Source organism: Lycium barbarum, chromosome 2 (assembly GCF_019175385.1).
Source record: "Lycium barbarum isolate Lr01 chromosome 2, ASM1917538v2, whole genome shotgun sequence".
NCBI classification, from domain to species: domain Eukaryota; kingdom Viridiplantae; phylum Streptophyta; class Magnoliopsida; order Solanales; family Solanaceae; genus Lycium; species Lycium barbarum.
Genome location: NC_083338.1, coordinates 19834037 through 19906125, shown reverse-complemented (window position 1 = coordinate 19906125; position 72089 = coordinate 19834037). Strand labels below are relative to the sequence as shown.

Here is a 72089-nt window from a genome sequence, read left to right as displayed (position 1 = left end):
TCTATAGGACAGGTTTATTCATTGGTCATACAAGATGAAAAACAAAGAGAAATACATGCTGAACCCATTTATCTAGGAGAATCTTCCTTTACTGCTACTAATCAAAGAAAATTTCATGAATACAAAATGCAGAAAGGAAGTTTTGACCCTAAAAGAAGCAATTAGATATGTGGGTATTGTAAAAAGCCAGGGCATGGTATTGAAAAATGCTACAGGCTGAATGGATTTCCCCCTAATTTTAAGTTTACAAAGTCTAAGAAATTTCAAGCAAATGCACAGGCTAACAATGTTTTTGGACCAACTGATGAACATGTTATAGAGGATAACAGTGTTGCTAGCATCAAATCCTTGAGTCAGGATAATGTGAATCAATTACTTGGTCTTCTACAGCAACTCAAAGGTGGACAACAAGGTGAAGATGTCACAGAAGTTTTGGCAAACATGAGTTATGCTGGTATGACTCAATGTTTTAACACTTATGCATGCTTTGTTAATATTGATAGTAGATCTTGGATATTAGACAGTGGTGCAACTCAACATATGACCCACAACAAAACTCTCCTCTCTAATCTGACCCTTCTGCCTAAACCTATCATAGTAAATCTACCAAATTCATATAGAGTGAAGGTAACACACTCAGGGACAGTTTTTATCTTACCTAATTTATCTTTGCCAAATGTCTTATATATCCCTTCTTTTAAGTTCAATCTGTTGTCTGTGCAGAAATTATGTAGACAACTCAGATCTTATATATTATTCACTCCTACTTCTTGTTTTATGTTGTAGGGCCCTTCTCTGAAGATCCATCTGGAGCTTGGTAGGGAACAGGGAGGCCTCTATATACTCAAATCAAGCCAGTTATCACAAAAGAGTCAAATGTCTGCCAGATCCAGTTTTCCCACTACAAAGAAGTTATCAAGTCCTAATTATAATTTCAAGTCCTGTAGTTTAAATTCAATCAAGAGTTCTGTCAAGTCTAGTCCTATTTTCCATTCCAGTTTTTCTTGTTTTGATAGCAATGTAAAGGAACAGCTATGGCACTACATATTAGGCCATATGCCTTTGAGTAATATGAAGAATATTTCCTTTGATTCTATATCTTCTTGTCATCAATTTTCAACTCCTTATGTTATATGTCCTATGGCTAGGCAATCTAAGCTTCCTTTTCAATCTAGTAGCATTTCTTCCAAACAAATTTTTGATTTAATCCACATTGATACTTGGGGGCCATATAAAACTACAACATATAATGGACACAAATTCTTTCTCACAATTGTGGATGATTTTAGTAGAGGAACATGGACTTTTCTATTGAGTTCTAAATTCAATGCCTTCACGGTCCTAAAGTCTTTTTTAATTATGGTAGAAAGACAATTCCAAACCAAAGTTAAAGTAATAAGGTCTGATAATGCTCTTGAATTAGGAAGTGGGACTGTTCAATCAGAATTTTTTATTTCGCAAGGAATTTTGCATCAAACCTCTTGTGTTTCTACTCCACAACAAAATGGAGTTGTGGAGAGAAAACACAAGCATCTTTTAGAAACATCTAGAGCTCTTCTATATCAATCACATTTTCCTATCAAGTATTGGGGATTTTGTCTTTTAACAGCAACATATCTTATTAATAGGTTTCCATCCAGAATTTTACACAACAAAACTCCTTTTGAAATATTGTTCAAGACTAAACCAAATTATTCCACCCTTAAATGTTTTGGTTGCCTATGTTTTGTGTCTACTCTAACAACAAATAGGACCAAATTTGATGCTAGAGCTTCACCTTGTGTCTTTTTGGGATACCCACAAGGTAAGAAAGGATATAAGGTTCTTAGTCTCCTTGATCAGAGAGGTTTTGTCTCAAGGGATGTAGTTTTTCATGAAGAATATTTTCCCTTTGCTTCTTTCAATCCAAGTTCTTCCTACTTTCCTTCAAAACACTTGTCTACTCCTATCACTGAATTTTCTGATCTTCCTGAACCTAAAACAGTTACTACTCCAACTGAATCTGATCCATTTTCACCTACCTCTGCTGATTCTAACCCCATTTCATCTATTGTATCTAACCTCAACAAATCTATTTCTCCTATTCCCTCCTCACCTCAATCTGACTCAACAGTGTTCCAACATTCTTCCCTCTCTCCATCTATGCAATTCCCCAATACTCATGAAAATATTGATGTCCCTGGTGAAACAATTTCCATTCTCGGGGGATCAACAAGAGAACACAAAGTACCTACCTATCTTGAAGATTATATATGCAGTGCTGTACATTTGACAGATGCAAGCACATACTGTTTTTCCAACTCTACAAGTCCTATGTCTATTCCCATTACTGATCTTTCTCCTGTTAACCGAAATATGTTGCATACCTTGTCTAATGTTCAAGAACCTGTTAGCTATAAGCAGGCAGTGTTACATAAAGGTTGGAAAGAAGCTATGGACAAGGAAATACAAGCTTTGGAACTGAACAAAACATGGGAGGTGGTACTTTTACCTCCTAATCAGAAGGCCTTGCCTAGTAAATGGGTTTTTAAGGTTAAACATAACAGTGATGGAAGTGTAGAAAGGCTGAAGGCTAGGTTGGTTATAAGGGGAGATATACAGAGGGAAGGGATTGATTTTAATGAGACATTTTCACCAGTAGTGAAAATGACAACAATAAGGTGTCTATTGGCTTCAGCAATCAAAAAAGGATGGGGGCTTTTTCAGTTAGATGTAAATAATGCTTTTACATGGAGACCTCAATGAAGAGGTCTACATGAAATTTCCAAATGGTATCATTCCCCCCTCACCTGCACATGTTTGCAGGCTTAAAAAGTCTATCTATGGTCTCAGGCAGGCATCAAGGCAGTGGTATTCCAAATTAACCTCTGCTTTGCATTTCAAGGGGTTCACTCATTCTCTAAATGATTATTCATTATTTGTTAAGAAATCAGACTCATCTATTTCTATTGTTGCAGTCTATGTTGATGATATAGTACTGACAGGAAATGATAACTCTGAGCTTCATTCACTTAAGGAATTTCTACATGAGGAGTTCAAAATTAAGGATTTGGGAAACTTACATTATTTTTTGGGAATTGAGGTGTTGCGGGAGTCACAAGGTCTGATTTTGTCTCAAAGGAAGTTCACTCTTGACCTTTTGAAGGAGTTTGATGCTGAACACTTGTCTCCGGTCTGTTCTCCTCTTGATCCTACAGTGAAGTTGCTTTTCAATGAAGGTGAACCATTGCAAAATCCAACTCTATATAGACATTTACTTGGGAAATTGAATTATCTTACACATACTAGACCAGATCTTGCATTTACTGTGCAACATCTGAGCCAGTATATGCAAGATCCACGACAACCTCACCTGACAGCTGCCTTGAGAGTCCTTCGTTATTTGTGCAAAGATCCAGGACTGGGACTCTTTCTCAACGCCTCTTCATCTTTCAAGCTTCTAGCTTTTTGCGATTCCGACTGGGGTACCTGTCCAAATTCAAGAAAATCAGTTAGTGGTTTCTATATCTCACTCGGAGGCTCCCATATTTCTTAGAAATCGAAGAAACAAACTTCGATTTCCCTCAGTTCTGCGGAAGCAGAATATCGTTCAATGAGAAGGGTCGTTGCAGAACTCACCTGGTTGGTGCGGTTGTTTCAAGATCTGTCCATTCCGATTACTTTGCCGGTGCCTTTGCATTCTGATAGCCAAGCGGCTATCCACATCGCCAAAAATCCCGTTTTTCACGAGAGAACCAAGCACGTTGAAATTGACTGTCATTTTGTACGACAGCAATTCCTTGACGGCTTGATTTCTCTCAGTTTTGTTCCGTCTACCTCGCAACTCGCTGATCTATTTACAAAGTCACTCATCGGACCTGTGCATCACCGGATTTTGGGCAAGTTGGGGGTACTGTCGTCCCCTCCACCTTGAGGAGGGGTGTTGGAATCCATTGATGTTAACATGAAAAAGATAGAGCTTGGACTCCATGGAAGTTGATGTGAAAAAGACGAAGTCTAGTTTGCTTCGATTTGGTCGAGGTTTTGCCTTCAGATTAGTGAGTTTGGGTTCTAGAATATTTGACCAGTGGAAAATGAAGATGGGCCAAAGTTTTGATTGAGCTGAAATGAACTGGGCCATCAGATGAGCAACATAAATAGGCCCAATATAATCAAATGCCCAACAAGTATTGAAGAATAGCTATTTTTTGTAAATATGTTGAAATTCATATAGACATAGCAAGTAGAATTTAGCCACTTGGCAGAGTTAGTTAGAAAAGATGCTCTTTCACATGTATAAATAAAGGTACACTGTATAGCAAAAAGATACATCAATTCAACAAAGAAGATTTTCTTTATTTCATTTTTATATTTCTTCAAGTTTGCGTATAAGAATCTTATAATTCTATATGTTGTATGTTCATGTCCTTTAGCCATCAAATGCACCAAATGCCAAATGTTCCTCCAGAGTGGAATGCAAGAGTATGTTTAAATTTCCCCACACAGTTGCAAGCTTTTTAATATCACGTTCAAAAGATGAAAGTTGCCGAGATGAGAATGTTGAGATGGATGTGTGGGCACACTAGGAGAGACAGGATTAGAAATGAGGCTATTCGGGATAAGGTGGGAGTGGCCTCGGTGGAAGACAAGATGCGGGAAATGCGACTGAGATGGTTTGGGCATGTGAAGAGGAGAGACATAGATGCCCCAGTGCGGAGGTGTGAGAGGTTAGCCATGGATGGTTTCAGAAGAGGTAGGGGTAGGCCAAAGAAATATTGGGGAGAGGTGATTAGACAGGACATGACGCAGTTACAGCTTACCGAGGACATGACCTTAGATAGGAAGGTGTGGAGGACCCACATAAGGGTAGAAGGCTAGTATATAAGTCTCGTTATCTTTCCTTATTAGTAGGCGCATTAGCGCATTATAATTTCTTGTGCTTTGATTTATGTTATTATTTGCTACTTTCTGTACTTTGATTACTCTATTTTATCTGTGCCGCTTTCGTGATTTGCATTTCCATATCGCTTTGAATTCCTTGATTATCCTGTTTTACTGTGTCGCTTGCATTATTTCATTGCAATATCGTTTTAAATCTTTTAACCTTATCTGACCCCCTTTTTATGCTTCTATTGAGCCGAGGGTCTCTCGGAAACAGCCATCCTACCTTGGTAAGAGTAAGGTCTGCGTACATTATACCCTCCCCAGACCCCAAGATGTGGGATTTCACTGGGCTGTTGTTGTTGTTGTTGTTGTTGTAGTTGCAAGCTTTTTAATAGATAATTAGCGAAAATAATTGACAAGTTTTATTCTTTCCAGGATGACAGACCTGACATAAACGTGGGAGGACCTACGCGAATGGAACCTAATTTTTGTTTGCCTCCTTGGCCAGAAAACTTCTAATGCAGGTTTGTTTGTACCTGGGCTTCAAATATTTCGCATGTAATTTATAGTATCTTTTGTCTTTGCCATTGATATTGTTGGATGTGTGAACAATTTTTTATTTTTACTCCTAAGTCAACTCAACATGCATTAAGATAATATGCACAAGACTTAGCACTATTAATCCATTAAAAAGATAAATTGCATACATTGAAGAGCACTGGCTCACACTTAATTTGTAGCAGTTGTAAATCCCTTTTCTTTGTGATTAATATGTCTACCATAAACCTCAAAATACTATTTCTGGATAGGCTTCGTCAACAAGCTTAAAGCGAATAACTTATATACTGAGATTTTACATGTGTCGGTAGCTAATGGAAAATGATTTTAGAACAGTGGTTTCTTCTATGCGAATCTCTTCCGTCAAGTCACATAGGCACCACGTGGGATGGGAATGGTGTGTTTTTGATTTATAAATGTGGCTCACATGGTCCCAAGGCGGACTAACGGCACCACTTGGGATGGGGACAGAGGCGGATCTAGGATTTGGAGGTTCTGGGTGTCAATATTTTTATTTAATCCAAATAGAGTAAATATTTGAACCAGCCACTAATGCTTGCATTAGGTTAGGCTGTCTACATCACGTCCATTGGAAGGCGGGATGTTTTGTGCACCGAGTTGCCCTTTTCTTTTAGGGTAAGTATTTGATCGATTTGATTGACATTGGGCTTCGGGTCTAGTTATTCATACTTTCAATTTATATTAGACAAATTATTGAACCAAAAAGCATAATAATTATAACAATTAGGGTTTTTGTTCTAATGGGAGAGAGATCGTTGGACTATAAAACCTATGGTAATTAAACTTTTTATATTTAAGCAAATAACTAGTAGGAGGGAAAACAAGTCAAAATTAATAAATGAAGACAATCAACAATATTAATAATTAAAAGCAAGTCAAGATACTTAAGGAAAGAGAATAGAAAGCTTCCGGATCCGGCTACCCTTCATTACACATTTTCTACGATTCTTCAAGTGTATTAGTTAGATGATTGACACTTGTCTTGCTTTGGACTATAAAGGCTTAGATTAAATTAACCTACCAAGCATCTTAATCATAGTTAATGAAATAATTTTAGAAACAGAAAAATGCCAATAGACCCCTGTACTATGAGAAATGGTTTAAATATACCTCTCGTTATACTTTGGCGCAAATATACCCTTGCTGTTATACTATTGGTTCAAATATACCCTCATTTGTTAAAGTTATCTAAGGTGGACATTCAATCCTACATGTCATTGACATTTGATGATGGATGTCACATGGCATTGCCACTTCAGCACTGCTAACCCATTTTACTCCTCCACGCGATTTGTTCTTCCATCACTCAAATTTCCCTTCCCTCCACCACCATTGTGACCATTACCGCCACTAAAGTTGGAGATGGAGGTAGGTTTGAACCAACTTCGTACTTCTCGAGCAATGGAAGGCTACATCAAATATATCAATGAGGATACCTCAATTTTTCCGATGCTAAAAATGCTTAGAGAATCCAGACGTTCTACTTTTAAGGTAACAAACAGGTGGTGTGCTCTCACAAAAGTCTTCGTTTTCTTCTTCTGTCAGTTTTTGGTTTGTTTTTTCTTTGTTGGGTTGTTTGGGGGTTTTGGTGGTGCGGTTGGGGGAACATTAGGTGCTGCTATTTCTGAAGTCTTTATATGAGCCGTATTGCCTGAAAGGTTCTTCAAATCCCATCAATGGAACTACTCATATTATTCTCTTTCGCTGACGTTTTATGCATTCTTTATGTTTTATAAGGATCTTAATTACACGTGTGCAGGTTGTGGGACTATACAAACATTGTTATGAACTTCCTCTGTGGGCCTAAACCTTCTGATGGATCTAGTTTCAGTTTTGATTGGCTCTGGTACTTTGATGTCATCACTAGGAGGTCATCTTCTTCCCTTGAAGCTTTCGAGAATATGTATATGTGCTGCTTTTGATGCCAACCATATGAACCCATTCAGGAATCGAACAAATAGAGGGGAGGGTAAAATGGGTTAGGGGTACTGAGGTGGCATGCCACGTGCTATCCATCTCATCAAATTGGATGTCCACCTTGGACAACTTTTGCGGAGGAGGGATCTATTTGAATCAATATTATAAATACAGGGGTATATTTGGACTGAAAGTATAACGAAGGGTATAGTTAAACAATTTCTCATAGTACATGTATATTTGGCCCTTTTCTGTTTTAGAAAACACACTCACTAACATTAGTAAGAAAAATTCCAAGTCCCACAAATTTTTGCAACCATTAATATCATTATTTTCATTTCTTTTTAATATATCTTTTACATTCATATATAAAAAATAAAAATAAAAAATAACGAACTGAAATTATATAAAATTACGAATACTCATCTTCTTTTCTCTCATACAACACTTTTGATTATGCAACTTCTTTGACTTTCAATATGACGAACAATACATAATGAAACAAAAAATATATCATAATGTGATTCAAATGGGGCAGCTGACTTTTACCATCTTAAGCTTCTTTGGAATGAATCGGTTTTTATGCATTTAAGACCATCAGTCTTAAATTTTACTGATAATTCTAAATTCTAATCTGTAGGAACTTTTCGCAAATCAAACGTATAAAATTTGAGTTATCCTGAAATAACTATCTTTAACTTAAAATTAGAAAGGTACGCAGACGTAAGTTACCAAAAAAAAAAGAGGGGGGGGGGGGGGGGGGGGGCATAATACATAAACATGCTCTCAAAACTTGGCCTTAGCTGACAATTATGCCTTCAACTTTGGATGTGCACAAATAGGCACCTCAACTTGTCTCCGCTTTGTCAGTTAAACACTCCAGCTTACAAAATGATCAACTAGACACCTCCAAAATTTGCATGCCACATCAACATTTGTGTTTATGTGTTCCATTTTATACAAGTTGAGGTGCCTACTTGTGCAAACCCAAAGTTGAAGGGCATACTTGCCAGCTGAGGCCAAGTTTGAGGGTATGTTTATATATTATGCCAAAAGTTTAATTAGGTGTTGTGAATCAGACTCGAACACACCAACATCTCCTAGGTGTCAACATCTACCCTTTACCACTGCCACCACTGGCACTTGATGATCATATTTTACTCCGGGTGGTAGTATCCAGAGGCGGACCTACATGTAATGTGCACTCCCATCCTTCGAAAACATTATGTATATATATGTGTATATACCTTGAAAAACTAGTATATATTTAATTGTGCACTCTAACAAACGAAAGTGTATTTAGGGGACGTTGGTTGCAACTGCAGCTTCCCTTAAATGTCACCCCCGATCGAACCCGAATGTCACTTTTAATTATTTTTTGAGCCTATTTTAGAAAAACAATAAACGTTAAATGAGCTGGCCCAGATTCGAACCTGCACTATCACCACATGTTGCGCAGCCTTAGCCACTGAGCTATCTCTTTCATCTACTTCACTGTGTTAAATTTTATTTATTACACATATTTGACCTATATACTTTTATTTTCACCACCGCTACAATATTAGTGATCGGTCCGATACAATATTATCCCTCAGTCGTCATTAAAAATTTTGTTGGTGTTTATGTTAAAATAATAGTGCCCCCGGCGTCTTAAAATCCTGGGTCCGCCTCTTGTAGTATCTTATTCTTACGATTTTATATGTATATAATACCACGCACATATATGCATAGTGTTTTCACCGAAGCTTGTGGGTGCCGTGGCATTCCCTTGGGCCTTAGTAGATCCGCCCCCGGATGGGAATGACAGGTGCTACAAACTCTTGAATAGCAGTTATTGCTATGTAAATCTCTTCCGACCTGGTCAAGCCACGATATAACACTTGGGATGGGAATGATAGGTGTTATAGATTATAAATGTGGCTCACATGGGCCTAAGGTGATACTTAGTTATCAAGTAATACTTGGTTGTTCTAACTTATCAGGGCTACTAAGTGAACTGAACTGCGTTGTTTGAAAATACAACTCAACTCGCTCTGCCTTAGCTCAATTCAGGCATGTGTAACCTTGAGATCCACTCATGTTCTTGAACATAATAATTTGATATAAGTATAAATAGTACTCTATCCGTCTCAATTTAAGTGTCTTAATTTAACTAAGCACCAAGTTTAAGAAATAAAGGGAGATTTTTGAATCTTGTGGTCTTGAATTAAATATGTTTGTAATCCTTTAAATTATGTGGTCTTAAACTTACCATGTAGAATTAGAATTGAAAAATATACTAAATATAGAAAGATGCACTCTTTTTGGGACAAAGGTAAAAGGAAAGTAAGATAATTAAATTGGGACGAAGGGAGTACTTAGATTTTCTTAAATCAAAAGAATAATTTTGCTATTATTGTGGAAATATTTCCTAAGATGATTCTAAGATTTAAATTTTATAATACTAAAAATGTTCCCATTTTGAGTCTACGATAATAAATTACATTTTGAGTCTACGATATAAATTTATTATAACTGTTAGGATTTAAATCCCAAATCCGACCTTTGTAAGCAGGTTCCCAGGAAAGATTGGAGGGTCACAGCTGGACCACTTAAATACCAACCTCCTTAGACAGAACCTACTTACGCCGTGATGTAAGCGAAGAATAAATAGCACACACAGATTTATAGTGGTTCACCCTCAATGTGAGAGCTACGTCCACGTTGCTGCTGCAGATCTTATTAAAGAAGAAATACTACAAGTGTTTACAACACTCAACCTCACAACCCCAATCCCAATTACACTCAAGAATTTTACCACAGAAAATTCTCTCAAAGACCTTCTCTTACTTAGGCCTTTCACTAAGAGTATTTCTCTTAGATTTTTTATCTCTTGGGATGTGTATAGCAAATGATCTTAATGATATCTTACAAATGAACCATAAGCTACCTATTTATAGGAATGAATTTCCTATGATGAGGTAAGCGCTTACATCACGACTATTATGAGGTAAGCGCTTACATCACGACTATGTGAACAAAAAGAATTGGCTTGTTTGGCCAATTCCACACCTAACAAATCTCCCACTTGAAGACTAATTTTAATTTGTCTTCACACTTTGATCGATGCAGCAGCTCTTTCCTACTTTCATACTTCGTGCAGGACAACTGAAGTTGAGCATAGCTTCAGTTTGTCTATCGTCACTGCCTTTGTCAGCATGTCTGCTGGATTCTGACTCCCTGCGATCTTCTCAAGCACCAGCGCTCCATCTTTCAAAGCTGATCTAATGAAATGGTACCGGAGTTGTATGTGCTTCGTTCGAGCATGGTAAACCGGGTTCTTTGCCAAATGAATGGCACTTTGGCTATCACAATATAGCACACTTCCCTCGTGGTCCTGATCCAATTCCCGCAGAAAAGATTGTAGCCACATCATTTCCTTTGTGGCCTCCGTCACAGCAACGTACTCAGCCTCACAACTAGAGAGAGCTACTATCTTTTGCAACTTGGAAACCCAAGAGATTGCAGTACCTCTGAATATGTAAACATACCCGGATGTGCTCTTTCTGCTATCAATATCACCACCGTTGTCAGCATCAACATACCCTTGCAATCCTGTTTTTGATTTTCGGAAATACAGAGCTGAACTCGAGCTGCCTTTCAGATATCTGAATATCCACTTCACAGCCTCCCAGTGTTGCTTTCCCGGATTGCTCATAAATCGGCTGACAACTCCCACTGCATGTGCAATGTCTGGCCTTGTACATATCATTGCATACATAAGACTACCGATTGCAGATGCATAAGGTATCTTGTCCATCTGTTTCTTCTCATCCTCGGTTGTCGGTGACTGATCCTTTGACAACCGAAAGTGTCCAGCCAAGGGAGTGCTGACTGGCTTGGCATCATGCATGTTAAACCTTTTGATAACTTTCCTCACATATTCTTCTTGTGAGATTTTGATGCCCTCCTTGCTTCGGTTGATTCTCATCCCAAGGATTTGCTTTGCAGCTCCCAAATCCTTCATTGCAAACTCTTCCGATAACCCTTTTTTCAACCGATCAATCTCCTGTAGGTTTGCTCCAACGATTAGCATGTCGTCGACATAGAGTAGCAGTATCATGTACGAGTCTTCAAATTTTTTGAAGTAACAGCAGTGATCTGCCTCGCACCTTGAAAAATCAGTTTTCTTCATAAAGCTGTCAAACTTTAAATACCACTGTCTTGGAGCCTGTTTTAGTCCGTACAGACTCTTTTGAAGTTTGCGCACCAGATTCTCCTTTCCTTTGACTTTGAATCCCTTCGGCTGTCGCATGTAGATTTCCTCATCTAGATCACCGTGAAGAAATGCAGTTTTCACGTCCATCTGTTGCAGATGTAGATTTTCCTTTGCTACCAGTCCAAGAACAGTTCTAATAGTCACCATTTTGACTACGGGAGAGAAGATCTTCGTATAGTCGATGCCTTCTTTCTGTTGAAATCCCTTTGCAACCAGCCTTGCTTTATAACGCTTGCTTCCATTGGGTTCTTCCTTTATCCGATAAATCCATTTGTTTTGCAATGCCTTCTTATCCTTTGGCAACTCGGCTAACTCCCATGTATGATTTGCTGATAGTGAATCCATTTCATCCTTCATTGCCAGCTCCCACTTAGTCGATTCATCGACTTGCATTGCTTCTTCATAACATTCCGGCTCCCCTCTATCAGTGAGTAGAATGTAGTTGAGGGATGGAGAGTACCTATGAAGCGGCTTCCTGATCCTGGATGATCTACGCAGCTCTGTGATTGGCGTCTGTTCATTTGTTTCAGAATCAGCACTTTCATCAGCACCTTCTCGGATTGTTTGTTCCTCTGCCTCGGTTGTACCTGGCTGCGGCTCAGGTGCCGGAAAGTCCCTCAAATCGACTATTTCCGATTCCTTGTCCTGACATTCTGAATTCTTTTGCAGCTTGTCTTTGTACAGTACCTCTTCGTTAAAGACAACATTCCTGCTTCGGATGATCTTCCGATTTTGTTCATCCCAAAATCGGTACCCAAGCTCGGTGTCACCATAGCCAATAAAGTAACACTTCTTTGATTTTGGATCAAGCTTGCTTCTAGTCGTATCATCATTATGAACATATGATAAGCAACCGAACACTTTCAGAAATGAAAGATTTACCTTCTTGCCACTCCAGACTTCTTCTGGAATTCTGAAATCCAAGGGAACTGACGGTCCTCGGTTAATTAAGAAGGCCGCGGTATTGACTGCATCTGCCCAGAATGTCTTGGGCAGTCCAGAGTGTATTCTCATACTCCGAGCACGCTCGTTCAACGTTCGGTTCATTCTTTCGGCTACTCTATTCTGTTGCGGCGTTCCAGGAATAGTCTTCATCATCTTGATCCCATTATCGGCACAGTACCGTTTGAAATCACCATCAGTGTATTCTCCACCGTTGTCGGACCTCAAACACTTCAACTTGAGGTTTGTTTCATTCTCGACCATGGATTTCCATCTTTTGAATACACTAAACACATCGGATTTATTTTTCATAAAATAAACCCATACCTTCCTGGTTGAATCATCAATGAAGGTCACGTAGTAGTGTGATCCTCCAAGGGAGGGTACAGTGGTAGGTCCCCACACGTCTGTGTGCACCAATTCCAGCTTTTCGACCTTCAACTCTCTGCCTGCACTTGAGAAGCTTACTCGCTTTTGTTTTCCGAGAATGCAGCTCTCACACGTATGAAGGTCCACCGTCTTCAGCTCCGGAATTAAGCCATTTGTCACCAACATCTTCATCCCCTTCTGGCTGATATGCCCAAGCCGACAATGCCACAAATCTGTCTTCTTTGTGTTGTCAACCACAGCAACAATATCACGACAGCTATCCGTCATGTAGAGAGTGCCAATCTTCTTTCCTCGGCCAACTACCATAGCACCTTTCGCCACCTTCCAAGACCCATTACCAAAGTTGAGATCATATCCCTCATCATCAAGCTGACCTACTGAGATCAGGTTTCGCATCAGCTTTGGAACATGTCTAACTTTTGTAATCTTCCACGAGGATCCATTTGACATCTTCAAATTAATGTCTCCCGTGCCAACAACGTCTAGCGGCTCTCCATTGGCTAAATAAATTTTGCCGAGATTCCCAGCCACATAGTTTGTCATTATATCATGATGTGGGGTGGTATGAAAGGACGCTCCTGAGTCAAGCACCCAAGAGTCTATCGGGCTGTCAACCGATAGCAACAACGCATCGCCAATGTCTTCCGTAGCAGCGTTGATTCCAGCCCCCTTGTTGTCCTCCTTCTTTGGCGCCCTGCAGTTCTTCTTAAAGTGACCTGGTTTTCCACAGTTCCAACAATCAAATGTTCGTCCTGGTCTGGATTGACCCTTGCCATTCCTTGACTTCGATCTGTCCCTATTTCGGTTGTAGTTTCTGTCATAATTTCTGCTTCTGTTTTCAACATTAAAAGCAGAACTCGTCGATGCCTCTCCAGAATCTGTCCTGCGCACCTCCTCAGCAAAGATACGATCCCTAACATCGTTGAACTTTAGTTTGTCACTGCCGACAGAATTACTAACCGCTGCTCTCATTGGCTCCCAGCTATTTGGTAGGGATGCCAACAAAATTAGAGCTTGCACTTCATCATCGAAGTCAATTTTTACCGATGACAATTGATTTACAATGGTATTGAATTCATTTACGTGTGCAGCAACATGAGCATTTTCCATCATCGTTAGATGAAATAGTTTCTTCATGAGAAATACCTTATTATTTGCCGAAGGTTTCTCATACATGTCAGACAATACCTTCATCATATCTGCGGTGGTCTTCTCCTTTGCCACGTTGTGAGCAACGTTCTTCGACAGCGTCAGCCGAATGACTCCCAGAACTTGTCTGTCGAGGAGATTCCAATCTGTTTGCTTCATCTCCTCTGGTTTCGGACTCAGAGGTTCATGAAGCTTTCTGCCATATAAATAATCTTCAATTTGCATTCTCCAGAACGCAAAATCTGTACCATCGAATTTACCGATGCCGTGCGTCGTACCATCTTCGCCTCCCATCGTTTCTAAATCACAACACAACCTGTTGCTCTGATACCAGTTGTTAGGATTTAAATCCCAAATCCGACCTTTGTAAGCAGGTTCCCAGGAAAGATTGGAGGGTCACAGCTGGACCACTTAAATACCAACCTCCTTAGACAGAACCTACTTACGCCGTGATGTAAGCGAAGAATAAATAGCACACACAGATTTATAGTGGTTCACCCTCAATGTGAGAGCTACGTCCACGTTGCTGCTGCAGATCTTATAAAGAAGAAATATTACAAGTGTTTACAACACTCAACCTCACAACCCCAATCCCAATTACACTCAAGAATTTTACCACAGAAAATTCTCTCAAAGACCTTCTCTTACTTAGGCCTTTCACTAAGAGTATTTCTCTTAGATTTTTTCTCTCTTGGGATGTGTATAGCAAATGATCTTAATGATATCTTACAAATGAACCATAAGCTACCTATTTATAGGAATGAATTTCCTATGATGAGGTAAGCGCTTACATCACGACTATTATGAGGTAAGCGCTTACATCACGACTATGTGAACAAAAAGAATTGGCTTGTTTGGCCAATTCCACACCTAACAATAACGTTAAAGGGTCAGATTTGCCCTTGTACTGAAATAAGCTATATTGCCCTTCGTTATACTTTTCAAATATATTTGCTTTTATCATCCAACTGTAAGGTCATATTGCCCTTGTAATCTGAAAAAAAAAAGTCATATTTATCCCTACTCCGTTAAATTCCCATGTCCACCTTGATCTTCCTATGTGGCGCCTACTTGGTATGTTGTTGTTGTTTATTTGTGCGTCTTGAACGAAGATCTTAAATTCAGCGGTTCATAGAACCATTTTGACAGTAAATACTCTTACAATTATTTAAGTAGGCGTTTAGCCATAGAAACCAAAAAACTGAGTTGGAGTTGTGTTTGGTTATAGCTTTTGCAAATAGTATTTTTTTAATTGAAATGCACTTGTTTTGATTGTGAAAAAATTTCGTCTTTAACCATTTCATGAGCTGTCATATGCTTCAGGTACGAAGATACTGATGATGTTAGCAAGCAGAAGATGTTTTCGGAGCTTGATAGGATGCAGGTTTGTTATTTCAAGATAGTATCATTAGGAAGATAAATTTCAACATAATAAGAGTAACAGTTTTATATCTGGTCGATTTCTCTACCTTGGTATCTGTCATTGAAGTAATGGGCAGTGAAATATTTTCTGTAATGGAGATCAACTAATCTGGTTTTAGTGGTGTGATGAAAGAACAGGCTTTGGAGCTTTGGGTGGGAATTGAAAAGAGAAAAAGGGATGAAACGAAAAGAAAATGGTTGGGTTTTAATTTTTTTAGTGGGTCAGGTCGTACAGGCGAGTTAAAAGAGTTTAAATGGATGAGTAGATTTAATTGGATCAAAAAGCCACATAGGAAAATTAAGGTGGGACATGGAAATTAAACAGAGTAGGGATATATATGGCTCTTTTTGGGAGTACAAGAGCAAAGATGGCCCTAAAGTTGGATGGCAAGACAAATATGTTGAAAAAGTGTAACGAAGGGCAAATAGCTTATTTGTGAGAGTACAAGACAAATCTGACCCTTTTCCGTTGTTACAATAAGGTGTAATTCAAGGTTGAACTCGAGTTTGAGGTTGTTAATTACCTTGTTGCTATATTGAGTCGTGCTTGAACTTGTCAACATTTATTTAAGTTGAGAACTCCAACTTGAAGCTAGTTTTGATAGTTGAGCTTGAGTTTGAACTCAACTTGTATAATACATGAAATGAGCTCAAGGATGAACAACTGAGCTCCGCTTGATCCAATCTCCCCGGTGATATCTATGGATGGCTTTCGTTTCCTTACTGATCATGCAAATGGCTAGCGAGGCACTTACTTTACTAGAATCTACACAACTACGATTAAATAGGACGAACATATGGCAGTTTAGGATTAAGATCCCAAAGAAAGTGTGCGGCAGCGGCATTCAATAATGTTCTTAAATTATTATTTTTGATACGATTGCTCTTCCCTTTTGCATCATTTTATCTTTTTGTTTTTGAAGATGATACTCTGTATGTGGCAATTAATTTCCATTTGCTTGCAGAATAGGGTCTTCCAGTTTCATTTCGAAGATTAGATTCATTATCAATTAGGAGTTGTGATAGGAAAATTTCGTTCTCAAAAAATAACGTGGATTCAGCAAAATAATCAGTTTTATGAGTGCTTTGAACCTACATGTTCTCTTCAGAAGAATCACCCTGAGAAATTCCCGCCGTAATCATATAGACAACATGTCAAATGCCTTTTAAAATAGATTTTACAATGTTCCCAGCTAGCTTCTGATTGAGGCTTACTTGTTCTTGTTGATATATTGTACAATGTTCCATCAGGTTAGTAGATCTGTTGACATTTTTATGCATTTTTAGATCTCCTGATCTTTCTTTTTAAAAATTTAAATTTCCTTTTGATCTTCTTTTTGCATTGTACCTTTAGATCTCCTTATCTTTATTTTTTAATTTTTAAATTTCCTTTTGATCTTCTTTTTGCATTGGGAACAACAGATCTCCTCAACAAGCATCTCATCAAGGATGGCCATCTGTTGTGAGTACCTTGAACTTTTGCATCAATAGAAATGTATAGTCCATTATGGTGCTTAGGTTCGGGTCAACTTTTAGTTAGTTCATTCCTTTCATATTCAACCCAGGGAGTTGGCTCAATTCCCTGTCATTAGCCATCAAGTTGTACATTCCAGTATAATAGTACCAACTCAAAAGGAACAGTTTTTGAGAGCAACATCCTTTCCTCAACAGGATAATGTAGCAGTTCAAACATTGGATATGTTCATACTTCCTGCCCCTAGGGATTGTAGCACGCTGCAATTATTTTAGCAACGCTTATCTCAACTTCTCCTGTTAACGAACTTGTACTACGATCTATGTTTAGGTTCTGATTTGGGAAAATGTTAATAGTGGAGAAGTCCATACTCATCACGTTACAGATGTCCGTTTTAGACCAAACTCAACAGTGTTTGCAACATTTTCCTTAGATAGGAGCCAAGTTACTACCTCTATTTGCCATTGCAGATCCTTGGTCGAATGAGTTAGTTGCTTTTCTTTTTAAGTTGTAATGGCTCAGAAATGGTAGTCAACATAGAGTAAAATCACCAGGATATGTATTCACTAGTTCTATGATTTTGTTGTTCTTGGTCCACAGTATTTCTTCTGATTTCTGTGTTAATATTATCCTGATTCACGAGAACATATATATTTTTTTTAGCTGCTCATACAATTGTCAGTGTGACATATATTGCCACATCCTTTATCTCTGTAGTGAGGATGCTCAAATGATTTAACCGCAATTATATCAAATATGAGCATCATCATGTTATGCTGTCTATAATACATTTCATTTGAGTCAATATTTGAGGAACTTGCTGTTACCAAAAAACATCTTATGCAGTCCTTAGACCTTCATAATCTCTTTTCTTTTCTTCTGGTTATCAGGATTTTTTTCATAATGATAATTGTCTAATCTCTTGAATTGCTTCCTTTTGATCTGTATCTATTACAACCATGATACTGTGCATATCTCACCATTTTGTCATAATCCAGCCAAGCCCCCTTTCCGAAACCTTGTCGGGCATGTGATGTCAATAGATTTTCATCCAACAAAGGTGGGTCTCATCAGTTCTTGTGATAGCAATGATGAGATTAGACTGTGGGATATCAATAGGGGTGATTGCAAACTCATGCTTAAGGTTGGTGTCTCTATTTCCTTCCCTTTTATTTTTAGATGTTGATAAAGAGGTATGTATTTGACATACAAAAGGTCCATATTGATGGTTACCTGTTTTTTCTGTTTCCAATTCAATTTGGAGATTATACAGTTATCTGATTATAAATCATTGTTGGATCTGTTTTTTCATGAATTCCTGCATTTGATTGTTGGAAATGTTTTTCTTATTATTCTTTCTTCTTCATTCCAAGCAATTTCAAGGTTTTCCAGATCAGTAGTCGGTCATCATGTGAATACACATGCAAATAGATAGTTTAGGACATAAAAGGGTTTCGTAATGTTATTTGAACCAACATCCACATCACATTCAGCAACACATTGTACAGTGTTCTAAACAGAGCGGTTTATAGAGAATTTGCTATTATTCATTCACGAAAAATTGTATTGATTAGCTCTTGGTACAAGTGCAGGAAGGTAGTAGACAAGTTAGATTTCAACCTCAACTTGGGGACATTTTAGCAAGTTCTTCCGGAAATATTATAAATATACATACCTATACACAATAGATACAGTGTAAGTGTATATACTTCGACCATATTGGTAAACTAGTTGGCCGAAGGGTATATTTACGTAAATTTGTCAATTTTCTTCGGAGTCCTCTTGACAAAAGTCACAGAAATCATTAGGAAGTCTTTTGTGTAAACAATAATCTATTCTTCTTTCTAGCATATCTAATCTTCTCTCAAAAGACAGTACTCCTGTGTGCATTGTCCTTATTAACATCTACTTGTGCAACCTTAGCACAAGATCCAAGTAATATGTACTCATAATCAGCATGTGTAGCATAAATATAAGCACCAATCTCTCTATCACACTTCTTCTTCTTCACATTTTCTCTTGGTGGAATATAACAGAATCTGTTTTCTTGCATATTTGATTTCAGTTGTCTCAACGCTGTCTCGTTACACGACTCTGTAGAAGGTCGGTCTCCATGTTGTTTAATTGGTGTCCAGGCCAGCTTGCGCACTCCTGGACTAATTTCACGGAATACCTATCACCTCCCACTCACCAGCAACAGGTACTAGCCTACTCGGTAACTCCGTCCACCAAGGTTAAGGCAGATGATAAGAAATCACCTAGTGTTTTTGTCTCTGCTAAGATTTGAACCTAAGGCCTCATGATTCCCAACTCACTTTATTTACCACCAGACCACATCCTTGGGTGCATGTGTATGATGTTGTTATCACTTAATAAAAAATTTAAAAAAAAAAATGGAACAGATTTTAATCCATGCAAATGGAGCTTTTCAAGTTGAGGAACGTAATGATTAAAGATTAAAACTTAATACTCTTGGACGAAGGCTCCTATTGATATTTTAATTGCTTGTTTATTCCTTCCACCGAGCAGGGATTATAATGTTGATAGGAAACAGCAGTGATTTGTGATAGGTTACGGGTTCGAATCCGAAATCTCTGGCTAAGGATGAGAAAATACTTACCAATCTAGCATATTTTTTGCAGATGTACACATATAGCCTTTCGCTTGAACGAGTATATATAAGATTTTTGGCTTAAATGAAAGAATATGTGTTAAAAATAAGTCAGCTTTACAGGCTACAGCATAATAATTTTTTAGGCTTAATGCATATGCAGTCCCCTGAACTTGTCTCTTTTTTTGCATTTTGGCACCTTAACCTGTTGTTCCTATTGAATCCCTGAACTCGTCCTCAAATGTATCTATCGAATACAATTTGACTTACATAGTATTCTATCTTCAATGTAGCAACATGCTAATATATTTTCTAATTTAATTATGCTATCTTTTAGCTAAGATTAGCAGCAATTGAGAGGGAAAAAAAGAGTAAGTTCTTAATTAAGTTGGCAGTCGAAGAGCAGAACCAGCGGAAATCGACACATCCATGACCTAAAAAATAGCTTACCACACGTCTAAAATATTACTTCACCTTCATGCTTAATTTTTACTTCTAAAAAAATCAAATTTAGAGGGTTTGATAGACACACTTGAGAGCGAGTTTAGGGGTTCAATAACAACAACACCAAGTTGAGGTGTCAAAATAAAAAAGGGACAAGTTTAGGGGCTGCACATGCATTAAGCCAATTTTTTAAGAGGGTTATATCTTGATCCAAATTATAGTCACTTAGATTTAAATTTTGATAATCAGTCCAACTCAAATGATACATGTTTCTGTAATTAGTTTGCAACCACATGATGAGAGCACGTAAATCACTATAACGATGAAAAACGCAAGAAAAGGTTAAGAAAAAAATAATTCTATATCAAACTCATATGAAAAAGAGTTAGTTGTATTAAATCTGACTAACATTTGGTTTTTAAACACAGTTAAAAGTATTGCAGTAAAAATCACTTGTATAAAGAAATATTTTATTTGTATTTGTAATTAATCAAAACAATTGAAAAAAAACGGGCCCAACCGAGTTCGAACCGGTGACCTCTTGATCTGCAGTCAAATGCTCTACCACTGAGCTATGGACCCCTGTTGCTGTTTGTGTCAAGCTAATTTTACTAGTTCAATCTCTTATAAACTGATATTTAATTTCCCTAATTTTCCTGCAGATGTATCTCTTTCTGATGTAGAATTACAGACATGGAGTCACCTCTAAACATAGGAGCCTTTTTCATTTCCAGTAAAAGATTACAAAGATTCACAGTCCTCTTTGTTTTCATGATGTGCTTAAGAGAATATAACTTTTCTTTCCTTGACTATATATTGATGGTGATATTTCTGCCTGGTTTATGCTCAGTGGCGGATCCAGGATTTCAAGGTCCTGGGTGCTTGCCTTTAACAATAAATGATGGTCGTTCAAAAAGAAAAATCAGCATAAAGAAAAACTACTCTATTCAGGTTAGGAAGTGATAATTTTTCTCTTCTTCTTTTTCTTTTTAGGCCTTTTGCCGCGATGAAGTTTGACAAATTAGAAAAGGAAAAAAAGAAGAAGAAAAAGAAGTAAGTAGTGAAAGAAAAAGTCAATTGGTAAAAATAAAAAAGAAGAATATGCATTAAAAAAATTAAAAAACAAAGCAATGAGACACAAAAATAAGAACTAGAAGAGTATCCAAAAATAACCTTTGTGGAGGATCGAACCCTTAACCTCACGCAAACATGGAATTTCACATTCCACATCCAAACCAGAGCACCCATAAGCACATTTGTGCAATGGGTGCTTACCAATTTAATATATCTATTTTTCACAGTTTTATACAGAAATATATACATTCCGAGACGGGTTTAATGGGTGCTCGAGCACCACAATTTTCTATGTGGGTCCGCCCCTGTTTATGCTTGTGTCAGCTCATTATCTAACGTAATTATGATGTTAATACAAATAATTAAATTGCCTTAATAATCTAAATGTGTTAATTTTCCGTATCTTCATTGAACTTTATCTTCTTTTTTGGTTGTATAACCATCTATATCTCGTACTCACTAGTCTAACTAATTCAAATTTACCACACGTAAGACCCATTAAAATATGAAACACCCCTTATACTAAAGATTTATCCATTCTCAAAGCTTGAAGTTGATGCATTTAGTTAAGGGTGAAAGGATCATATCTATCCTGACATGCCATTTAGGTGATACTGAACTTTTAGTAATAAAAATCACAAAACTACTTTTTTCACATTTCTTTTTTTTTTTTTACTAACCCCTCTTTTTTCACATTGAAGTAATTAACTATGGGTAAATTGTTAAAAAAAGTACAAATGATTAGAAGGTTAAACTAGGACAAGTGCATAGATAGTCACGCTCGCTATTATAATATAGTTGAAAATTATAATGTACTTAATATTTAGTCGCTTTAGAATCAAATTCAGAGATATGTAAGATTGAAATTGAAAATAAGGAGTCTTGAAGTTCCAAACTTCAGATATGGATCTGAAGTTGGGGACTGCCGACCCTAACTTCAGATCCAAATGTATGAAGTTGACCAGAGGCGGAGCCACATACTGCTACCCCCTTCGGTGAAAAATTACATTGTTTATACATGGTTGAAATTATTTTTATGCATAGATAGTAAATGTTGCACTCCCTTGAGCTTTTTCGTGTGTTTAATTCTTTATATTTTAAACCCCCTTATTGCGAGATCCGGCTCCGCCACTGAAGTTGACATATTATTTGTCCAGTTCGTACCTCAGACATTTAAGTTTGAAGTTAGATTTGTCAGTCCCTAATTTCAAACATATATGTATGAAATCTGAACTATTAAATCTAACTTTACATCCACATCTAAAGTAAGCATAACCTCGGTCTAAAGTTTCAATCGGTGAATAAAACCCAAGTTGAATTTCACATATTTTAGAATCTATGAGAAGCTTTGAATTATACACATTTTAGAATCTATGAGAAGCTCTTCGTGAGAACAATAAAGAAGAATTCGTCGGTGTTTGGTATGAGTGGTTGAGATTTGAAAGAAAAATAGTATTTGAAGTTGAAGTTCATAAAAAAATTATTAGAAGTTGAAGTTGTGTTTGAACATGAAACAAAATTGAAATTTTATGAGTTAAGAAACTCGAAAAACTCCTACAACCAATTTCCCAAACTTCAAATTTAATATATCAAATTTGAAATTGAAACTACTGAACCAATTTGATAAACAAACATTTATCCGAAAGTTGTTTGAACTCATGAATTGAGTAAAGTTTATTAACATACAATTAAGCTTAAGCTCTGTGGAGTCGACCTTGGACTTTAAAATCAAATTACATTTATAACAATAATTTATTCATTTTTAAATTCTCTACTGAGTCGACCTTGGACATTAAAATCGAATATATTTATAACACAATTTATTCATATTAGGATTAAAATTTGGCGTAATCATATGTCGTAGCTGAAATTGTCAAAATATTAGTTGTCTTTGGATATAATTAATTGAAGACCATTAATTTAAAATTGCAACTCACGATTTTTTTGGAACCACCTCTATTTCAAGGTGGCTGGCATTGACAGAATATACTAAGCAGGTCATGGATTCCTTTAACTCAATTGGAAATTTTCCTTCGAAGAAATCTATATTATATTGGAAATACTAAACACAGACTTTGGCTTGAGAAACTAGACAAAGAATTTTGAAATTTTAGTACTTATATAGTTTTTGCATCTAGTAACCCTTTTGAGACAAAAATATAAAGAAAAAAAAATACAAAAATATAATACCTAATTAGCTCTAAAAATTTGTGGAGAAACTTGAGATAAACATGATGTGATAAAGACAATTGCGGAGGAATGAACTTTCAAAATACATAGGGACTTAACAAGACTAATTCATTTGAACTTGTAAAATGAAACAATACTCTAAAACTAGGTTAATACAATTTAGGTTAGCAAATTCGTAAAAACTCACTATCTTCAATTCGACCTGAAATTCTATTTTTCAAAGTAAAATTTGTACATATAACCTATTTAGCAAAATTAGTGAAGAATGGGCAGAGAGACCCTTCTAAAATTCAATTTAATTTACTAGGCCACATTTTCTTTTATCTTTATTTTTCATCCCTGAAATTGCTAATGAGGGGTTTAGATAGGGAAAATTATGTTCTATGTCTACTAGGAAAGGATATTTACCCGGTTTAGCCCAGTTTTTCCTTAATTACCCGGTTTAGTTCAGTTTTTCCTTAAACACCTTTTATACACTATTATACAAGGTGGACACATTGTTTACCATAAGTGTATAATGTTGTATAATGGTGTATAATGTCGTATAATGTTGTACACAGTGTGTATAAGCACTATTGGAGAAAAAAAGTCGGTCATACGAATGTAATTAAACTAAAAATATGGTTATGCAGGTGTAATATATTGTGTTGGGTTGTATATTTTTTTGTAAAAAATCCTTTTAGATATGACCAGGGTCATTTTTATAATTTTAAGAAGTTCAGGGTTTAGAATTAAAACTTATTATATAGAGGGTATTTTGGTTCATGCACGGTCAAACTCTCTCCCCTTCTTACACCATTCGAAATCACAATCAACTTTTGCTTTCATGTATTAGAGCAATGAAATCATAGTTTCCATTCCAGCCTTTAGAAGATTGAATTTTGTGTCTAAGCTGAAAGATACTCTCTGTCAAAGCTCCAACCATTAGAAATCCTAATGTGATAAAGTTTCTATTTTTTTTTTTTTAATTTACTAGAACCTTAAACTGGTTCTATAAAAATATGTGTTATTTCCAATGATTTTGGTTGATTGGATTTGTTATATTGTTGTTGAGTAGGACGCTAATGCTTTAAAATGCATTATTTATTTATGGGAAAAAGGTGCAAATATACCCTTCAACTTTGAGATTTAGAGCAGATATACCTCCCGTTATAAAAGTGGTGTAAATATATCCCTACCGTTATAAAATTGTGCAAATATACCCCTACTGTTACAAAATGGTGCAAATATACCCTTTTTGCCGACGGAATTTTTTTTAAAAAATCATTTGGTTTATATTTTAATTAAAAAAATACCATGTGGCTTTAAAAAAGGTCTACTCATTTTTTTTTGAGTAGACATATTTTCTAAGCCCACATGATAATTTTTTTTAATTGGTGAGTCAGGTCTGGTTCGTTTAAAAAAATGGGTAGAATTTTTTTTTTTTAAACACGAAGATATTTTTTTAAACGAACTAGACCCGACCCCCAGAAAAAAATTACCATGTGGCGTTAGAAAAATATGTTTACTAAAAAAATGGGCAGACTTTATTTTTTTAAAAGCACATGACATTTTTTTAATTAAAAAATAAGCTAAATGATTTTTTTTTAAAACCTGTTTGCAAAAAGGATATATTTGCATTATTTGTATAGAGGAGGGGTATATTTGCACCATTTTATAACGGCAGGGGTATATATACACCGTTTTTTTTACATGAGGTATATTTTGCACTTATGCCCTTTATTTATTAAGGGCAAATGTGCAAATATACCCCTAAACTTTTCGATTTAGAGCATATATATCCCTCGTTACAAAAGTGGTATATATATACCCTTGCCATTACAAAATGGTGCAAATATACCCCTGTCAGTACAAAATGATATAAATATACCCTTTTCGCTGACGGGGATTTAAAAAAAAAATTGATTATTTTTTAATTAAAAAAAGGTCACATGACTTTAAAAAAAAGTCTACCCATTTTTTGAGTAGACATATTTTTCTAAAACCACATAGTAATTTTTTTTTCTAATGGGTCGGGCCTAGTTCATTTAAAAAATGGGTAGACTTTTTTTTTTTAAAGTCACGGAGCTACTTTTTCAAACGAACCATACCCAACACAACAAAAAAAAAATTTACCATGGTTTTAGAAAAATATGTCTACTAAAAAAACATAGATAGACTTTTTTTAAAGTCACGTGGCATTTTTTTTAAATTAAAAATAACCTAAATAATTTTTTTTTAAAACTCCAGTCAGCGAAAAGGGTATATTTGCACAATTTTGTAACGGCAGGGGTATATTTTCACCATTTTGTAATGACGGGGGTATATATACACCACTTTTGTAACGAACGGTATATCTGCTCTAAATTGCAAAGTTGAGAGTATATTTGCACCTTTATCCTTTATTTATTTGAAAGTTTGAGACAAATAAGGTTGTCTTATGTAACAAGAAGTATTGTCCCATTTTTTTAAAAAAAAAAAATTCTCACCCTGTGTTCGATATCTGTATTGGAGCCCGATTAAATTTTGATAGCGTACTGCTGCACGGCCCATTTCTGGAGGCGGCACTCCTTGGCAGAATTCGATATTTGAGTGCCAAACCCTATGTGCACAATGTGTGCGGAAATAGATTTAGAAAATTACACTACACACACACATCAAAACTCACCTTTTCAACAAAAAGTTCGGAACGTTTAAATTATAACGTTGACACTGTCACCTGGTTTTGTATCATGTAGTAATTGTTATCAATCAGAGGATTCTCAAGCTGTCTAAATGTGAACCTACAAACATGACTACTAGTATTAAACAAGTTGATACTATATTAAAAAGAAATATATTTGACTAGTTGCTTAATTAGTTTGATTCCATATGTAAGAAGTGGCCAAGTCTAAGGTGTCAACAATTGCCAAACTGGCAGTATATATTGCCAGCAAGAATATTGACAAACGTGCACCTTTGATACTTAGGCCAAGAAAACTAAGGTCCTCGGTTATCGACGCGGTTAAGGTCCAGTGGGAATAGGAAATCCATTGGCCTATTACCATCGATCCTTCCACTACAATGCACATTGACATTTTATTTATTAAAACTTTTTATTTTTTATTTTAATAAAATGCCATGTTAACTGTTAAATGGATTAACAAAGTCAATAATATAAAATTAATTGATGTATAACGAGTTAGGGTTTTGCCCTGATTTTCTTACCATATTTGAATTTTACCTTTCTTAAGGAAGGACAAAGAGTTTACCATAATTGATTTTACTTTTTCCAAAAGGAAAATATAAATCTTCCATATTTGAGTAACCCTTTTCTCGGAGGAAAAGTTTTTGACATTTATAAATTGAAGACTTCATTTTCACAACTAGAACACACTATAGCATCCACAATGTAGTCAGTAAAAGAGTTTCGTTTAGGGAAAGATTTACTCTCTCATAGTTTTAATATTTTCTTTTTATATTAGTTTACATGTAGGTCATTTGACCAAATGATATTATAATATTATGCTTTTGCCATGATCTAAACTCGAATTTGTAATTATAACAACCAAGAAAACTGAATTGAAAGGAACAATTATTTTGGGACAATTTTTTATTAAGATAACTTAAATGGAAATTACAATCTACTAAATGAAATGGAACTATTTAGATAGATGAGCTTCCTTGTGTCATTGATTACACCTGAAGAAGAGAAGAAATAGATTGGATGAGAAGAGAATTTAGGAAAAGAAGAAGAAGAATGAGAGAAGAGAATTTGGATTATACCTGATGATGATCTTCTCTTCTCTCTCAAGTCGGTTATAACTAAATGATGGAAATTGATGAGGATGATCTGAGCCTTTGATTTGTAACAGCCAACTAAATCCTTGCCCTTAAACTTTTTCGTGTTTTGCACTTAGGTCTTTCTGCTTCTAATATTTAGTGAAACAGTAATAACTTCTAATAACTACTAATAGGTTCATTACATACCCTACCCCTTGGGAGTTATCCTTGCCCTCAAGGATCAAAATCAGGAAATTTAGGATTAATATCATCATAATCCTCCCATGTGGCATCTGTTGGAGCAAGGTTAGACCATTGTATTAGAACTTTGACTGCAGCTGAGTTTCCTTTCCTCACTAGTTGCCTCTGTAATATAGCTACAGGTTTGACCAAAAATTGTCCATCCTCTCCTGTGCTTGGCAGTGTAGTTTGAGTTGTAACTTTGGCCCCAACCTTCCTTTTCAATAATGAGACATGAAACACAGGGTGTACCTTTGTTGTAGGAGGCAGTTCTAGTTTATATGCCACCTTCCCAATCCTGGCAATTACCTTATAAGTTCCATAAAATTTGGAACTCAACTTAAGATTTTTTCTAAGTGCTAATGAAGTTTGTCTGTATGGCTGAAGCTTGAGAAACACCATATCCCCAACTTGAAATTCCCTCTCAGTTCTTCTCTGGTCTGCATACATCTTTATCCTTTCTTGTGCCTTAGCCAAATTATCCTGAAGCAACTGTTGTACCTGTTACCTTTTCATGATAGTATCAGTAGCTACTTGTATGGTGAATCCAACAAGGGCCCAATAGAAAGCTGTGGGGGAGTGAAACCATAAAGTGCCTCAAATGGAGTACAACCCAAACTATTGTGAAAGTTGGTATTGTACCACCATTCAGCCAGGGGTAACCACTGCTTCCATTGGATAGGTCTATGTGCAATCATGCACCTGAGATTGTTCTCAATACACTTGTTTACCCTTTCACTTTGAAGGTGATAAGCAGTGGTAAAGTGCAGCTGAGTGCCCATTAATCTGAAAAAAGCCTGCCAAAAATTACTCAAGAATACTCTATCTCTATCTGAAACTATGGAATCTGATAACCCATGTCTTGTATGCACATGCTTGAAGAACTTGTTTGCCACACTAGCTGTTGTACAGGGATGAGCTAGGGTCATGAAGTGAGAAAATTTGGATCTTCTATCCACTACCACAAAAATCACTTCTTTGCCTTTAGACCTTGGTAACCCTTTAATGAAATCCATGGTGATGTGTTTCCATACTTGGTCAGGAATAGGAAGAGGTTGCAATAGCTCTAGATATGGAACATTCTCCTCCTTGTTTCTTTGGCAAACATCACAAGAAGAGATTAGATGTGACCTCAGTCCCCCATTTTCCCCTATATAAATCTTTCCTTTCTTTCTCAGAATCCCAGAGCTGTATTAATAGATATGAGGGCCTTGTATCTGTACTGCCAACTTAGAAATAAGAGCAAACACTTGCAAATCATTTTCATAACTTTTGCTTATTTCCTGTATCCAAGTAGGAATGTTTATACTAATAGTTGTGAATTCAGATGCCCCTACTGTTTATTCATCTTCCTTGCCTTCAAACTGTCTTGATAAAGCATCTGCTACTCTATTTTCAGCCCCCTTTTATATTGCACTTCATAATCAAGTCCTAGTAATTTAGTGAGCCCTTTTTGTTGTATTGCAGTGGTGACCTTTTGCTCTAAGAGATACTTAAGGCTGTGATGATTTTTTCTTATTACAAAATGCCTATACTGCAAATAATGTCTCCATTTCTCCACTGCATTTAATAAAGTCATGTATTCCTTCTCATAAATTGATCTACCTCTGTGTCTAGGTGCCAACACTTTACTGAAATAGGCTATTGGTTTGCCCTTTTGCAATAGAACAACCCTTATACCAGATTGACTTGCATCAGTCTCAACTATAACTCCTGTGAATAATCAGGTAAAGTCAACACTGGTGTGGTGGACATAGCTTGTTTTAAGGCTGCAAAAGCTTTATCAGCTTCTTCACCCCATTTAAAGGCATCTTTCTTGAGTAACTCATTCAGTGGTCTGCAAATCACTCCATAATTAAACACAAATTTTCTATAGTACCCAGTTAAGCCATCCCTTCAAATTAGTAGGAGTAGGCCAGTCTACCATGGCTTTGATTTTACTAGGATCTGGAGAAACCCCATCTTTAGAAATGACATGTCCTAGATACTCTACCTTGGATTGCCCAAAAGAGCATTTGAATCTTTTTGCAAAGAGAGTCTAGTTTCTTAGCATGTCAAACACAGTTTCTAAGTGTTTCAAGTGGTCATTTAAGGACTAGCTGTATATGAGGATATCATCAAAAAATACTAGCACAAATTTTCTGATGACAGATTGAAAAATATGGTTCATTAAGGCTTGGAAGGTGGTTGGGGCATTGGTTAATCCAAAAGGCATCACTTTGAACTCATAATGCCCCATATGAGTCCTAAAAGCTGTTTTAAACACATCATCACTCTTCATTCTTATTTGATGATACCCAGCCCTCAAATCTATTTTGGAAAATATTACAAACCCAAACAGCTCATCCAATAAGTCATCTACAATGGGAATAGGGTACTTATCCTTAATAGTGATTTCATTAAGGTTCCTATAGTCTACACAGAATCTCCAGGTTCCATCTTTCTTTTTCACCAAAATGGCAAGTGATGAGAAAGAAGACTGACTGTCCTGAATAATTCCATTGTTCATCATTTCTTTAACTTTCTTTTCTAACTTCTCTTTTTGAAAGAAATTGTACCTGTAGGGCCTGAGACTAATAGGTGTAGTTCCTGGTTTTAAGGGAATGGCATGATCCAAAGCTTGGGTGGGGGTTAAGGACTTGGGCTTAGCAAAAACATCCTTGTAACTGCATAACAAGGTCTCAATGGACTAATCAACCACCTCGGCTTCTGTTACTTCTTCAACCTACACAACTAATAAATGAGCCATAATGGTTTGTCCCTTCCTTAACAGTTTACTTATAGTACTTCCACTAGTCAATCTTAATTGTCCTTTCTGAGAGATGCCCTACAAAATCACCTTATTCCCTTTTTTACCAATAGTCACACATTTTTCTCATTATCAAATTGGTGGGGTTGAATTTCTTCATCCAGTCATTGCCGAGGACAATATCACAGCCCCCTAACTTTAATATTCTCAAATCTTCCTTGAATTCCTTGCCTCTCATTTTCCAAGTGAACCGAGGACATATGGAATTAGTATACATGTAATTCCCATCAGCCACAGTTACTTTCAGAGTATTAGCAAACTTAGTCGTATATCCTGTTTCCTTGACAGTAATCTCATTGAGGAAGCTATATGTGCTTCCAGAGTCTACCAATATAGTTAACTCCCCTTTTCTGAAAATTCCCTTTACTAGTATAGTGTTCACTCCCATATTAGCTCCTGAGAGAGCATTGAAACATACAGCTTCTTGCATTTCTGTTTCCACCCCAATCTCAATCTCAGGCGATGGTTCTTCTTATATAGTAGTCATCCCTTCATCTGTGCCAGTTATACACTGTAACTGTCTCATTTGACACCTATGGCCTTGGGTGTATTTCTCACCACACCTGAAGCACAAATGATTCCTCTTACTGTGTTCATAGACTTTAGGGCTCAACCTCAAGGGACTAGGTCTGTTATTCATGGTAGTAACTGGTCTTGATACCATATTAGTGACTGCAGGTTTACCTATAGCAGGGCTTCTTGATACTAATGCATTCTTTTTCATAGCAGCCTCTGTGGCTTTCTCCTGCATTCTAGCTTGTTCAACAGCACAACTAAGAGTTTGTGGTTTAAACAATTTCACAGAGAATTTAATCTCTTCTTTCAGACTCCCCACAAAACTAGAGAGAAAGTGTGCATCATTTGTAGCCAGTGTTGGGTTCCTTACTATCACTTGGGCCTTTAGGTCATCAAATTTTACTAAGTATTCCTTAACACTACCAGTTTGTTATAATTTTTCTAACTCCTCAACTACATCTTCCATCAACACATCCCTAAATCTATTGCACACCTCTTCTTTCAATTTATCCCAAGTAACCACTCCATGGCTTAGTATTAAGGAGTTGTACCATATTTTAGCATTTTCATTCATGTACAAGGAAGCACCCTCAACCTTATGGTCCTCAGCAATCTTATACAAATTGAAGAACCTATCACACTTTCTAATCCATACCTTAGGGTTAGATCCGTCGAAGCTAGGTAGTTCCCACTTTGGATTAGGAACATGATTTTATGGTCTTGGAGCTCTTGCTTCCGTTGGAATTGGCAGTAACCCTGGTCCCACACCTTGCTTCTGTTCATTCGCTCCATTTGGTCGTATATCCATTGCATTCAGTAGTTCCAATAGTTGTTCAAGTGTACCTTGAATCCCAGTCTGGGTTTCTTTCAAGGCTTGTTGCCCATCTCGCAGCTCAACCAACAATTCATCATGGTGAGATAATTTTTCATCCATTAATCTCATCCTCGTTCCTTCCGCCATTCTTATACCCACAAGCTATAGAATCAAAGGCTCTAATACCAATTGCTATGATCTAAACTCGAATTTGTAATTATAACAACTCAGAAAACTGAATTGAAAGGAACAATTATTTTTTGACAATTTTCGATTAAGATAACTGAAATGGAAATTACAATCTACTAAATGAAATGGAACTATTTAGATAGATGAGCTTCGTTGTGCGATTGATTACACCTGAAGAAGAGAAGAAATAGATTGGATGAGAAGAGAATTTAGGAAAAGAAGAAGAAGAAGAAGAATGAGAGAAGAGAATTTGGATTATACCTAATGATGATCTTCTCTTCTCTCTCCAGTGGGTTATAAAATGATGGAAATTGATGAGGATGATCTGAGCCTTTGATTTGTAACAACCAACTAAATCCTTGCCCTTAAACTTTTCCGTGTTTTGCACTTAGGTCCTTCTGCTTTTGATATTTAGTGAAATAGTAATAACTTCTAATAACTACTAATGGGTTCATTACAGCTTTTTAGTATATGTTCTTCGTAGTCTGATTTATCGCCTTAAAGGTTTGTAATTATTAGCTTCCGCATGACGCCTGATTATTTCAATCCCAACAAGTGGTATCAGAGCCAATGGTTCAGCCGATGATTTTGCGATGTTCAGGACATGTTCAAGGCGGTTTCAAATTAAGAGCAACCAATTTCACGATAATGAAGATTTTATCCAGGAATACTACATGTGGAGATGAATTTCAACCGTTGCATTTTTAAAAATAAAGCAAAATATATTTAAACCAATTTTTAACCCATAATATTTTTAACAACGACAAGCAGCAGTGATGAACATTACGTGAAGAAGGCGGATCAAGTTTTGTAAAAACAATCCAGGCCAAAAGGGGAGATTCGTTATTTGCCCTGATTTTCTTACCATATTTGGATTTTACCATTTCTTGAAGGAAGGACAAAGAGTTTACCATAATTGGTTTTACTTGTTCCAAAAGGAAAATATAAATCTTCCATATTTGAGTAACCCTTTTCTTGGAGGAAAATTTTTGGATATCTATAAATTGAAGACCTCCTTCTCACAACTAGAACATACCATAGCATCCACAATGTAGTTAGTAAAAGAGTTTCGTTTAGGAGGAGATTTACTCTCTCATAGTTTTAATATTTTCTATTTATATTAGTTTACATGTAGGTCACTTGACCAAATCATATTATAATATTATGATTTTTAGTATATATTCTTTGTAGTCCTATTTATCGCCTTAAAGATTTGCAATTATTAGCTTTGGCATGATGCCTGATTATTTTGATCCCAACACAAGGAATCTTTACATAATCATGTCAGTAAAGAGCCAATAGTTTAAGGGGAAAACATGTGTTAAATTTCACGGTACACACAGTCGATAAATAAACTTAATATGCAAGAGAGCTATAGATCGAAAGTTTGATCGTCAGCTTCATCGAAGCCTCATCATATGCGATTATTCGCTTTTGAGATTCTTTTATTTATGTCCTTTCGGCCAAACTTAATTATTGACAATAGTCTAAATACACAATATTTAATGCATATTACACATATAGTATATGCATATTATATGTATATTTAAGCATAAAATTTTATTTTTTGTCTCATACAACTTACACTAATTGTGTGAGAATTTTTTTTGTCTCGCAAGTTCGTGGATCCAAATCTTACACTTTTGAGGTCTACAAACTTTAGGACCACTAACTTGTGAAACAAAAAGAAGTCTGACACAACTAATTAATGTCAGTTGGATGCATGGGCGGATCTATAGCCCATTGAGGGTGTTCACTTGAACACCCTCGGTAAAAAATTACGCTGTATATATAAGGTATTTTTATATGTTTTATGTACATATATAGATTTTGAACACCCTGAACACAAGAGTAAGGGTTGGTTCAGTGGTTTAGGGTGTTCATAATTCACCTTGAAGTTCTAAGTTCAAGTCTCGGGCACTACATTTTTATTTTTCGAACCCCCTCAAAGAATATCCTAGATCCGCCACCGGTTGGATGAGGCACAAAATAAAAAAAATCGGCTAATTTGTTTTTGCCTCCTTTATATTTTGGTATTGTGATCACTAGGTTGCAAATTTCATGCAGAAAATATGGAAAAGTCATTTGACAAAAGGTTTATTCACTTTCTTACTAGGGAAAATATAGATGTGGTCCATGTGGAGAGTATTACTAACATTATTTAAGCCAAAATTTATGATAAGGTCAAGTGTAAACACTAAAAATGAATCTTGAAATATAGAAGCCGAAAGTTGAATATGCAACTCCATTTGGCGAAATGCTAATGCATGATTTAAGCATCTAGTTTCCTTTTAATCCGCAATAAACGAAGGTAATGGATAGGTTTTTTTTTTCTTAATTAGTTTACTCCTTCAATGAAGACAAAGACAACAATACATTTCATTGACCATGGTTTATGTTGTCTTTTTATCTTCTATTATATCATTTTAAAGTCATCTCGACAACAATGAATGAACTGTCCGTCACCTCACTCCTTTTTTAGTTTTTTTTTGTGTCTAATAAATAAACAAATTCAACTCAATCCTATCTACCTTTATGCACATAGATTTAGTGCAAGTTCTCTTTTAAGAAGGCCTCCTCAAGAAGACTCCATTTCACATATCTTTTCCAAGTGTTTCAATAAGATCAAGAAGAAATAACAAAGAGGAGAGAATTGTGTTGTGTTGATTTTCATCCATATACTTGCAAGTTGCAGTTGTTGTGTCTTGAGGTAATTGGTTTCTTCTACTAATTAAACTCTTTGTTTTCCTTTTTTTCTTCTCTTCCTCAACTCAAGATTTTAACTTAAAATCTTATCCTCTGTTTTCTTTCTTCCTTTAATTCATTAATGAGGTTGCAAATTTGCATGTTTTTTTTTTAATCCAAAAAATCTTTTTATTTTTGTATGAACCAATTGGAATTGCAAAAATACTAGGGTCTAGGTGAGAACATTTCCTCTAAATTGTAATATCTAATACTTCTTAGAGGAGCCTTGAACTAAAATTCTACTGTAATTAAGTTGAGCTGTTCTTTAATTAGTAAATGTTTGCAACTTCAATAGTGCAGAATTCCTCCATTGGTTTCAGCTCCATTAATCCTTTTGCAAATGTCACTTGTTTGGGGCAGGGTAATTTGAGAGATTAGTGGTACATGCCCCCAAAGGCGGATTAACATTTGAAATTTATAGATTCATAAAGCTACCCCAAATTAATATACAATAAATAATTGAGTTTACTGTCAAATATTTATGAATATTTAATAACTTATTAAAATTTATATAAGATCTAATTAAAAACTATTGTATTTACGTGAACCTGACCTCATAGCATAAGGTGGTTGGTGCAATCAAGTTTGCCCTTAACCAAATGTAGTAGATGAAGCAAATGGTAAAACTTTTGTACATCTAATTACATTAATTTGTAATTGATAAATGATAAATTAAAGTGAGAATGTGTATTAATTAACTACAATTTAGTGACAACGTATAATGTAAGAGCAAGTATTAAATATTCATTGAATTGGTATAAACACAAATTATTTTGCCTTTTTTCTTGAAGTCCTTCACTAGAATATTGTTACTATACTTTAGTATTCCAAAAAATTCTGGCCAAAGTACTTTAGTTCAGCCTTTGAATTCTCTTAAAGGTTATACTCCAAATTTGGGCACAAGAAACCCTCCAAATTATCTTTTCTTGTTAAATTAGTTATTTCATGCGTTTCTTGTTTGAATTATTCATTATTTCTTTGTTAATTCCCTTAAGCTTTACTCATTCCACTTTACTCCTCTCTCACCAATTTTCCTTAAAACTCAACGTTTTGCACAAAAGTTTGATAAATTCTACATACAAAGTGAGAAGTAGTCCAAATCCTAGTCTTATAAGCAATTGACTTACTGAAATTTTAACCATGAAAAATTAAAGTGTAAGTCATCTCTATGATGTCATAAGATAATGACTTCGATTAGTTAGTAAGAACTCTTAGTAGGAACTCACAAGCTAATACTCCCTCCGTCCCGATTTATGTGATAATATTTTATTGGGTACATAATTTAAGAAAGGAAGACAATTTTTTAAAATTTGAGATCTAAAATAAGTTATAGATATTTGTGTGATTACAAATTATCTCATTAAGAGTAAAATGAGCATTTTAAAATTCTAGATGTATCTCTCTGTATGTAACGTTATTTGTTGTTTTTCTTTTTTCGCTTTGATGTTCTCTTTTTTAGGATAATATAACATGAGAACTTGACTTTTATAATCAGTTACGTTAATTCATTTGTACCAAAAAAGAAAAATTCAAAGAAAATACCTAACCTACCATAATAAAATAAATTAATAAATGAAATTAATTGTTAGAGAAAATAGCCGTTAGATATTGCGCGTTACATCTCACGCACGCGGTTTTCTTTTATTACACGTATAATAATAACAGCACATATATAAATTCATTCACACAGTCAACACACTTCAACTTCCATTGCTTATATTACAGCTAATTCTTCTCACATACATCTCTTCACGTTCTCTGTATCTATATCTTCATTCACATATATACACAATATAATCATATATTCTAAATTCTCATTTCAGTTTTAATTTGTATCTATAGACTGAGGCCACTAGTTGGAGTTATCAGGGTGCAGAGCTGTTTGACTGATCCGCAACACCAGCAGACTCCACATATATACATAATATTCATATTTATTCAGTTTTTTGTATCTATAGATTGGTGAATACGGGATGGCTGATCGAGTCCACCCTATGGATATAGCATCAACGTCGAGCAATCCACCATCGTCAAACAACTCCGGGGAAGTAATAGGTTCACCTAGAAAACCATCGTATCCATCTCCGGCGAAACCGGTGCCACCACCACCACCCGGAACTTACGTAGTACAAGTTCCAAAGGATCAAATTTACAAGTATCCTCCACCGGAAAATTCTCGCAGGTAATATTGAAGTAAAATATTTTATTTCATAAACTCATAGATCTTTCAATGTGCTTAACAATTCTCGTATATATGAAAATAGCTAGCAAGACCGCTATTTATATACTTTTTTTTTGTCTTAATTTATGTGATACAGTTTGGATTCCAAGAGTGAAAGAAAAATTTTGTTTACCACAATTTATTTGTAGTACTCCTATCATCCTATTTGAGAGTGTTTGACTGGACACGAAATGTAAGAAAGAGCGAATGACTTTTGAATTTTGTGATTTAAAACAAGTCAGAGAATTTTTTTGTGACTATGAATCATTTCATTAAGATAAAATATTTTAGAGTTAAATTGTCGCTACATATAGAAATATGTAATTCTTTTTTACACTGATTAAAAAGAAAAGAGTGTCATATAAATTGGAACGGAGATAAAATTTCTAAATATGTAAATTATTTTTCAAAAACTTAAATATTGTATTTCAAGTTCACAGTGAAATTTAACTCTCGAAATCCGAACCGTATGATATAAATTGGAACAAGAGGAGGATAGTTTCAAAGTACAAATCATTTTAGACATGAATTAAAATATTGAATACTAACGCCATTATGTTTTCTACAACTTTGAATTATTTTTTCCTAACAGATATGAATCTCTCACTAAACGGAAACCTCGCCGGAGTTGCTGTTGCCGTTGTCTTTGCTTCACTTTTTCCGTTATCCTTATCCTCATTATATCATTGGGAATCACTGCTGGCGTTCTATACCTTGTGTACCGCCCTGAAGCACCAAAGTACAACATTTCAAGCATGACTATTAAGAATTTCAACGTAACGGCATCAGCTACTATCTCGCCAGAGTTTAACATCTCCGTTAGAGCTGAAAATCCCAACAACAAGCTCGGAATTTACTACCGGAAAGGAAGCTCCGTTACGGTAATGAAAGAGAATATTTTCTTCATAAACTTATAAATTCTTGATGCTCTCTATAATTTTCATAGTATTTCCATTATTTGAAAATAGCTACCAGCATCCCTATTTATAATAGTGTGAAATTTGCGTTAACTCAAAACAAGAAAATATATTCCCATATATTCCTTTTGTTCCAACACAGGTGTCTTCATTTGACTGGACACATAGTTTAAAAAATAAAAAGAGACTTTTGAATTTTATTATCCTAAATTAAAAATGTATATAATGTACTAAAATGTCTTTTGAATCATGTGTTTATAAACTTGTCAAGTAAGATATTTGAATTGTCAACTTACGAAATATAGAAAAAATCTTGTGACAGATCAAAAAAAAATGTATAATTCATTCTAACTAGACATGAACTAAAATATCAAATCCTAATAAATTTTGATGCCTTATAACTTTGAATTATTTTTTCCACAGGTGATCTATTCCGATGTTGATCTCTCCACCGGCATATTACCGGCGTTTTATCAGCAGGCTAACAATGTAACGGTTTTTCAAACGGTGTTAAAAGGTTCGAACGTTATGCTTGGAAGCACCGTTAAGTCGACGTTAAGGAATGAAGTGAGGAAAGGGAAAGTGCCGTTTAGAGTGAATATTAAAGCACCCGTTAAGATTAAGATTGGCGCCATTAAGACTTGGGAAATCACCGTTAAAGTTAACTGTGATGTAACGGTGGATGCCTTGACTGTTAAGTCTAAACTGGTTTCTAAAGACTGTGATTATAGTGTGAGGCTTTGGTAGAGGGATTTGAGACATTTTTAATATTTGATTTTATTTATTATATATACTCAACACATGTAGAAAGTATATTATACTTTTTCTCTTTTGCTTGAGAGAATGAAAAATGTTAGTGAATTCATTTAGAGAAATTGAATAACAAATAAATTTGAAAATTAGTTGTATTTTCCTCCTTTTTTTTTCTTGACGAGACTTTTTCTCGTATAATTTGATGCCTACTGGGTCAATTAACTCGAATTTATGCCACGGAACTTACTTCCAACTAGGAAATTTTTTATTCTCAGAACTTGAATACCTAATCTCTGATTAAGGAGAAAAAGATCTCATCCATCTCGACACGTCTAGTAGTCTCTATGGGACTTTGACTGCAAGTTTTGGTGATTTATCTGCAAATAATTTCAATTTCTCACTCAGTGGCCTGATGTTCATCTCCCTCAATCTCCAAATTCAATACTAGAAACACGAGCAAGATCTCATTAGTCCGTATTTTCTTCTGTCTTTACTGTAAAGAAAATGAACGTTGGATCTAACACAACCCAAGACGAGAACAGTTTATTGCCTCGACTATTATTGTACACTTAAAATTTACAGAGAAAAGGGTTCAAAGGGAACTTTCATGTACACATCACCTTGAAGATGCTATTTTTGAAGTAAAATTTTAACATAAATCTAAACTAAAATTAACTGCCCTAAATCCCATGCTGCCTTGACCATGCCAGACCACCTATAGTACACTTGGCGAAATGGGAAATGGCAAACCAAAAGACAATAAACTTGAACACTCACTATTGCACAATGAGCGAAAAAACGAAGTATACTTGACAGATTAGCTGATTGAAGGATACCTCTTATAGAGCACTTAGTTTTCTGTGAACATGGACTCCTGAGGAACCGATTTCTCCATCGTGATCGTGAAAAATAAGGATTAAAACACCCACCAAACACAGTACTGAACCAACGCGGAGCTTATCGTAGCGTTCCACCCAGTGAAGCTTGAGTTTGCTTGCACCATAAAATGATAGAGCCACCAGTGAGGTCATTACAGTAATAGTGCTGCAAATGAAGTATCAACTTACGTTAGACATTGGTCAATGCGGATACATAAATAAGTCAAAGAATACAAGTGCACCAATAGAGAGTAACTAGATTCTTCGAAACCTAAGAGTGTAGATGTTCCTGAATCCAACCTGCTAGAAATTAGGCTTTCATCGTGAGAAGGGAAAAAATACATATATTCTAAGCATCAATAAGATCTAAACAGTCTTTAAAGTCAGTAACTTTTATAATATCAGAAATACCCTGTGGGCTTCTATCCTGACTCCAGTTGATGCACAAGTTTGAAAAAAAAATTGAACCTAAGGACGCATTATTCTGAAGTTCTGAACAGAAGAACTGAATTTCGGGATACAGTGTCCAAAAGTTTTGAACTACGAAACTGAACTTCAGGACATTCATAGTGTCCTGAAGTTTTGAACTAAAAAACTGAACTTCAGGACATTCGTAGTGTCTTGAAGTTTTGAACAGAAAAACTGAACACATCGTCCTGAAGTTCGAGGAAGCGAAGAAGAAGCAAACCTACCCCCCTTTTTAAGATATGACTAAACACTATTGAATTAGCAAGTGCTGGATAAACCATAAATAGCAGTCCTAAAAGTGGCTACCTGGTGACATTTCTACAGTTTGAAACTCCTAGGGGGTATGGGGCTGTCCATCTACCCACCTCCAAACTTAAATACTAAGCTTTATCTTCGAAGGGATTATAAGTTTGAACCTGTGATATGCGCCTAACCCTCACATTACGTGTTGCATCCTCACTGCTAAACCAAAGCCCTAGGGCAGTCTTGAAAGCAGTAATTCAGTTAAGAGTACTAAAGATCATCAATAGGTTACTTTTTGAATGAGTACAAAACTCTCGATGCAAGATGCAAGTCTAATATAGCTATTTCCGACAGTCCACGAAACCTCAAAACCCATCCAATGAAATGCAACTAAATGGGTTGGGATTTGTCACGACCCAACCCCGTAGGCCGTGACTAGTGCCCTACTTGGGCACCCTGACATACCTATCCATATCGAATCACATACCATAGCATATACGGCGACAAATACTATATGCCGTCTCAAACTATATCAAACTGTATCGAACACATTTCAACGCAACCATATGCGGACATATATATATATCAAAAAGCCGGCAAGGCTATCAAATGTATCAAAAGCCGACAAGGCTAACAAATGGCGCAATGGCCCAAAACATATATAAAGTGCACGCCGACAAGGCTGCCATAACGAATAGGGTCATACAAACACATCTGTACAGAAGTAGGCACACACACCCACAAATACGTCTACCGACCTCTAAACAGACCAAACGAATCATATGGCGGGACAGGGCCCCGCCGTACCCCTGAACGAATATATACATACATAGCGAACAAAAATATATACCAAAATGTTACACTCCATAATAATCCGTGCTACTTGTATTAAAACAAGAAAGAATGAGTTAAGAAGGTTCAAGGAAAGTTAATCGAGCTAGTAAGAATATCGTTATATATATATGGTTTCCTTAAGTATCCCAAGGTGACACGGTTACCTAAAGGATTTGAAATCGCGCTATGAGTATGTATATGAGGTAATGCGAGTGACCTTTTAAAGTAATCGAGATTATTAGTAATGATATAGAGGATGGACGAAAGATATGAATATACTTTTGCGATGGGAGTTTCGTCAAAGCTTTGTGAGTTCTCTAGTTATGTTTAAGGTTATTGTGATTCTCTGGACCCTTCGAGACGTGTATATGGATTTTTATTGATGTATATAAGTGTGTATATGTATGTATAAGAGGTTACATGAGGTTGGAAGAGAATTAGAAGTTAAACGAAATGAATCGGAACAACTTCAATAAAAATCTCGGACCAGATTTTTAGCCCATATTGTTGGAGGCATATCTCCTTGTATATGAGGAGTTTTAAGGTTTTTCAAAAGCCTAAAATTAAGTTCATCGAGTCTAGTTTGCAGCGCAACAAACCGCTCGTCAAAATAATATCGGGATAAGGAGATATGGACGATGCAAGTTGGATTATTAAGTGGGGATTTAGACTTAAATGTTCACAAAGTTTGGACTAGTGGCCGTGTGGGGTCCACTAGCACATAACAAAATCAGATTTTCTTGCCCATGCTTAGTTGGGGGAACGTGTATGACTATATTGGGCAGCAAAATGGTCTCCTTGTTGACCAAAAGTTGCATGCCAAATCATTTCCCAACTAGACAAAGTGAACTTAGAGAGAGAGGCTCTCATCTTCACCAAGTGAAGGAGAGAGAGAGCCACGGCCAGCCATGGCATTTCCACCACCATTGCACGGCCAACCCTTCTATTTTTCTTACCATTAAACCCCTAAAGTGTTCTACACATTCACCATTAAGTTTCAAGTGAAGAAGAAACCATAAACATGCCATTCATGCTCCTATAAGCTCCCGGACAGATTTGGGTTCTCCAAGTAGATTCAAAAAATATATTTTCTTCAAGTGTTTCAACCCTTATAAAGGTGTATAGCAACGTGGAGTAGTTGTTGGAAAGAAACAAGGAGGTGTAACATTTCAATAGGGTTGAAGATTCGACCAAAGTGAAGAACAAGTTGTAAGGTAAGAATGTTTATTGTTCTTGTGTTGCATGATGATTTGAATGTATAGTTCATGAAGGTTGTTGTTGGATTGTTGTTGTAGTTGAAGTAGGGGGTGAGCCGTGAGTATTGGTGAAGTCATGGTTGATTTTATTTTGCTTGTATTGTTGATGAATTGAATGTGTGTCAACATATGTAAATGAACAAAGATTTTAGAAGTTGGTTTATGATGTTGTATGTTGGTATTGGACTGTTTTTCTTGAAGTTGAGGTGGGCCGTGTGCTATAGACTTAGATGGAATAATGCTCAATCTTCTTGTACATGTATTGGGAATGAATTGAATGTGTTGTAGTATGGATAAATGAATGAAAATCATGAAGTTGTTGTGGTTGTGTTGAAGCCGTGTAGGGGGCTGATTTAAAGGAATTAGTGGACTGTTTTGTGCCATGTTTTAATTGTTGTTGTTATGGACATTGTGGTGTATTGTATGCATGTTGAATATGTGAATTAAGGTGCTAAAGAAATGAATTATGTTGAAGCATACAAGCAGTCCAAAACAGTGGACTGTTTTAGTACTAGAGGTGAAATTGTATGTGTTGAGTGTTGATTCTTGTTATGAACGTTTAGTGGAAGTGAAGCATAATGATTCAAGTTGAAATTGAGATGAATTGTGGGCTGTTGTAAGAATGGAAATGATGCTAAAACAGTTCCAAGAATCATGAAAGTAATGTCATGAAACATGTTGTTGTCATTGTAAGGTTTTAGTGTCGACAATGTAGCTATTTGCGTACGAATTTGGTGATATATTTATCGTGTGACTGCTGGTCGTATTTTACTAAAATTATATGAAATGAAGACATGAAATAATGTGTAAGAATCATATGTGGTGCTTGGTATGTTCGTAAACGTTCGCAAGAATTCCGGGCACCTTTATGTTGTTGGTTAGGGACTGTTTTGGGCGTGTTGTTGGTTAGGAACTGTTTTGGACGTGTCGTGGTTAGGAACTGTTTTGGACATGTTGTCTTCTTTAAATTGGAAAGACTAATGATAGTTAAGAATATATATTGTATTTACGTTGTTTGGGTTGTTGTAAAGTTGCTACACGAAAACGTTAAGGCTACGGATTATTAGGAGTAACTTGAGAATGTAGTAGCCGTATGTGAATCGTTATGGAATGTTGTATTTGGAATGTTATGTGGGCTGTCCGGATTGGTATTGAACATATGATTATTGATGTTGGATCGGTTGTATGTAGTTGGTTTGAATGCGAACGAAACGTGGTCTAAATGTTTGAAAGGGAATGTTAACGTTAAAGTACGTATTGAATTCCCTCGTAGACTAATTGTAGCTCTTGATATCTTGATATAGGATAAGTGTTATTGGGCAGCAAGTACAAGTATAATACGACTAAACGCTAAAGGTATGTAAAGTCCATTCCTTCTTTCTTTTGGCATGTCCTAGACGTAAGTATGAAATGGTATGAACCTTGGGGTAAATTCTATTCTCTAGTTCCATGCATGACTTATGATTCTATATTTCCTTAATGCTATTGTCACGAGCCTACTATATGATTGACTAATGAATGATGTATAGAAGTTCCTACTCTTAAAAGAATGGCATGAATAGAAGCATACTTGACTTTCAAAAACTACATCATGGAAATTGATACATGTACATGAAAGCTGAAACGTTCCTTGCTATGGCTTGTAATGAGAGTTGAAAAGAATTGAATATGATTATTATCCTAATACTTTAGAGTTGGTTAGTTGCTTATCTATTGAGTCTCAAAAGATGAATTGCATATATGTGGTTGCTTATTATTCTGCTCGTGCTTACCGCTATATCCTTCACTGAGTCCCGGGCCAGGACACGTTTTCGTGCGCATGTTTACTATATTAATCACCGAGTCCCTCACTAGAGGGCCGGGACACGTTATATATATATGATGATATGATGATATGATGATGTGATGATATGGAGATGGTGGCCAGGAGGGCATATATTTCTTATTACCGAGTCCCTCAGGAAAGGGCCGGGACACGTCTATGTTTATGTTTATGATGCTATAATTTTAATTACCGAGTCCCTCATTAAAGGGCCGGGACACGTTATATATGTTATATACAGAATGATTATTCAGCATTGATTACAAAACACTATATTGACATTGATATGAGAACGAGACAGATGAAATATGTTCAAAGGCAAGTTTTATGAAATTCTGTTTGTTGCATTGAGTCCTATACACCTTGTCTCAGTATGAGTCTATTACTATGTTTCATGCTTTACATGCTCAGTACATATTCCGTACTGACCCCCTTTCTTCGAGGGGCTGCGTTCATGCCCGCAGGTACAGACGCTAGTTTCGGAGATCCGCCAGCTTAGGATATCTATTCAGCTACTTTGGAGTGCTCCTTTGTTCCGGAGCCTAGCTTGTGGTATAACTCCCTTGTGTTGTATATATATGTGTTTATTCGGGGTACGGCGGGGCCCTGTCCCGCCATATGATACGGTCATTACTCTTAGAGGTCTGTGGACATCTGTGTGGGTCTGTATATAGTTGTTGTTGCGTTGTATGAACATGACTTATGTTTGGGGCGTACCTATTCGTGATGGCAGCCTTGTCGGCTTGCATATGTATGTTTGGAATGTTGCATGTAGTGGCAGCCTTGTCGGCTTGCGTATATATATACTAGTTGCAGAAGGCCCGTGCTAAGCCCGGGCCCAAACTCATGAGGTAAGAGTAGTAACTTTAAGGGTCATTTGCACAATTACCCTTCAAAGGCATTGATTTTTAATTTTTGCCCGTCAAATTGGTGGTCTTTAATTTTTGCCCTTCGCCTAATACCATGAGGTTTAGGGTTCGAACCCTGGCTCAGTAAAAAAAAAAAAAAAAAAACACACACACAGAGTTTTGTAGCAAAGTTAGGCCTCATGCAGAGTTTTGCATGCAGACAGGATTTTGCATGAAACTCTGCCTTGCGAAATTCTTTCTTTGTTTTTACTAAGCTAGGGTTCGAAGCCAGAACCTTGGGGTATTAGGCGAAAGACAAAAATTAAATACCACCAATTTGAGGAGACCAGTGCTTTTGAAGGGCAATCCACACAAAAAAAATGTAATTTTAATTAAAAGAAGTGTAATTTTTGTCATACTTTTCTATTATAATTAATTTAATGTAGTGGCACGTTAAATATGTCTTGCTAATAAGTCTTCACAATTATTAAAATTTATTAGTTACATAATTTTTATCCTTAAAGGTTGTGATGAAATGGTAAGTATTCATTTATTCTTAACAAGAGGTCTAGAGTTTAAGCTCTTGGCATAGAGTCGTTTCAGCAGGGAGTGCTTTATCCGCAAAATGAAGATATTACGGTGTGAATCCGGATTAGTTAGGCTCCAAAGCGGGTACCGGACACTAGATGAAAAATTTTAAAAATAATTTACAGAGACTTTTTAAGGAAGCAACTTTGGTATGGAATTAGCAAATACCAAATTAAAGACACAAGTGATTCGATATTTTATAAACTAACATGATTTTGTTTTTTTGTTTTTAAAAAAAAGTTAACACGGAGAAGATCATAAATTTAAAATGTGTTGGCATTTTATGAAATTATGAGCATATAATTCTTTAGTTGTACATAAAAATAAACTCTTATAACTTCTTCCCTCCCTTTTTATTTCATTTTAAGAAGTTTTTATTTATTCCAAAATAATTAATTTTTTCAACAATAATTAAGAAGGTGTTAATATTTCCTTTGTATAGTTACCCTTGCTAATAGATGATTTAAACAACTTTCTAAAAAGTCTTTACAACTTCCTACAAGTAAATTTGAGAATATGTAAAGGTTAATATAGTCATAACATTCTTAATAAATATTCCGAAGTAACTTTCTTAATATGTGTGCAAACAACTAAACAAAATCAAACAATACGAAACGGCGACGGTAATTTTCACTTAAAATTTCATGTGGCAAGGGTTTGTGCTAGTTAAATATAATGATCTAACATTAAATTTAGATGAAATTCAAGAAAATATTAAATTCATTAATCATTAAAATGAACCTCAAGAAATAATTTAATTCTTCGTATATATTTTATGATTAACAAGATTACTCAGTTAATCCAACAAGAGTTTTTTAAGATAATTTGATTGTTGACTTGTAACGGCTTCATTTTCAATTCTACTCTACATATAAGAAATTGCCCGTTAATGATTTCTGCTTTCAGTATTTATAATACATCATTAGTATTTCAAAAGACATGTGTGAAATAACAAGAAGTAACAATTATAGTTAATAACGAAAATTTCAAATTGTATGTTTCCAAATAAATTTAATTATTTTATAAGAATATTAATAATAATAATAATAATAATTCAAGAAAACTTATAAAGTAATTTTCTTTTTGAAATTATGCTTGAAATGATTTATGAGAGATCTTTACAACCACATACATCGATTAAAAAAAATCATGTATGGATGACGTGAGATATAGTTAACTTATAGTGAGGCTTGATAAATGGTTCAGTTAGAAAAAAAGACTGACTCTAAAATTGCCTAAATTTACCATAACGTATAAGGACAAACAAAGTAAAAGCTACTCTCTCCGTCTCAAATTATTTGTCGATTTTTAATTTTACACAGCTCTTAAGAAATTAATTAGGAGGGATATTTGACTAATTTTATCTTTATTTATATCTAACTAACAATTTCTCTTCATTAAATGTTTACTCTATTTATGTGTCATCTTCATTAATGATAAAATTCTACTAAGGAAAGAAATATAATTAATTTTTTCTAGAACTTGTGAGCTATAGATAATTTGAGACAATTATTTTCAGTAACCACGACAAATAATTTGAAACGGAGGGGATAAAAAAATAAGGGTCAAAAGTAGTAGATCTACAAAAACAAAGATGAAGGTGAAGGAAGTGGTATGCTTATTGAAAATTTCACCAGGAAAGAATGAAAGAGGATAAACAAATTAGCTATTGAGACCCACTGCTATAAGACAACTTGAGCAGCCATGTGTAGCCACTTCATTGCATTAAAAAAATCAATCAAAATTACTGTCCCACCCCTGTGAGGACGACTAAAAAACAACATTGGTGTTTATATATAGTAGTAATATGTTGTTGTTGAAAAGTTTTAACTTCTCAGAAGACATGTGCATATGACATACAGAATTGTGACAGCTTTAGAATAACGTCCCGTCTTTTCTAAACAAATAAGTTCATGACATGCTAGTTATAAATGATTACAGTTAACAGGCAATATGAGTGTCCAAATCGGGCACTAGTCACGGCCTACGGAGTTGGGTTGTGACACAAAAGATATGCTCTGAAAGGAGAAGAGCACTCCAACAGCAAAAAGGGGTGTCCTAAACCGGTGGATCACCAAACTGTGCGTCTGCACCTGCGGGCATGAAACGCAGCCCCCGAAGAAAGGGGGTCAGTACGAAATATGTACTGAGTATGCAAAGAAGAATGTACAGAAAGCAAATCTGAGATATAAACGAAATGGAAGTATCAAACATAAGTGCAAATCCAACATATCAAAATTTGTTTACTTTAAAAAAATATGTAAGTCATGCATCGGGTACAGAAGAATATGGTCACCCACCCGTCGATGGCGCCATAACACAGCATAACACCAGAAAATCTCAGATCTCCGTATCCCCGTCACATATCACATCACAACATAACGCCATATATAGGTGGAACCCGACCCTCTTTTGCGAGTAGCTCGGTGAACCATAAACACAGCATAACTCCGGAGTATATCAAAATGCGCACGATAACAGAACCGGCCCGGGACTCGGCGAAAGGAATAACAGAATGCACGAATAGAGTCGTGAGTAGTCATATGCATAAAATCATTATCATAACTTCAAACATAAGTAAAATGATCATATTTGAAATCGGAATAATGGTCATACCAAATTCTTTCAAAGATTCTCCGAATTACATAAAGGAAGGTCGCGGGACCCACGGACGGGTATCGACCCGAATCAGGCCCGCTTATGGAAAACATACTCATTATACATCATGCAAACTCTTATGAAAATGTTGGAACAATCCGAGCCTTTATGCGAAAGATATGACATTCAAAAATTACGAAATTCATTAAAGTGAAACCTTTTTGTACAAAGTTTGGAAATCACTTCTTTCAAAAACATAATGGTTCATCTTTCATCAAATCATACATAAGAGTGCCAAGGAATATATATAGATCATATCATGCTCGGATTTCGGATTTGGAATTTCCTTAAGGCTCTAATCTAGCCTATGTAAAACTAAGGCATGCCAAGAAAAGAAGGTTGCTTTACATACCTCGTACGCACTCCGAGATAGCCAATCTAAAGTAAATCCCAATCTACGCCTCGGGCTCCCCAAGGTCTACAAATACGCCAACGAATACCAAACATTAGCTAAGGGCACTTAAGCCATTTATTCCAACTATTCATTAAATTCTACAGAAAATTCGGCAGCATTTCCCCTGTAAATAGGCCATCCCGAGAATTTAACTCGCTCAAAATCAACACAACAACCACAATAACCAAACTAGCAACATCGATAATCAATTCGAAAGGCAAAATAATAATAGTAGCTCTCTTTTACACCATTCGACAACTTTCCAATCATTCAATTCAATAGCTTACTTTCAAGCCACAATATCGTTCGTACATTCGATTATTAACCCAAACCCATACTAACAACATTCAAGAACATTCTAAACAATTCACGTAATATTTCCACAAGCCAATAATTTTCTTTCTATGTTGGCCGAAAACAGTCCCCTAGCCGAGCAACCCTCTTTTTCCACTTTCCTCATTTTCAAGTCATGTTTTGTATCACCATCCACAATATAACGATATCATTCTCATAAAATATACGAATTACATCGAACGTACAATAAGCCTTAGATCAGCCCCTACCATTTCAACATCATTCTTGAGTCATTAAACACTTATTTCCAACTAGAATTCATATCGACGATAACTAAAATACTAAGCAATGGTAATGTGATCTTCGACATATTATAGGACTCACATTCGTCCACACTACACACATATATATATATATATATATGTTAATGGTTCTCATATATAAGGATTTCATTAAATGCACAAAGTTCTCCAAATCAGTCCGCAACGCTTACTATGTCAATTTGGGACATTAAATTCTCGTTTCCAACATAAAAGTCACCCCAATAACCATTACGACGCTAAACGACATTAGGGTGCCCTTTGGCATATAGCGTGACTCATGTTCATCTATCACTACCCACATATTTATATGATTCTTAGCCATCCTACACACTACCACAATTAAACATGCTACTTGAAAATCAATTCATACACTCAATTCCAACACCCATTTACACGGCCCAAACACAATGCACACACTCCACTTCCAACATACTATATTCCACCAATTTCATCCATATTAACATAGTACAACATGAAATAAACGTTCACAACACAAAAACAAGAGCAAAACATACCTTTCTTCTTCAATCCACCAAATAGTTAGGGTTTGCTAATTGACACAACGGATGGTTGGATGACCCAAACAATACTTCCACGCTACTTAGGGGCTTCAATATAGTGGGTTTACACCAAAGAAATAATTTTTGGAAGGCTTGAAATGATCTTGGCTTTTCTTCCCTCATGGCCGTGAGCTCCTTGGTGAAGCTCTTCAATTTGGGGCTTTATTTTGCTATGTGAATAATGAAAGAAAGATGACTTGAAGTCATCTTTTAAGTCCCACTTAATATCTCTCTATTGACTTTGGCCCACACAATGTGTTGGACCAATTAAAATTGGCCACACAATGTGTGGGACTAACTCCCCACTTACATGGCCACAAGACCTTTTTTGGCTAAATTTTTAAATTCCAAATTTATGAATTATGGTCCCAATTTTTCCTAAGTGTTCAATACCAACAATTTCATATATAACTTATAGCTCAAGATAAAATCAAATGGTCAAAAGTCCCGACTTTAAATCCCGGAATAGTCTTGGCCTTAAATTATCATAGTTAATCCGGGTTGTCCCAATGTATAAAAATACGGGACGTAACAGGATTCCCTACAGTACTTTCCCTCAAATTTTGTCCAGTAACCCATTTGATTACTGACACATGGTGCGTATTGAATTAATGGATCAGATTTCTTCAATACTCAAGTACACAATCATCACCTCTTTCTTCACATTCCAATAGCTAGACGTGGCAAAATTCGCCCATGAAAACATGACCCGCTTAACCTGCCCAAGTTTGGGCGGGTCATTGGCCCACCCATTAATTAACTCAGCCCATTTTGACCTGCCATTCAACCTATCTAAAAGTTGAGATAATTAACCCAAATTGACAAATAAGAAATCTTGTCAGAATATTTTTAAAAAGATATATTTTTTTGTTTGATATATTATATTTATATGCATAATAAAGAAACAACGTTGTATTAGGTACTTAAGCAAATTATTAAAACAACAAACTGACTAAAATTTAGTAAGAATTGGGCAGGTTGGGTTAGGACTCGCTTTTTAGCCAATTTCAGCCCAAGTAACCTGATGACTCACTCATATATTAACTCAATCCATTTTGACTTGTTCAAGTTCAGCCCAACTCGCCATTTCACACCCCTACCAATAACTATTGCCAACCATTTTCAAATTTCTAAGTAAACCACTGACATAACACAAGCTTCTGATTTCAAATAGTGGGGATGAACCCCGACACTCAGCTCGCTGGAAAATACAAATGATTGCCTCTTAAGGGACGATTTCATCTGCAATACAAATACTAGGAAAACTTGAGAATTTAGGACAAAATACAAAGATACATTATTTAAAATGTTTGCTACCATTTTGTAATAAGGATTGACATATAGTTTACTTTCTGAATACAACTAACTGTATTGAGTTGAAAATTAAATTTGATTCTTGGAAGACTTTACTTCTGGAATATCATAGAGAAAATACTAATGTGATTGGTATGATACAGCGCTAGTGGGCTGGACATCTTCTTCGTCAGCATTGCAAGTAGCCGTAAAGTTGAAGATTGTGTGGGATTGATTATTGGAAGAAGTGCAAAGGTGCAAATATACTCCTCAACTTTGCAATTTCGAGCAAATATACCTCGTTAAAAAAGTGGTGTATATATACCCTTACCGTTATAAAATGGTACAAATATACCCCTGTGGCCCTGGCCTTACATAAATAGTGCAAATATACCCTTTTCGCTAACGGGATTTTTTTAAAAAATCATTTAGCTTATTTTTTAATTAAAAAAAATGCCATGTGACTTTAAGAAAAAAAGTCTACTCATTTTTTTTAAAAGCCACGCGGTCTTTTTTTAATTAAAAATAAACTAAATGATTTTTTAAAAAAAATCCGTCGAAAAAAAGATATATTTGCACCATTTTGTAACGGCAGGGGTATATTTACACCACTTTTATAACAGGGAGTATATCTGCTCTAAATCACAAAGTTGAGGGGTATATTTGCACCTTTCCCCTCGGAAAAATCTCGTCTTTGTTGATTTAGTAAGTGCCACGTGTCTATAATCAAGTGAAGTACCGGACAAAACTGGAGGAAAAGGTATTGCAGGGAGTCCCAACCCGCAACTAAGTAACTCTATCGAGCCCAAATGATGTTGTATAGAATGCCTTTCAGTTGAAAAAATGCAACTGGAGTTAAACCCCGACCAAGTATATCTAAAACTATCTTATTGTTTAAAACCTACCAAGTACCTCCAAAACTACTATCATATTGACTAAGCTTACTTCCAGAAAGTGAATTTTTCCCTTCCAAAGAGCCCATTAACATTATAATACAAGGCACACACCATCTAAACCCCGTCCTGCGATTCGTTCTCCTTTTCTTTCAAATAAGATCAAGTTTTGTATATTTAACTCAGTCTAGAAGAGAGATCCAAAAAAAAAAATTGGAGTACAGGTAGCTGGTAGATAGTCCCTCTGTCCCAATTTATGTGACGCCTTTCGGATTTCAAGAGTCAAACGAGATTTTCTTTAACCGCAATTTTTTCAAGTCTTTTAGATCTTTTGAATTGTCAATTATTGTGATTTATAGTACTTTTTAGGTAGTTTCCAAATATGTAGATTTATTTCAAAAAAACTTAAAGATTCCATGTCCGAATTCATGGTCAAAATTATATGGAAATTTAAATATCTAATAAGTACCTGAATAGCAAAACTATGATGGCAAGCACCATCATGGAGGACGAATTTCCAACAGCAAGAAACACAGGCAGAGTAGTGGCACCAGGCGACAATGCAGGAACAAGGATAAGCCCTGCCACAGCCATTTTCTCCATGGGTTGATTGTGTGAATGGATGTGACCACCCTTTCCAGTGAGATGCAAGATGACATAACTACCACCAAGAAATACGAGCAGTAGGGAAGACAGTTTGTGCACTGTCTCCTCCCCAGCAATTGTGTTTGTAATTGTTATTGCCGTTATGCCAAGAAGTGAAGTGGATAAGACGTGCAATACTGCTCCGAATGCAGCTGCAATCAGCAGTAACTAAAACATTCAATATCTCTTAATTCAATGGACTTCAACTGAGTTATAATTGTGTGAAAAATGAATGATCTAATTCGATAATGAGGGTCGAATGTAATATCTTTTAGGTTGAATTCAAACATCGATTAACTAAATTTTAAGGTGAAATTTAGATATTGGGAAACTACAATGAAAGTTACTACAAACCACAATTTTTGGAAATTAAAGTTGCCAGAAAAATACTCGAGAAAATTTTGGCCTAAGTAGAGACACTATTTTAACTTTTCAAATATCAACTAGGTCAAAGCATCAAAAAGAATGGAAAAAAAGGCATATAAAATTCTTGAATGACTTCAAAATTGTTAATGTGAGAGAAAAAATCCCATTCACTTGGGAAACTCAAATGCCATTTTACCTATAGAAGTTCACTCATTCCAAATAAGCCTGGAGTATGAGGTAAATACTGTTATGGCCGTATAGCAAAAAGTAGAGAACTTATAAAATAATACAGTTCTCTACAAATGCCACCCGATCTTCTATACAGATAAGAACTTCATGCGTGCACCTAAGAGGATCTAAATTCTATGTTTTCTAAAGAACTGGTATTTATGTATGATTAACAGATTATAAAACATGGATAGCAACGACTACCTTACAAAAGGAAAACATAAAGGAGGAGAAATTCCAGATAAAATTTGGCAATAGTTGATAATGACTGCTACAGAAGAAAAAACACTTTCCAATACTCTGTGCCAGTAAAATATATTTTTGCAGTTGATAACTTGATCATATATATTACATCGGGTGCAACCAGTTTTGCTGAAAATATATTTCTTCAAATCTGGTCTCTTTCCCTAAATATTACAATAGTTGCAGTTGCACCCAAATTTACAACGCAGAACATTACCCATTCATCAGAGTTTGATAACTCACAGATAAAACAAGGGAGTTTTTTTTACTTATAAAAGAAAAAGGAAAAAAAAAAAAAAAAGAGGCCAGTGCTTCTGCATTTATATTTCACACCTCAACTCTGTGTTCTTTCCACCTTCTCTCTCATACTCAGTTTAGTATTTATCTGTTTGAAACCAAATGTATGCTGACATAATACCTTTAGTAATTTCCTAATTTGCTCGGACTCTGGTGCGGATCTAGAGGTCAGATCCTTCATGATATAAATTTTGAGATTTGAGGGTACAGATACGGGTGGGGGGGTTCTGTTATATCTAAAATGAGCTATAAAAATATGCCTAAATTACGAGACGTCATGTGGAAAACTTACATGTAGCTTGCAGAGTGCAATAACAATGTTTAATTCTCAAGTTGTAGCTAGCCATCTACAAAACTACAGTAGCTTTTGTCTTGAGAAATCAAAAATGTCAAATCTTATCTCTAATTGCTCCGTACTTTGTGGACAAAGTACCCAATGTTGATTGACCAGAGCCGGTACGTATCCCACACCCATACTAGTTTTTGTGTCGTGTTGACATGGGTGCGGCACCACAAATGAAGAGTCCGCATAACTTAGGTAATTTCACTAGATTATTCCAACTTTCAGTTCTTGCTTCTTAAGAAATGTCAGTCCTATTCAACTACCTCTCTCAAGCTCCATGAAGATATTACCTAGCATTTAAGGGCTACTGATGGATCTATATTAAACGGACCTCAAATTATGAATATAAATAGCATTTGTTGGTTCAATTAAAAGGGTATCCATTAAATTCTCAACATTTGATAGCAAAAGGAAAAGGTTTTTTTCTCCATGATTGTACCCTCTTCTTATTCCATACTATCCACCCAACATCCTGCTCCAAACTTCAAACTGTCAACAATTTGTCGCCAAAAACTTCATAGTTGCATGTTGTGGAACAAGATCTAAAAGCATTTGTGAACAATTCAGCTGACTGAAAACTCCACCTCTTCTACTGAAGGCAAGAGACTTTTGTATGTCCAATTTGGGTGATATTAGGCTTTTAAAACACGACTCGCTGCTCAAAGTAAGTTATTACCTAACTAGATCACACTTTGTATCTGCATAACGTGCCTGTACCCGTGCTTCTTAAATATCAGTCACAAGTGGTTTCAGCAAACTTAATAATTCACAATGTACCTTTGTGCTTTGAAGAGGATTACGAAAATAGGAGAGATGCAAATTTAGAGGGTGCTTGGATGGGCTTATTTTAAGTGCTTATTGGCTTTAAAGCTCTTTTCTATTTTTTGTGTTGTTTGGGAAAGATAAAAAGTGCTTATAAGCACCTACTTTTAGACCAAAAAAGTACAAAATAAGCCAAAAGCCAAAAGTTGAGTATTTCTAACTTATGGCTTTTAGCTTATAACCTACTTTAGAAAGTCAATCCAAACACCCTCTTAGTCTAGACCTCGAGAGGTCATTTCTTGAAATCTCAGATCTAACAAGTTATTACCGATAAAGGAGCTTAAAATACTTCCCATCCAAGGTGTTTCCAACCAAAGCTTCTTATAATCTTGTTTATCACATATGTTTCAAACTGCATTATCGATGATGCTCACAAATCCGCTCACCAAAAATCACCAACAAGACAATCAGAAGAAAACTGGATGAAAGCAGCTACACGATTTATTTCATAAAGATAAAAAATCAATCAACACTCCATCAAACCCAAACTAGTAGGACTGATAATATGAATTCTCTGTATCCATTCCTGATTCCTCTATATTCAGGGCCATCTCGTAATAAAAATAAAATTTAAAGATAAAAAATAATAACAAGAGTGGATGAGGTACAATTTCCAATTATTCGTTAAACAATATGGCCCAAAAAATCTTAGAAGATTGTGTATTGGCAATAGATAAGAAATAGTCAAATATGCAATTAACAATGGAAAAACCATGTTTCACTTCGGACACAGTCCCTCTGTTTCGTTCTATATGGCGGTGTTTGAGTAGGCACGGAGTTGTCACTCCTTTTCAAAACAGACTAAAAAGGAAAGAACGACAAACAAAATAGAATAGGGGAGTATCTTTGAAGCAAAAACAGTTGTAGATTGGATTAAATTGGGCAAAGAAATAAGATTGAAAAGTTTTAGTGACAAGGTAATCAGTTGTTAATTATACTTTGTTGAGAAAGGGTGAAAACATGTAAAAGATTAGTTGATCTAAGACCTACGGAATAAAATCCAAATATGATTTACTACTTATGAACTATTTTTATGGCGATGGTATCTTGACAAGCTTGTCCTCGACTAATCCACTGCGTCACTAATTACAGACTTGTGACTACAAGTACTTATTCAGGTAATTCTGCAAACTAAGGCTAAAGCGGATGAGTTCACACTAAGAATTATGTATAGAATCGAATGTAGGATCTCCGGATCATTGCTCCTATGCCTCAATAATTGCTTTTGGGACGTCCTAGTGAACTAAAATAGCCATCTGTTCTCGTTTCTTCCTACCAAAGACATTATCTTGCACTACTATAAACATAGTAATTAATTACATTGATCTACTGAGATAAAATAGCTAGTTTAATCATTAAATATTGTTGTCTAGAACAACTAGCTTCCCTATACACTAGATATATTCTGACATCTTTGAAGTACATGGTCCTGCATAAATATCAGTTTAGTTGTCCTAGATAGCAAAATGTCTATCCAATATTAAATTTGGCAGGCAGTCAGAGCCTGTAACCATATACAATGTAGCATAATAATAATAATAATAATAATAATAATAAAATTAATTAAAAAAAAAACAGAGGGGTCTCTCGAGGAGCATCAACACTTTATCAGCATATCAGCAATTCTCTCTCACGCTAACCATGAAAACCCATTGTCAACAATAATTACACTTCAATCCAAACTAATTCAGTCGGGTTGTATGACTACTCTATATTCATTATGCCGTATGTGATACACAATCTCTTTTCCTGTCGTCCCAAGAGAATGGATAAGTGGCTGCATAGGATAAACAGCCTAAGGATTACTTGAAACCAACAAGTCAAACCACTCCATTCTTTTAGGTGGCACTTAAATCTTGTCAAAATACTCCAAGTCTTTTTCCGCACAGATTACCGTATACCAATGTAAACCACATAATTAAGCACATTATAATATAATTAAGCTTAAAATTAGTTTTAATTTAATTAACTCAATTAGACCAATTCCTACAAATAAATGTTAAGTACATTTCATTTGTTAATCATCAAAACTTCACAAAACACTCGTAATATGAGGACACCTATAGGACTTCAAAGTTTGTTAAACCAACTGCTTAGTCTATAGGACTTCACTTTCTGATGTGTATTGCAACTTGTTGGGAAAAAAATAGACCCGCAAAATTGATATTCACGGTATTAGTGATAAACGCAGAACACTAACTTATGGTTAAATCAGCAAGAATAAAATGCAGCAATAATGACACCAAGATTTTACGTGGAAACCCTTCTGAATAAGGGAAAAACCACGGCCAAGAGGAGCAGATGATATCACTATAGTAAGGAATTTTACACTGTGTAGTAACGAGTACAAATACTCCTAAGACCACTACACCCTCAAAAGAAATAACACTCTTTTGATTTTCCCACCTTACTACAATATCACTCACACTCTATTTTTCTTCACAGACTATTTTCTTACAGTCTATGGAATACCTCACTTTGCTCTCACTCAGATGTATTGTCTGAGATTTTGGTATGTATAGCAAATGATTTTGGTGTGTTACAAATGAACCATAAGCTGCCTATTTATAGGAATGAATTTCCTACGATGAGGTAAGAGCTTACATCACGACTATGATGAGGTAAGCGCTTACATCACGACTAAGATGAGGTAAGCGCTTACATCACGACTATGTGAACAAAAGAATTGGCTTGTTGGCCAATTCCACAATTGCTACCAATGTGATTTTGTCAAAGGAAGAAAAATCTTCCTTCCTTAAAATATGGGATAGGGGACTGGACCCCACAAATCTCCCCCTCCAGTCCCATTCACCTGAAGAAGGGTACACTGGCTTCTAATTTGAGTGCATGCCGACAAGTTCTTTGCACGATTCAAACTTGTCTCTCGGTACCGCCTTGGTCAGCATATCTGCAGGATTTTCATTCGTGTGAATCTTCTTGACTTGGAACAATTCGCTTTCCAATTGCTCACGAATCTAATGATATCTGACATCGATGTGTTTTGTTCTCGCATGGTACATGGAGTTCTTGCTCAAGTCTATTGCACTCTGACTGTCACAATAGACAACATACTCCATTTGTTGCAATCCAAGTTCTTGAAGGAATCTCTTGAGCCATATCATCTCTTTGCCAGCTTCAGTAGCCGCAATATACTCCGCTTCCGTTGTAGACAGTGCGACACACTTCTGCAACTTCGACTGCCATGATATAGCTCCCCCTGAAAAAGTAAACAAATATCCAGTAGTGGATTTTCTGTTATCAAGGTCACCTGCCATATAGAATCTGTATAGCCCTTCAAAATTGGATTTGATCCTCCAAAACACAAGCATTCATTTGAGCTTCCTCTTAGATACCTGAGTATCCACTTCACAGCTTCCCAATGCTCTTTCCCTGGATTTTCGAGAAATCTGCTAACAACACCGACTGCATGAGCAATATCTGGTCGAGTGCATACCATTGCATACATTAAACTTCCGACGGCTGAGGAATAAGGAATCTTGGCCATTCTCTCTTTTTCCTCTGTTGTTGTAGGACACATCTTTTTGCTCAATTTCAGATGACCAGGAAGAGGTGTGCTAACCCACTTAGCACTCTTCATATTGAAGCGCTCTAGTACACGTTCTATGTACGTTTTCTGCGACAAATAAAGCTTCTTTTCATCTCTTGAACGAGTAATTCTCATGCCCAAAATCTGCTTAGCATGACCCAAGTCTTTCATTGCAAAAGACTTACTCAACTGTTTCTTCAACTCGTCAATCCTGGAAGCATTTTTGCCTACAATCAACATATCATCCACATATAGCAGAAGGATGATAAAGTCATCATCAGAAAATCTTTGTACAAACACACAGTGATCTGAAGAAGTCTTCTTGTAGCCTTGCTCCCCCATAACAGACTCAAACTTCTTGTACCACTGTCTGGGAGCTTGCTTCAATCCATATAGACTCTTTTTGAGTTTGCATACAAGATTTTCTTTACCTTTTGCCTTGAAGCTCTCAGGTTGTTCCATATAAATCTCCTCTTCTAAGTCACCGTGAAGAAAAATAGTCTTCACATCCATCTGCTCAATCTCCAAATCAAAACTAGCAGTCAAACCAAGAACTGTCCGAATGGAGGACATTTTCACGACAGGAGAAAATATTTCGTCAAAGTCAATACCTTTCCTTTGACCAAATCCCTTAACAACCAATCTAGCTTTGTATTTGGGCGTCAAGCTGTGTTCTTCGGCTTTAACTTTGAACACCCACTTGTTCTTCAAAGCTCTCATGCCCTTAGGCAATTTCACCAACTCATAAGTATGGTTCTCACGCAGAGATTTCATCTCATCCTGCATGGCTTCAATCCATTGATCCTTGTGCTCATCTTCCATGACCTCCTCATAACATTCAGGTTCTCCCCCATCAGTGAGTAATACATACTCATTAGGTGAATAACGGGAAGAAGGAACATGCTGTCTAGTAGACCTTCTAAGTGGAATATTTGACTCATCCACGACTTCATGAGTAGGAGCATCTACCTCATCAATAGCAGCATCATTATCATCATCAACATGCTGATCTGGAACATGATTCTGGGCATCACTATCATCATCGAGCCCACTAACTTCATCAACATTTGTATGAGGGACTTGATCAAGATTAACTAAACCTTCAGAACTTGAAGATTTTATCTTCTCTGCTTTGTTAATATCTTCAATGGTTTGATCCTCCACGAAGATAACATCACGGCTTCTCACGACCTTCTTCTCAATTGGATCATATAGCCTGTAACCAAACTCATCAAGGCCATAACCGATGAAGATGCACTGCCTTGTCTTGACAGTTAATTTTGACCTCTCATCTTTAGGCACATGTACAAAAGCTTTGCAACCAAACACTTTCAAGTGGTCATAGGAAACATCCTTGCCATACCAAACTCTGTTTGGAACATCACTTTGCAAAGCAACCGCAGGGGATAGATTAATAACATGTGCGGCAGTCAATAAAGCCTCACCCCAAAAGGAATTCGGCAACTTTGCTTCAGAAAGCAAACATCTGACTCTTTCCATGAAGGTCTTGTTCATCCTCTCTGCTAAACCATTAAGCTGAGGAGTCTTAGGAGGAGTCTTCTGGTGTCTGATACCCTGTTGCTTGCAGTATTCGTCAAACGGTCCACAATATTCACCACCGTTATCAGTACGAATACACTTCAGCTTCTTTCCAGTTTCTCTTTCAACTGAGGCCTGAAACTGCTTAAAGACACCTAACACTTGGTCTTTAGTCTTTAAGACGTAGACCCAAAGTTTCCTTGAGCAATCATCAATAAAGGTAGCAAAATAAAGTGCACCACCCAAGGTCCTTGTCTTCATTGGACCACATAAATCTGAATGCACCAACTCAAGCAACTCTGTCTTTCTTGAAGGAGGATGAGACTTGAAAGAAACTCTATTTTGTTTTCCAGCCAAGCAGTGCTCACACTTTTCTAATTTAGCACTTTCGAAATTTGACAATAATTTCTTTTTGGCCAGAACATTTAGTCCTTTCTCGCTAATGTGGCTAAGCCTCTTATGCCATAACGTTGAAGAGCTATTGCTCTCAACTGCATTCACCATATCAACACAGGTAGAGGCCGTAGTCCAGTATAGACCACGACGCTTTTCGCCACGAGCCACAATCATGGAACCTTTAGTAAGCTTCCACTTTCCAGCATCATTGGTACTGACATATCCCTCATCATCCAAAACACCAACAGAGATCAAGTGCAAACGAACATCAGGTGCATGCTTTACATTGTTTAAAACTAATTTAGTTCCAATACTAGTTTTCAAACAAATCGTTCCAACACCAGTCACCCTAGATACAGTCTCATTGCCCATACTCAAAGTTCCAAAGTCACCCGGAGTATAGGATGAGAAAAGTTCCTTCCTTGATGTCACATGAGATGCGGCACCACTGTCCACAACCCAGCTTGACTCATCACAAACAATATTTATCAGATCTGCATCAAGGACAGTAACAAGATCTTCTGTAGTGACAGCGGCAACACGATTGCCATCTTCTTTCTTTTCCTCCTTATCTCTATTCTCCTTTTTCAAAATCCGGCAGAACTTCTTTGTGTGCCCTTTTTTCCCGCAATGATAGCACTCAATATCTTTAAGTCTGCTTCTGGATTTGCTTCTATGATGTTCTCTATTTTGAGAACCATGATTCTTGCCTCTCCCCCTAGTGTCAGTCACCAGGACATCTGATGAGGAGGAACCTTGAGATTTTCTTCTCATCTCTTCATTTAAAAGGCCGCTCTTGGCAAGATCCATAGAGATCACACCATTCGGAGTAGAATTTGATAATGAAGTTCTAATAATTTCCCAAGAATCTGGTAGGGAACCAAGTAGAAACAAGCCTTGAATTTCTTCATCAAAATTAATGCCCATAGCAGATAACTGGTTCATGATCCCCTGAAAAATATTCAGATGATCTGTCATTGCGGAACCATCGTGGTATTTTAAACCCAGCATTTGCTTTATCAGAAACATCTTGTTGTTACCAGTTTTTCGAGCATACAAACTTTCAAGATGCTCCCATAGGGTCCGAGCATGTGTCTCTCCAGAAATATGGTTCAACACATTATCGTCAACCCACTGTCTAATAAAGCCGCAAACCTGCCGATGCAACAAATTCCACTCTTCATCTGATTTATTATCAGGCTTTTTATTTCCAAAGACAGGTTGATAAAAATTCTTGACATAGAGCAAATCTTCCATTTTGCCCTTCCAAATGGCATAATTTACGCCACTCAAAGTAACCATTCTACTAGTGTTGACTTCCATTGTTTATCACAAATACAAATACTATTTTATTCGAAGACCAAAGTAATTCTTTTCTGATGTGGAAGTTCAGACTGTTCTGCAACCACAGAGCATACTCAGACAGAACCTTGGCTCTGATACCACTTGTTGGGAAAAAAATAGACCCGCAAAATTGATATTCACGGTATTAGTGATAAACGCGGAACACTAACTTATGGTTAAATCAGCAAGAATAAAATGCAACAATAATGACACCAAGATTTTACGTGCAAACCCTTCTGAATAAGGGAAAAACCACGGCTAAGAGGAGCAGCTGATATCATTATAGTAAAGAATTTTACACTGTGTAGTAACGAGTGCAAATACTCCTAAGACCAATACACCCTCAAAAGAAATAACACTATTTTGATTTTCCCACCTTACTACAATATCACTCACACTCTATTTTTCTTCACAGTCTATGGAATACCTCACTTTGCTCTCACTCAGATGTATTGTCTGAGATTTTGGTATGTATAGCAAATGATTTTGGTGTGTTACAAATGAACCATAAGCTGCCTATTTATAGGAATGAATTTCCTATGATGAGGTAAGAGCTTACATCACGACTATGATGAGGTAAGCGCTTACATCACGACTAAGATGAGGTAAGCGCTTACATCACGACTATGTGAACAAAAGAATTGACTTGTTGGCCAATTCCACAATTGCTACCAATGTGATTTTGTCAAAGGAAGAAAAATCTTTCTTCCTTAAAATATGGGATAGGGGACTGGACCCCACACAACTATGGATTTGTAATGAATTCCCTTTTTGCGATTAATAAGATTGAGTAGTTACTAAAAAATAAAAAATAAAACTTTACAAAACTCTTAATATTTTTCCTTTCATTTGTGGCCAATCAGTACATGTTGACTTCTTCAAATATCAGCTAATTAATTATTAATATTTAAAATCAAAACGAAGATCCATTAGTATTACTTCATTTCTTATATATTTCGTGATATAGCATATATAAATCATCATTGGGCCAATTTGCACCAGTGGTTTGACTTGACTGAGGTCAATCATCAACAAAAAAACTCAGTTACTAACACATAATCGATTTCACTCATTACTCAAAATTTCCCAAATTCTTCATCCTTTCTCCAACTAATTTTCATTAGCAAAGCTCTTTTTTTTTTTTTTTAGGATTTTTTAGCAAGATCTTTATTAACACAAACATTATAATAATTCAAGACAAAAGTAAAAGAGAGAAAGGGTACTAAGTACTAACTGACAAAAAGGGTTCTAGAAAGAGTCCATTTCTGAGCACGACCCACAATTGAAAATGGCAACCAATGAGTTGGAATGAAAGAATGCAGCAATGACACGGTGGCAATACCTCCAATCTTTGATAGATCTTCTGCACTGAACCCACTTTCCATTCTATAATTTAGTATTTATTTAGAAAATAACTAAGAACCAAGAACCAGTGTTTTAAAAGGCGTTTTCGGGGCGAGCCCTGGGGCGGAGCGTATCAAAAATGCTCCGGGGCGATAGGTCGGGGTGAAAGTCTCCAAAGGCGCCCAGCAATTCTGGGCGTACGCCCGAGCGTTTGGGGCGAGTTTTTTTTGTTGGGCGTAAGCTCAGAAAACTTCTTCAAACTAAAACAAAATTTGTTAAATAAGTCCTTAATATAATGCCCAAATTCTCAAAAGTCAACATGTAATTACTCAAATGTTTTAAAAAAGAACTGAAACATAATTTAAAGTCAAGACCTTTTTTTATTGCTAGAATGCCTAATATATATTCTTTTCAAATTATTTATCTTGTCTTCTACTATCTCAAAAAAGTAACGAGCAGTCACTTGTACTTGTAAGTAGCATATAATAGATTGTTCTAATTAGTTTTTTTGTGGGGGTGCAGCATATATATATATATCACTTATTTATAGTTTTCTTCAATTGTTTACGCTATTTCACCTATTTAAAAGTATTTATTATAATTATATCATTTTATAAAATACTAAAAAATAAAACCCCATGGGGCTTACGCCCCGTACCTCGGGGCTTACGCCTCACTGAGGCAGACGTAAAACGCCCCGCCTTACGCCCTCGCCTTTTAAAACACTGCTAAGAACAGATCTTTTCACACCCTTTTTGTGCGATAATTTGAATCAAAAAGGTCATCATGGTGGCAATGCAGAGAATGTTAGTTACCTTTTCCCAAAAAAAATAAAAATTTACTTCTCTACTTTCTCTTTTATTAGGCCTTTAATGTTATTGGTTATTATATTACGTTATTGGTTATTATATTACGTTATCTCTTTTCAATAAATTAGAGTCTAAATAATATTGATTATGTTGAAAAATAATTAATGTTAAGAATAAAATAAGAAAAAATTAATTAATTATATCTTGATTTTACAAATGAACAAGTATTTTGAGACAGATATTTTTAGTAATGTGGTCAAGTGATATGAGACGGAGAGAGTATTAGTTCACAACTTACAAACTAGAAATTTATTTAAATGATAAGTAAATTATTAAGTAAGAGAAAAAAAAAACAAGAAATCTATTTTTTCCGAAGTAACAAATATGAATTAATTCTACTAGTTAGGGCCCAGTTTGGACATGAGCGCTTCACGTCGGAGTATGCGTTTATTTCTTCCTTTTTTAGCAAAATTTTAAAATAATAGGTCTTTTCTTGTAAAATATAAATTTATGGGTCAAATTTCACATTAAAAAACTTGTGTTCACAACTTGGAAAAATCCTACTTTTTTGTAAAAATTGGAATTTAAAATTGAAGTTGAAATTTTATTCAAATTTCATAAACAAATGTTTAAATCAAATTAAAATTTCAAATATGAGTCCCAAATTTGATATTTTTGGTTTGAAATTTAAATTCTTACTGTATGAATTTTCGTATATAGTATCACAATTTTTTGGTTTTATTAAAATAGTAGTAATTTTTATTTACTAAAGCATGTTATCTTACTTTGAAAATAAGTTTATGGTTAGCTGATTTCGTTTTATTTGTCTAAATTTTGATGAACATAAGTACCTGAAATGATAATGAAATTTTCAAATGTTGGGATCGAAAAAGCAAGTAATCTGTAGGTTAACATCTCACTAATCTCGCTTATGGTAAGTGTCCCAACCTTGTGATGTCCAAAACATCAATCAAATGACCTCCAATAGCCTCAATCTATAATTATCGAATACCACGTCAAATTAGGCTAGGTGGTCCGTTTTCATAATTTTAGGTAAAGGCAAGTCCTATAAGTCATCACTCGGTCAATTCTGTCAAATTTTGAAACAAATTACATGCACAGATTATTCATAAGCTTATGATTCCATTTTTATGACCAAGCTTCAATCTCAGTTTCAATTACTAGGTCAAAACTCTACTTCTTTATTTTAGGAACTAAGTTAAAAATCCCCAATTTAATCACTTGCTGATTCTCGTGATTATAGGTTTAGAATCCAACCAAAATTGAATATAATTATCCCAGGGTGCTAAGTATTAGCTACTTAAATTAAATGGGTTGATATCATGAATAAAAACACAAATCTTCACGACTACACTTATTTCTAAAATTGCCAAAACTGACATCTAGAACAGCACCATACGTTTTTATTCCAGGTGCCCGTCGCAATTGCGGAACTCAGTTAGGCCATCATGCTTTTGCATACCAAGTACTCCTCCGTCCCATAATAAGCATCCTACTTTTTTTTTTTGTCTGTTCGAAAAAGAGTACATCTGTTTATATTTAGTAAGTTGACAATGCAAGTATCATATCTACCAAGTTTAAAACCACAAAAGTTAGAGTATATTTTAGTACATGTTAGCGCAGAAACGATAAAAACACAGTAATTAACGTGGTTCGGATCGATATGATCCTAGTCCACGAAGAACGGCCGGCACTTTTATTACTATCAAGAGAGAAAGTAAGTTACAAGATTGAATACTCTTAGGTTCTATGTTCTATGCTACTTAATAAATCCTAGCAAGCATGTATTTATACTACTAGGTCTATTCCTTTCCTAGAAATGATCTAAATCCCAATAACACTCGAAAACCAACAAAGAAAAAAAAATCTTTTTATTTCTTTCCTCTTTTGAGTAGGAATTGACTTGAATATCTTCTCAACTTCACAATCTCCACCTTGAGATGAATTTCGAGCTTCCATATGAACATCATTCAATCCAATGTCTCTAAGCCTACGTGAGCTAACTCCGTGTAGGAAACAAGAGATACTAACTAAAACCTTTTACATACTAGTAGCTCTACCTTGCCCTGCCGTTCTCCATCCTGACGCATCAGTTGATGCGAACTCTTGCCAAATTCATATAATGACTGAACCTGAAAATAGGAACCACCTTGGTCAACATATCCGTTGTGTTGTCCTTTGTGTCAACGTTCAAGACCTTAACTGTGCCTTGTTCTACAACATCACGAATAAAATGGAATTTGATATCAATGTGTTTGGTGCGATCATTAAATCTTTGATTTTTTATCAAGTGAATAGCACTTTGGCTATCACATTTTAGAGTTGGTTCATGTTGAACCCTACTCAATTCCGACACCAAACCTTTCAACCATATAACCTCTTTTACTGCTTTTGTTGCTGCCATATATTCAGCTTCTGTTATGGACAAAACAACTATAGACTAGAGAGTTGCCTTCCAACTTATGACACTACCTGCAAGAGCAAAGATATAGCCCGTTGTTGATCTCCTTCTATCAAGATCACCTGCAAAATCAGAATCCACATAACCAAGGACCGAGAAGCCTTCATTTTTTATCCTACAAAAAGTTAGAGCAACATTCGAAGAACCTTTAAGATATCTCAATATCCACTTAATTGCTTCCCAATGTGTCTTACCCGAATTAGACATGAATCGACTTACCACACTCACTGCTTGAGCAATATCAGGCCGAGTGCAAACCATAGCATACATAATGCTACCAACTGCACTAGAATACGAAACTTTTGACATTTACTCCACCTCTTCCTTTGATTGCGGTGCCATCAAATAAGAAAGTCTGAAATGTTGTGCTAACGGTAAAGTAACGGGTTTACATTTATTCATGCCAAACCTCTAAACTACCTTCTCAATATATTTTTTCTGTGAGAGATGTACCTCACCATTCTTCTTGTAAATCTCCATTCCAAGGATTTTCTTAGCTTCACCTAAATCTTTCATGTCAAACTCCTTACTTAGCAGTTTCTTGAAATCATTTATCTCGGTCATACTATTAGCAGCAATAAGCATATCATCAACATATAACAGTAAATAAATATTTGAATTATCAGATACTGTCATGTGATATATGCAGCTATCAAATGCACTTCTCGAGAAACCTTTGGTAATCATGAACGCATCAAATCTCTTGTACCACTGTCGTGGTGACTGTTTCAAACCATACAAAGATTTCTTCAATTGACAAACCTAGACTTCTTTTCCTTCAATAAGGAAACCCTCGGACTAATTCATGAAGATCACCTCTCCAAGTTCACCATGTAAAAATGTGGTCTTGATATCACGCTGATGAAGCTTCAAGGCATAATGGGCAACCAAAGCTAGTAACAAACGAATTGAGCTATGCTTCACGATTGGTGAGAAAATCTCATTGTAATCGATTTCCTCCTTCTGACAAAAGCCCTTAGCAACCAATCTCGCTTTGTATCTAGCATCTTCTACACCCGAAATGCCATCCTTTTTTCTGAAGACCCATTTGCAACCAACAGTTCTCTTCCCCTTTGATAGATTCACCAAATCCCATGTATGGTTTTTGTGCAGAGACTCCATCTCTTCGGTCATGGCTAAACGCCATTGATCAGCTTCACCACACATAGTAGCTTCTGCATAGCTAGAGGATTCCAGATCCTTCATTTCCTCCTCGGCAGTAGCTAATGCATAGGCCATAAGATTAGCTTGCGAAGGCTGAAGATAATATTTTGAATTAGGCTTCAGAGTTCGTTTGTCCGTTCAAGTAGCTATATTATATGGTTCACCTTCAGGTACTACTGTGTGAGATTTTTCATTATCTGACTCCACCTGAGTCACTTGATCCTCCTGTTCGGTGAGTTTCACATTTTCCTCCACCGTTTCTGTTGTAAGAACTTTCTGTCCTGCAAACTCAATAGAAGTCTTTCCAGGATCAAGCATAGAGGCCTCATCAAAAGTAACATCTCTACTGATTACAAACTTAAGAGGATCTAAACTTCATATTCTATATCCTTTTACCCCTTCAGTATATCCCATAAATAAACCTTTTCGAGCTCTAGGTTTTAGTTTTCCATCACTTACATGATAATATGCGGGACATCCAAAGATTCTTAAGTACGAGTAATCATACGGTTTACCTGACCATACCTCATTTGGAGATTTGAAGTCAATCATCAACGCTGGAGAATAATTAACAACATAACAAGCAGTATTTATTGCTTCTCCCCAGAACTCCTTAGGCACCTTGGCATTAGAGAGCATACATCGTGCTTTCTCAAGAAGAGTGTGGTTCATCCTTTCAGCTACTCCATTCTGTTGTGGTGTATTCCTAACAGTTCTATGTCTCATTACACTATGAATCTTGCAGAAATTGTCAAACTCTTCATTGCAAAACTCCAAGCCATTATCTGTTCGAAGACACTTAATCTTTCTGCCACACTAATTTTCAATTAATGTCTTCCAGTTTTTGAAATTCTCAAAGACATCACTTTTAGCCTTTAAGAAGTATACCCAAACCTTGCGTGAAAAATCATCAATGAAAGTAAGATGATACCTCTTTCCACCCTTGGATGGAACCTGAGATGGACCCCATAAATCTGAATGAATGTAGTCAAATAACCCTTCGGTTTTGTGCTTGCCCGTGCTAAAGTTGACCTGTTTCTGCTTTCCAAGGACACAATGCTCACAAAATTCTAGTGTACTAATATTCTCATTTTTCAAAAGGTTTCGATTCCTCAAAATTATCAATCCCCTCTCACTTATGTAACCTAATCTCATATGCCACATCTTAGCCCTGTCATCATCTGATAACTGTGAGGTTGCAGCATTCGCAGTACCTAGAGTGGTGCTTCCCATAAGTACATAAATACCACCCTCCAGTTTGTCCTTTAACATGACCAGAGAACCCTTGGGCACCTTGCAAATTCCACCTTCACCCGCATGTTTGTATCCGAGCTTATCAAGAGTACCAAGAGAGATCAGATTCATTTTCATATCAGGAACATGTCGAACATTAGACAATGTTCTTATGATGCTGTCATGACACTGTATATGGGCTGAACCAATACCTGCTATTTCACATACTGCATTGTTACCCATAAGTACATTCCCACTCGTCTGCTCATAACTAGTAAACCAATCTTTTCTGAAGCACATGTGAAAGGTACAAGCTGAATCTAAAATCCACTTGTGTGTCTGAATGTCATCTGTTGAAGCAGTTAGCACATAATCTTCTCTAGATGTCTGAGCTTCCTGAACTGTAGATACACTGGCTGTTGTTTTATTAATCTTCTTATTCGGGCAATCCCTCTCAAAGTGACCTTTTTGATGACAACCCCAACATTCAGCATCCTTCCTACTCACATTTTTCCTAGACTTTGACCTAGCTACTAATTTACTTCTCCCTCTTTGGCTCGAACGACCTCTAACCGTCAAACCCTCATCATGGTCCTCTTTCTCACCATTATTGATATGGTTTCTTAATTCATCCGAATTCAATGCATATCTTACCATATGTAACATGACCACCTCCTTACTGTACATCATTAAATTAACTACGTCTTTGGTATTATTGTGCACAACTTCCTTCACCAATTTCCTCTTATTTGTGAGAGAAGATGTTCATCACTACTTGAGAAATTCATCATAATCATTCTTCAGTTGCACTTTATCCCAAATTTGTTTCACCGAGATTAAGTGTGGGTGTAGCTGCTCAATCTGCTCAATCACTTCAAGGAAAATCCAGAACCTCGTGGGAAGGTGTGATATTTGACAGTGAAGAAGGTAACGAGGAGCGAAAAAATTTCTTTCCAGAAATGGGTGATGAAATGAAGGCTCAAGTGCACAAGCTTCGTATAACTCAACATTGGGATGAGGTTACAGATGATTGGGCATTTGAAGAGTTGTCTCATTCAGGCCGCTGTTATCATAAGGATGTGAATGTTCTTGAAATTGTTGCAGATGTCAAGGCCTGTGTGATGTTGTTGTATTCCTTTTGATAGTAAGTTAATTTCTTTGTCATTTTGTAGGACTCTTCCAAGCATTCTGTAGGATGACAAGAAGTAGAACTTGTTGGTTAGATGTGCTAAAAAATGCTAGAATTTTATATCGTTGAGAAAATAGATGTAGTTCCAATTTTGCACTTCTGATATAAGTTGTCTAATTATTCCATGAATCTATTTGTTGAGTCTTTTTTCAGATCAAACATTGAAATAAAGACGGAACAAGGTTGGAAAATTAAGATGTTTCATATTTGAAAAGGGACATATTTGGTATTGAAAAGCCTGCAATATGAGAGTTTCAATTATCTCTATTTTTAAATGAAAAAATAGCACTTAAATATTGAAATCAGGGACCATGAGTAGACCTCAAGTATGACAAAGAACGCATCATTTAAAAAGACTTTATAAGACTGAAAATTTTCAAAGTATTTCCATTTTCAATTTAAGGACATAAATAGCCATCCTGCGAAAATATTGACAACCAGATGACCACATAAAATCAAAAAATAAATTGCAGCAAAAATGTATATTATACACTATATATACATTTATTGTACATACATTTATTGTACATTTCATATATACACTTTTCATACAATATACACTTAGATCTACCCTTTTCAGCGTATAGTCAAACAATGTTAACATGCAAGCGTACCACCTCCCCCTTCTCTACGACAACTCGTCAACCTAGGGTTTCTGCCAAGAGTTTAGATGCCCTTGAGTCCTTATGTTTGGTCTACAACAAGTACTTGTATTTATTTTTTATAGCAAGAAACTTTAAGATTACAGTTGACCATCCTATTCCCTCTTCTTTGCCCTGTCCAGTTAACAGTATCATCTTCATGATTCACACAGAGCTAAGCATTTCTTTATACAATATTCCAGTTATCTAATTCCTATGGTTTAAATTAAAAAGTATTTACCTACTTCTGCAATTGACATCATAACTGACACTAATGCATATGTATTATCCATATTCAGAAAATTATGACAGAGCAATTTATTCAGATGAAAAAATTTCTACTCACTCAATGAATGAGCAAGTCAAAATTTAAAACTTTTAACAGGAATAGCAGAAGCTTGACTGCATAATAATTAATTCAGTGAAATCACATACACTTGATCAAGTGGCCACCAAACCCTTACTCTGCAGCCAACTAACTCCTTGCCATGCTCGCTGACGACCTTATCCGCAGAATCCTAAGGAAAAGATGATAGAGATGCTCATAAATCTAGAGAGCAAACACCGATACATGCAGAGACGAGTGCACATCAGATTCCTTATTGGTAAAAAGCCTTTTCTCTTCAGTTACAACTGGTACCTTCTTTATAAAATTTCATGACATCAGGACTGTAGTACATGTAAAGGACAATCACATTGAAGATAGAAAAAAGAAAATATCCTCTTCTCTTAAGCGAAATAGACAAAAGCAAAAATAGTTTTCAGGACATGAATAACCTCGTTGGCAAATTTTATGGAACTTTCACTTAAGTGAACACTTAATGAAGGTTGTCTAAATCTCATTAACTATAAGTTAACTCCAATTAATGATAGTAAATGTTTACCTTTTCTTGTGCACCATCATTCTGACCTATTTTGTCATTTTTCTCCTTTTGGAGTCTCTTTATAGAAGTCATTATTGGAGTCTTCTCCTCACCAGATGAAGAATACAATCCTTTGGAGATTGCACATTTAGGTGAACAACTACTTCTCTATTTAGTATTTTTCCAACAACCCTTCAAGAGAATACGACCTTTTGATCTCCTTTCTCCACTTAACCAGGCATGTTCATATCCTTCCTCTGGTTTATGGGAAAAAAAATTAGGTTTCCAACCTCGTTTCTTTGAAGCTTGTGTCGCTTCTGGATCTAGTTCTTTTTTGGCCGCATTTATGAAACCCAAGTTTTCAGGTGGGGAAGACATCCTTGATTTTGTACTTCTCTGCTGCTTCATTGCATCTCCGTGTTCTGATTATTTTAAGGTTGTATCCGTCTCTAGAACGACATCATCGACCTTATGCTCGGGATTATATTTCCCTGGCAAGTGAGATGGTTGATCTAAGATTAAAGCAACTCTCTCAGGTCTGCATGTGGTGCAAGCTCACTCGGGTCATCATTTGTGGGCGACTTGGAAGATCCAGGTAAGGGTGGAAAAACTTTGCCACCATAACTAGCATTGTGGGAAAGCTTTTCAGAGTCATTATTAACCAACATCTTAAAGGAATCGTCCACAGATCGCACAGAAATTACAACAGTGCCATTTGATTCAGCAACTTTAAATCCAGAATGAGTTAACGCTGGTGAATAATGACTCTGAAAAGCTTTCCCACAATGCTAGTTATAGTGGCAAAGTTTGTCCACCCTTACCTGGATCTTCCAAGTCACCCACAAATGATGACCCTAGTGAGCTTACACCACATGTTGCACCTGAGAGAGTTGCTTTAATCTTAGATCAACCATCTCACTTGCCAGGGAAAGTGATCCCGAGCATAAGGTCGATGACGTCGTTCTAGAGACGGATACAACTTTA

At 36.0% G+C, this 72089-nt stretch overlaps 2 protein-coding genes, 1 long non-coding RNA gene and 1 other non-coding gene across 5 annotated transcripts; 1 reads left to right on the top strand and 3 right to left on the bottom strand.

Moving 5' to 3' along the window:
• Positions 1 to 20559: 20559 nt before the first annotated feature.
• TRNAC-GCA (transfer RNA cysteine (anticodon GCA)) lies at positions 20560 to 20631 on the bottom strand. The gene has a single exon. It is a non-coding gene; the product is annotated as a tRNA-Cys (tRNA).
• A 13517-nt stretch (positions 20632 to 34148) lies between these two features.
• Positions 34149 to 38413, top strand: LOC132626301 (NDR1/HIN1-like protein 13). Of its 2 annotated transcripts, none has more exons than XM_060341124.1 (4): positions 34149 to 34332; positions 36326 to 36549; positions 37181 to 37469; positions 37929 to 38413. In XM_060341124.1, exons 2-4 carry the CDS (start codon positions 36341 to 36343, stop codon positions 38250 to 38252), a joined length of 822 nt encoding a protein of 273 aa, XP_060197107.1. In that variant the 5' UTR covers positions 34149 to 34332; positions 36326 to 36340; the 3' UTR covers positions 38253 to 38413. The 2 variants fall into 2 exon arrangements, with proteins under 2 accessions (XP_060197107.1, XP_060197106.1); XM_060341123.1 differs by having other exon boundaries at positions 34151 to 34332; positions 36210 to 36549.
• A 140-nt stretch (positions 38414 to 38553) lies between these two features.
• LOC132626302 (uncharacterized) lies at positions 38554 to 62780 on the bottom strand. The gene is made up of 3 exons (XM_060341126.1): positions 62615 to 62780; positions 52080 to 52407; positions 38554 to 39302 (listed from the first exon to the last, which is right to left on the bottom strand). Exons 1-3 carry the CDS (start codon positions 62763 to 62765, stop codon positions 39098 to 39100), a joined length of 684 nt encoding a protein of 227 aa, XP_060197109.1. The 5' UTR covers positions 62766 to 62780; the 3' UTR covers positions 38554 to 39097.
• On the bottom strand, positions 46853 to 49577 carry LOC132626303 (uncharacterized). Its single transcript, XR_009577231.1, has 3 exons — positions 49380 to 49577; positions 47496 to 48271; positions 46853 to 47288 (listed from the first exon to the last, which is right to left on the bottom strand). It is a non-coding gene; the product is annotated as an uncharacterized LOC132626303 (long non-coding RNA).
• Positions 62781 to 72089: the final 9309 nt, after the last annotated feature.

Bases quoted from the DNA above. Each gene is read 5' to 3' on its own strand.
- LOC132626301 (XM_060341124.1), top strand. From the start codon at position 36,341: ATGGCTGATCGAGTCCACCCTATGGATATAGCATCAACGTCGAGCAAT. The intron at 36,550-37,180 runs GTAATATTGAAG...TTTTCCTAACAG, and splicing joins CCACCGGAAAATTCTCGCAG to ATATGAATCTCTCACTAAAC. The intron at 37,470-37,928 runs GTAATGAAAGAG...TTTTTTCCACAG, and splicing joins GGAAAGGAAGCTCCGTTACG to GTGATCTATTCCGATGTTGA.
- LOC132626302 (XM_060341126.1), bottom strand. From the start codon at position 62,765: ATGGAAAGTGGGTTCAGTGCAGAAGATCTATCAAAGATTGGAGGTATT. The intron at 52,408-62,614 runs GTTAGTACTTAG...TGCTGATTGCAG, and splicing joins TTCTAGAACCCTTTTTGTCA to CTGCATTCGGAGCAGTATTG. The intron at 39,303-52,079 runs GTACTTATTAGA...CTTCATTTGCAG, and splicing joins ATCATAGTTTTGCTATTCAG to CACTATTACTGTAATGACCT.